The 63816-nt window shown below is 43.8% G+C and overlaps 1 protein-coding gene across 1 annotated transcript; it reads left to right on the top strand.

Moving 5' to 3' along the window:
- Window positions 1-4491: 4491 nt before the first annotated feature.
- IL1RL2 (interleukin 1 receptor like 2) lies at window positions 4492-54962 on the top strand. The gene is made up of 12 exons (XM_039914601.1): window positions 4492-4558; window positions 10903-10971; window positions 12155-12395; window positions 14359-14418; window positions 17404-17602; window positions 18501-18663; window positions 20357-20440; window positions 26457-26583; window positions 33004-33146; window positions 42486-42629; window positions 50824-50985; window positions 53801-54962. Exons 1-12 carry the CDS (start codon window positions 4492-4494, stop codon window positions 54187-54189), a joined length of 1848 nt encoding a protein of 615 aa, XP_039770535.1. The 3' UTR covers window positions 54190-54962.
- Window positions 54963-63816: the final 8854 nt, after the last annotated feature.

Genomic DNA, 63816 nt, shown 5'->3' with positions numbered 1-63816 from the left:
CGCTCAATAAATACTATTGAATGAACGAATGAATGAATGAACGAATGAGTGAGCCACTCCTTATTAAGCTCTACCTTTATAAGTTGCACCAATCTAATAGAAATTCTTAGCACTTATGTCTAATCATCTGAGGACTGTAGAATAGTCTTGACTTTATTTTCTTTTCATTTGTCCCCCATTTCCTTTTACTAGCTTAACCTGGGAAAGAGACAGAGAGAGAGGCTTCTGGGTAACATGGACAGTCACTATCTCCTCTTCCTTTCTTGCCATGCTGTCCTCGCCTCCCACCAATATTCAGGCTGTCCATTGCACTGAAACCACCCACCATCAACCTATGTTTGGAGCTTCATTAGATTTTAGACTAGATCTGCAGTCCAGGCATAGAAAACATCAGTGAGTTTTTGTGGTGTTTTTGTTTGGGTTAGTGTAAAGTTACCTACCCTAATCATAATGACTGCTATTTGTCAATATCATTAACTGCATTTTGTTTTTTGTTTGGGTTAGTGTAAAGTTATGTAAACTAATCATAATGACTGTTGATGTTTGTCAATACCATTACCACATTAGTTGCCAGACTACATTGCACTTTGGAAGAAATTCTTTGGATCAGGTTTACAACTCCTTTGAACCCATATGTTGAGAGGGGTAGAATCCTGCTAGCTCCCCAGGGCCATCAGATGGCTGCATCAGGCCACCAGTCTGGGTCATTTATTGAGTGATTGAGAACAAGCTACAGACTATGGTAATAATAATAATAATAATTATGGTATTTGTTAAGCTCATACTATGCACTAAGCACTGTTCTAACCTCTGGGGTAGATACAAGGTAATCAAATTGTCCCAAGTGATGCTCACAGTCTTATTCCCCATTTTAGAGATGTGGTAACTGAGGCCCAGAGAAGTTAAGTAGTTTGCCCAAGGTCAGGCAGCAGACAAGTGGCAGAGCAGGGATTAGAACCCATATTCTCTGACTCCCAAGCCTGTGCTCTTTCCACTAAGCCATGCTGGTGTCCCTCATTTCACTGGAACTTGGGAAGAAGCGGTTTTCTGGGGCCAACTCAATTCTCTTTGGGTGTCCTCAAAATGAAGGAAGAGGAGTCCAACACAAGTAGAAAAGTTGCCCAATGGCTGATTTGCTCTATCTGCCAGGGATCTATTCCCTCCAAGCAGTTGTATGCTATTTCAGCAGGTCATCATGCTACTGTTGAAAGGTGATAGGATTTGCATAGCCAAGTTGGAAGGCTGTTTCTGGCAACTGTTGGATAGCTGTTTCAGATAAAGCTCCCATCATCAAAAGCTACATCTTCATCCTTCTTAATCAAGAAGATGCTTACTGCAGCAGACACCAGGAGTTTAGATTCATTCTGAGGCTCCATAATAATATCGGCATAAAACCCAAGAGCCGAACATAGCTGGTTTCATGGATGGGAGGACTAAGTCTCCCCGTGAGATTCCCGTTTTTCATTAGGTGGATGACTAGGATGTTATTTTGAATATAGGGACTATTGAACTTGGACTCATTCAAAACATTTAATGTTAATGTTGGTATTTGTTAAGCACTTACTATGTGCAGAGCACTGTTCTAAGCGCTGGGGTAGACACAGGGGAATCAGGTTGTCCCACGTGGGGCTCACAGTTTTAATCCCCATTTTACAGATGAGGTAACTGAGGCACAGAGAAGTGAAGTGACTTGCCCACAGTCACACAGGTGACAAGTGGCAGAGCTGGGATTCGGACCCATGACCTATGACTCCAAAGCCCGTGCTCTTTCCACTGAGCCACGCTGCTTCTCAGTGGAAGCTTTATTGAACTACACTATTAGTTGAAGAGAAAACTGGGGATCCGGTGCCAAGAAATGAGCTTTTTGGTCAAGAGATTATCAGCTGTGGTTATAAGTAACGCTACAGTATTATCTAGGTCACTCTTCTTGAAGATTAGGTTCATAAGCCATGTTCTAACCAGACAGAAGCTTCTGGCTGCACTGGTCTATACTGAGTTTATTTGTAAGTCAGATCAGTTGATGGTATTTCAGTGCTTACTCTTCTGGTAAGCACAGCCATGTGCCAAAACCATGATCCCTGCCATGGGCATAGCAGGGCAGCAGATGTCAATCATGTAGGTATAGTAGGAGCATGAACAAGGATGTAGGTTATTAGCATCAGTGTATGGGGGTGAAGTGACCAAATGAAAAATTGAATATGTATGCACATTAACGTTGAAAGTGGATGGTGGAAGCACAGCCTGGGAGCCAGAGGATTTGGGTTCTAATCCTGACTCCACTACTTGTCTTGGAGCAGCGTGGCTCAGTGGAAAGAGCACGGGCTCTGGAGTCAGAGGTCATGGGTTCGAATCCCGGCTCTGCCACTTGTCAGCTATGTGACTGTGGGCAAGTCACTTAACTTCTCTGTGCCTCAGTTCCCTCATCTGTAAAATGGGGATTGACTGTGAGCCCCATATGGGACAACCTGATTCCCCTGTGTCTACTCCAGCGCTTAGAACAGTGCTCTGCACATAGTAAGTGCTTAACAAATACCAACATTATTATTATTATTAGACAAGTCACTTAACTTCTGTGCCTCAGTGACCTCATCTGAAAAATGGAGATTATGACTGTGAGCTCCATGTGGGACAAGGACCACGTCCAATCTGATTACCTAGTATCTACCTCAGAGTTTAGAACAGTGCTTGGCACCTAGTAAGTACTTAACAAATACTGTTATTATTATTATTCTCAACTAGGGCTACAAAATGGGTAAACCTCCTACTTAGTGTGAACTCCATGTGGGACAAGGGATTATGTCCAACCTGACAAAACTTGCATTTAGCCCAGTGCTTAGAACAGTGATTGACACATAGTAAAGTGCTTAACGAATGCCATTAAAAAAAACAAAATCAAAAGAGGGGCAAACAGTGGTATTTCCTTGTAGGCAGGGATCATATCTATCAACTCCATTGTATTGTTCCCTCTCTAGTGCTTAGTGTTATGCACACAGAAAGTTGTTCAGTGAATACCACTGATTGCATACATTCTTGGTAGAGGCCAGCTCTCACGGCTTATTGCTGCGCAGGGGCAGATGGGCAGAGGGAGACTGACAGTGTGAGAGAGTGTGTTTGACTCAGTACAGTCTGTCACCACTACTGCCCAAATTACTCAAGTGCTAGTCCTGCTGGCAGGAAGGCATACATTTTCCCTTGTGGTCACTGATGTGTGAGACATGGTCACCTCAAATGGCAAGTCTATAGGTAGCAGGAAACCTTTTTCCCCTATGGAAGCAATTAATGTGAGAATCAGTTCGTGGAATAATGTGGTCTGGAGTTTGTGTTTGTGTGTAGCTAAGAACTGCTAAGTTCTAGTTAAGACAGGATCTGAAGCTTCCTGCAGCTCACTAGAAACGAGACAGAAGGAAAAGATTAGGGAGAAGCCTGGATTTTGGGGACAGTTCAAGTCCCAGATTCAAGTAGGATTTTGACATCAGGATTCTTTGTGTGGATTTTGGTTCCTGAGAATTTTAAATGTCCATTTGGTTGGAAAATAACATCAGCCAGCCCTGACAGCATTTCCCCTCTCTCTTTCCTTGTTTTTTCTTCCTTTCAGCAAAAATTCTGTACATGTTGATCAAGGTCTTTTCAGTCCTAAAAATCTATATTTGTAGGATCACTTTTTTCTGCTTAGTTATGTCTTCCTCTCCCCTTCCTTGTTATTTTCTTTTGCTGTCTCCCAAGAATCGATGGACCACCATTATTTTCCTTTCCAACATTCTTTTCCTCTTTCCTCTTTTCTTACTCTTTTCAGACCATACTATAGAAAACCGTGCCTTGTACCCCTACTGTACTTCCCCAGAATCTCAATTCAGGGCTCTGTATATATGAGGCACTAAAATACTGTCGATTGATTTTTTTCCTCTCACTCTATTTTTTCTCTTCTTTCTAATCCCTGGCCCTTTGTTGGAATTCAGTTACAGAAGGATTTATGTATGAAAGAATGTTTTCCAGTGGAATGCAAGGGAGAGTGATTAGATAAGTAGTTTGCTCAATGGGGTAGGTAAAGGCCAAATTATCTTTCTCTTCCTTAACATGCTCTTCCTTCCCAACCACAATCTTTCCTTTGACTGCCACAGGGTAGATTCTCCTTCACGGCTCAATGTAGTCCTTCACAGCTCAATGCCCTCAGGGAGTGTTGGTCTCAGCTCCCTTTACCTTAGGACTCACCCCAAGGCCAGGATTAGATAACTTGCTCCTTCTTGTTCTGCTCATTAAAAAGTGTTGGGGAATGAAAGGATTAAGGCTATGGGTGGCCCTGGTGGTGGGTGGGGCATTGCGTTCTCAAGGAAACCACTTTCCCAAAATAAAGAGTGGATGGTGTGCGATGTACGAAAGAGACAGTGAAACAAAGCAGGGAAGACCTGGTTGGAGCCAGTTAGGTGGACTGAAAGCCCCTTGGAAATTTAGGTGAAATGGATTACCTAAAAGTTGATCTGTAACCTCACCATGATGACTAAATATGAGCAGAACATGCTTTTTAAGGGACTAGAGAGTCATTTGAATGGACATGCCAAGAGTATGTAACACAAGCACACATAAAGGATGCCCAGTAGACTGAGTGGGAGAGAAAGAGACCAATATCACTCGGCCCTCAGGATGGCACTCACATAGACTGTGGACAGAAAGACTGTGAGACCAGCTGCAGGACAGAGGTCTGCAGAGGGACCCTGACAATACTCTCAGCTCTGTTACTCAATGGATTGAGAAGCAGTGGGGCCTACTGGAGAGAGCACGGTCCTGGGAGTCAGAGGACCTGGGTTCTAATCCCAGCTCTCCCCAATGCTTGTTGTGTGACCTTGGGCAAGTCAATTAACTTCACTGTGCCTCAGATTCCTCAACTGCAAAATGGGGATTAAATGCCTGTTCTCTCTCCTACTGAGACCATGAGCACCATGTGGGACAGGGATTGGGTCAAATTTAAATTAACTTGAATATACCCTAGTGCTTAGAACAGTATTTGACAATAGTAAACTCTTAACAAATACCATAAAAACCCAAACAAAAAAACCCCACAGATTTCTTTGCTGGTGAAGAACTAGGGGAGGATTTGCTGGAGACATGAATCAACTTGACTGGATTCAGGTTTGGACCAATTACCACAAGCTTTGCTTGAACTAGGGGAGGAGTTGCAGGGGCATCTGATTAACAAAAAGGGGACAACACACAAGTTTTATTTTTTTTGTGTGTGGTATATGTTAAATGCTTACTATGTGCCAGGCACTGTACTAAGCACTGGGTTGGATACAAGGTAGTCAGGTTGAATGTACTCCAGGTCCCATATGGGGCTCACAGTCTTAATCCCCACTTTACAGATGAGGTAACCAGCAGTTGAGTGACTTGCCCAAGGTCATACAGCTGACAAATGGTGGAGATGAGATTAGAACCAAGGTTACTCTGACTTTCAGGCCAGTGCTCTATCCACTATGCCATGCTGTTTCTTTTCACCATAATTTCACCACAATTTTCAGTGAAATACTGCTCTATTTAAATTGGATTTGTAGTAGGAGAGGGAGAAGTTGCTATAGGCAATAGAGGCTTAACTTTCTGTCTTTATTGTGGTATTTATTAAGTGCTTATTATAAACCCAAAACACTCTGCTAAGCACTAGGATAGGTTGGGAAAGCAGCATGGCCTAGTGGAAGAACATGGGTCTGGAAGTCAAAGGCCTTGGGGTCCAACCCCAGCTCTGCCACTTGGCTACTGTGTGACCTTGGGCAAGTCACTTCACTTCTCTGTGTCTCAATTTTCTCAAATGTAAAATGGAGATTCAATACCTGTCTTCCTTCCTACTTAAGACTGTAAGCCCCAAATGAGAGAGGAACTATGTCCAACCTGATTATCTTGTATCTACCACAACATTTAGTACAGTGCTTGGCACATAGTAGTGAAATCCAGTATTACTATTATCAATATTACTATTATAACCAAGCCCACCAATAGATTTTACTTAGCTAAACTTGCTTTATGTATAATAATGATAGCATTTATTATATACTTAGTTAAAGGTAATCAGTGTGGACACAGTCTAAAAGGGAGGAAGAACAGGTATATTTATACATATAGAGGAGCAGTGTGCCTTAGTGGATAGAGCACGGGCCTGGGAGTCAAAAGTACTTGAGTCCTAAGCCTGGCTCCACCACATGTCAGCTGTGTGACCTTTGTCAAGTCACTTAACTTCTCTGGGCCTCAGTTATCTCATCTGTAAAATGGTGATTAAGAGTGTATCCAACTGATTAACTTGTATTTATCCCAGTGATTAGAACAGTGCTTGACACATAGTAAGGACTTAATTAGTACCATAATTATTATTGTTACTCTTATTATTATTAATACCACCATTTTACAGATGAGGAAATTGAGGCACAGTGACTTACCCAATGTCCCAGAGCAGAAAAATGGCAGAGACACTTTAATCTTTCCAAGGATATAGACAACCCAAGTAGCCAAAGACTGGCATGTATCACAGGTGGAAGAACAAGACTGGTATTCCAAGACATCTGGGGCTCTAGGAAACTGAAGCAGAGGGCAGACTGGTAAAGGGAGAGGAATCCAATTCCATTCAGTCAAATGGGCTTTGCTTGATTTGAATCTTCTCTTTCAATCAGCATGGCCTAGTGGATAGAGCACGGGCCAGTGAGTCAGAAGGACTTGGGTTCTAATCCCACCCCACCACTTGTCTGCTCTGTGACCTTGGTGATGTCACTTCACTTCTCTGGGCCTCAGTTCCCTCTCCTATAAAATGAGGATTAAGACTGTGAGTACCATGCTGAACAAGGACTGTGTCCAACCTCACTAGCTTGTATCCATCCGGGAGATAGGCACAGTGACTGGCACAAGTAAGCATTTCATAAATGTCATTAAGAAAAAAAATCAGTGCTGGATTGGTGCTAGAAGAGAGAGGTGGACAGCAAACCTCACGCTGCGCGTCTGTCCTCTGATTGGCATCCATAAGGGTGGACCTGAGGAGCTGGTTGGGTGCTAAGAAGTGGGACATCGTCTCATTTCCATTCAGCTCCAGGCTCTGAGAGCATCTGAGAATGGGTGTTGTTGCTGCTTGGGCTCTATCAAAGGTGCTGGGGGATGGCCCTCGGGCTCCTTCCGCATGGTAGGATTCAGCCTGGCACTAGAATGGTTGTAAGAGTGAAGTGAGCCATCTATCACACCGGGGCCACCAGTTTGAAGGGGGCCCTCCCTCCCAGGCCTCATCCTTTCCCTCCCCCAGGCCAGCAGAGGAGGAGAAACTATGCTTTTAATAAAGCTTTGAAGGTGGTGAGAAGCAGGATGCGGATGAGGGATTGTGACTGAAGCACTCAGTAAGTGCTCAATAGATTATTTGATATTTTGGGAAATCCTGGCATGTATGAACATTTAAAACCTAGGTGGGCAGATGGAACTCTGAGTGACTACTTGCTTGTTTCAAGCTTCATGCAAGTGAAAAGAGCAGCTCAGGGCTAGAAGCAATGAGACTAGCCGACAGTGCTCCCAATCAGCATGAGTCCAGTAAGACTTTCCTGATTTTTTGGTGGGCTAATCAGGCCCTGGAAGAACACTGGAGAACCAATGGGTGGGCTAGTGCCATTAAAAGGGTCTTTCGGTAACTGTCCTGCCCTGTTCTGTTTTGGATGACTTTGGGAACCTGTAATAGTCTTCAAATCTAGTTAGGTTGTATGGTGGTTTCTCTAGGTTCTTCCAAGCACTTAGTACAGTGCTTTACAAACAGTAAGCGCTCAATAAATATGACTGATTGAATGAATGGGTTTGTTGGAATTGCACAATCCAATCAAAAGCTACTGCAAATTTTGTACTAACATTTTCTGCTCCAATTCAGTTATTGAGCTGGGGCAAATCTGTTGAAAATGTTTGTATTTGCTGATGGATCTTGTTTTGGGTTTTTTTGGGGGGTATACGTTAAGTGCTTATTATGTGCCAGTCACTGTACTAAGTCCTGGGGAGAACTCCTTTCCTCTTCTCCCACTCCCTTCCACATCACCCTGATTTGCTCCCTTTTCTCATCCCCCCGCCCAGCCACGTAGTGCTTATATATACAGATGATGAAACTGAGGCACAGAGAAATGAAGTGACTTGCTCAAGATCACACAGCCAGAATTAGAACCCAGGTCCTTTGACTCCAAAGCCCGTGCTTTTTCTACTGGACCACGCTGCTTCCTAGGATGACATTCAGAACACGTGACTCTGTACCTTATGTACATATCTGTAATTTATTTCTTTATTTTTCAGCCTCTAGGCTGTAGACTCATTGGAGGCAGGGAATGTATTTGTTTATTGTTATAGTGTACTCTCCCAAGTGCTTAGAACAGTGCTTTGTGCCCAGTAAATGCTCAGTAAATATTATTGAATGAATGGCTTTGTAATTTGTTTAATTGTGTTAATGTCTGTCTGTCCCTCTAGACTATAAGCTTATTGTGGGCAGAGAATTTGTCTGTTGTTATAGTGTACTCTCCCAAGCATTTAGTACACTGCTCTGCACACAGTAAATGCTTAATAAATATGACTGACCCAACTGACTGACAAGTCACTGTCCCACATAGGGCTCTCACTCTTAATTCCCATTTTCTTGTTCTCAGTCTTAATTCTCATTTTACAGAGGAGGTAACTGATCTTGGTACTGAGACAGGTACTCATGATCTTGAGTAAGTGCATACAACGTGCCAAGCATTGTGGTAGATACAAGAAAATCATATTAGACATAGTCCCTGCCCCACATAGGTTTCAGGGTCCAAGAAGGAGGGAGGGAGGTTATTTTATCCCCACTATTCAGATCAGGTGACTAAGGCACACCAGTGTAAGTGACTTGCCCACTGTCAAGTGGCGGAACTGGGATTAAAACTCTGGTCTCCTGGTTTACAGTTCTATGGTTTACCCACAAGGCCATGTTAATAATAATGATGATAATAATGATGGCATTTGTGAAGCATTTACTAGGTACCAAGCACTGTTCTAAGCACTGGGGTAGATACAAAGTTATCAGGTTGTCCCATGTGGGGCTCACAGTCTTAATCCCCATTTTACAAATGGGGTAAGGGAGGCATAGAGAAGTAGAGTGACTTGCTCATAGTCACACAGCTGACAAGTGGCAGAGGTGGCATTAGAACCCACAACCTCTGACTCCCAAGCTCGTGCTCTTTCCACTAAGCCAAGCTGCTTCTCTAAGTAAAGTGACTTGCCCCAGCTCACACAGCAGGCCAGTGACAGAGGTGGGACAAGGACTTCTGTCTTCGGAGTCCCCTGCTCTGCCCACTAGGTAACAATGACTCTCTGCCCCCTTGACTAATGGGCACTTTGAAGGGCGGGGCAGTGTGTTTTGACTCTGGCGGACTTTCCCAAGTCAGTCAGTCAGTCAGTCGTATTTATTGAGCACTACTGTATGCCAAGCACCGTGCTAAGCGCTCGGGAGAGTACCATATAGACAATTAACCGACCTACCCCCTGCCTTCAACGAGCTTATAGTCTAGAGGACGAGTTTAGAAGCGCTTTAGTACCACCTGCTCTCAGCATATCCTCGACAGATCCCACTGAGTGGCAGAGGAAAGGAAAGAGAGGCAATTCTAGGGAAGGGACTGTGTGAGACGTCATTTTCACTTCTTTTCTGTGCTCTTAGACACGCTCCGGCCGCTGGCTTCGGCTCGGCTTGGGCGCAGTGTTTTCTGTTGGGTGTCGGGCTCTGCTTTCTTCGCACGTCCCAGCTCCGGGTTCTCTGCCTGTCCGGGCCGGAGGGCAGGGAGGAGGAGGAGGGCCGGGAGGAGGAGGAGGAGGACGGGGGGAGAAGGAGGAGGAGGGCAGGGAGGAGTGGGAGGAGGGCAGGGAGGAGGAGGGCAACGTCGGGACGGGGAGTCGCCCAGGAGGAGCCGGGAGCTGCAGGCTGGCCTCCAACCTAGAGCAGGGGAGAGAGCCGACCCTGCCCGGCTCCCCGGGGTCCGGGCACAGCGGGGGCCGCCGGTGGAGCGGCGGCTGGAGCCGGGCAATGTGTGAGCAGGGTCGGTGCCATCGCTGCCCCAGGCACGTGAGTGAGCGGGAGGAAGGGACTGGCACTGTCAATGGGGCTGGGGCAAGGGTGGGTCCCCTCTCCCCTCGCCTCCCCCTTTTCTTCCCCTTCCCCATTCTTCCCTTCCTCTTTCCCTCTTTCTCCTTCCCACCTTCTCCCCTCCCTCTTCCCTCCCCCTCCCTTTTCCCCGTTCCCCCCTTTCTCCCTCCCCTCTTTCCTCCCTCCCTTTTCTCCCTCCCCCTTTTCCCTCCCCCTTTCCCCCTTCCCTCTTCTCCTGCCTTTCCCCCTTTCCCCCTCTTCCCACGTCCCCTCTTTCCTCCCTCCCTCCTTTTCCCTTCTACCTTTTCTCCCTCTCCCCCTCCCCTCTTTCCCCTCTCCCCCTCCCCTCTTTCCTCCCTCCCTCCCCTCTTTCCTCCCTCCCTCCCCTCTTTCCTCCCTCCCTCCCCTCTTTCCTCCCTCCCTCCTTCCCTCTCCTCCTCCCTTTCCCCCATTCCCCCTCTCTTCCCTCCTACCCTCTTTCCTCCCTCCCTCCTTCCCCTCGTTTTCCCTTCCACCTTTTCCCCTTCCCCTCTTTCTCCTCTCCCCTTCCCCCTTTCCACCTCCTCTTCTCCCCCCACCCCCTTCCCCTCTCCTCTCCACTTCACTCCGCCCCAACCCCTGGGTCTCGGGTACTACTTTGGCCTGGATGTCTGGTCGGACGGGATGTCCCCTCATCCTACCTGCTGTGGCTCGGGCTAAAGACATTTTCCACAAGAGGTGGGGCTCCCTATAAAAGTTCCTCGGGATAAGGTGCTGCCGGGACCCCTGCCCTCCACACTCTTCCTCGCTTGACGCTCTCTTATTTTCTTTCTTTTTAGTTATAATGACAGCTCCTTCGTGGTTATTTTGCAGTGTGCAGCTGGCCTTTCTTTTTTCCGCTAGAACAGGTGAGGGGATGCTTCTTTTTTATTAATTTGTTCCTTCAATTGTAATTATTGAGCGCTTACTGGATGTAAAGCACTGTACTAAGCGCTTGGGAAAGTACAATAAAGTGATAAAGAGAGACTATCCCTGCCCACAACTAGCTCACAGTCTAGAGGGGGGAAGGCAGAGATCAATACGAGTAAACAGATATCAATATAAATAAATAAAATTACAGATATATACATTAAAGCTGTGGGGTGGTGAAAGGGGGGAAGAGCAAAGGGAGCAAGTCATGGTGATGCGGAAGGGAGTGGGAGATGAGGAAAAGTGGGGCTTAGTCTGGGAAGGCCTCTTGGAGGAGATGTGCCTTTAATAAGGCTTTGAAGAGGGGGAAAGTAATTGTCTGGAGGATTTGAGGAGTGAGTGCGTTCTAGGCCAGAGATAGGACTTGGGCCAGGGGTCGCCTTTCCTGCTCAAATCCACAAGCCAGGCGGGTGAGGGAAGAAATTTTAGATCAAATAATGAAAACTGAGTGGTGCAAAGTTCCAGATTCTCAAACCAGTAAGATTATGCTCCTCCAGTCACCCCAGAAACAGGCACTGTGAACTGACTGCTGCACCCTTTCATTCATCATTCAATACTGAGCTCTTACTATGTGCAGAGTACTGTACTAAACACTTGGAATGTATAATTCAGCCAACAGATAAAAACAATCCCTGCCCAATGACGGGCTCCCAGTCTAGGAAATGGGTTCTTGATGATCATTGGCAGCCTAAAAGAAATCCCAAGAAGCTGAGAGACCAAGTTTGCAAAATTGAAGCCTTTTTCCATGCCGTGCATTTTACCATGGCCTTGTAAAAATGCACAACTTTGCATCTGTTGCACTTTGCACTTCATCACCTTTAAAGCCTACACAAATACATTAAAAAAATTATTAGAATTATTATTCATTATGTACTTTTTAGTGTCTTCCTCCCCAGCTTGATTGAAAGATCCTGGAAGGCAGGGCTCTCTGCTCTGTTGTACTCAACCAAGTGCTTACTACAGGGCTTTGCACAGAGTAACCGCTCAGTAAATGGTATTGATGAAATGGTATTTTACTGAATAATTTAATCCACTGAGTATCACCTTGGCCCATCTGACCAAGAAACATTGAGTGGGTTCTGCCTTTAGTGTACATGTTTATGACTTTCTTTCTTTCCCTAGAGAACTGCAAAGTCAGCAGTTTAAAGAAAAGCTCAATAGCAGGGCAACCTTTTCCGCTCCAGTGCCAGGCTGCCATAGGTTACAGAAGTGAAATCATCACCTACAGTGTGAGTTGGTATAAAAACTCCAATGAAACCTCATTGTTATCGGGAAAAAATTCAAGAATCTATCAGCATCAGGACTGGATTTGGTTTCTTCCCCTAACATTAGAAGACACAGGGATTTATCATTGCATTATAAGGTAAGTTCTTAGATGAAAGCTCTCTCTGTATGTGTGTCTCCTCCCTAAAAACTCATACCCAAGCATCAGGGTGCTGAGCCTTAACACACCCTGAAAAAGGGGTGTACCAGCTTTGGGATATTGTTGTGACTAATTGCAGTCTCTTCTCCATATGCTATGTATTAGGGTGAAAGGCTCCTTTCTTTTCCTTGCCACTAAGGACACAGAGTCTTTCCTCTAGGGGCAGGAAGCAAAGGAGACTTTATTGCCATCCACACACTGGGATACACTCACTCCCAAGAAAAGAATTAAGTAGAATACTTGCAAGACTGTAGATGTGTTCTGATGAAGATAGAAGTATGATTGGCAGAATACCATTGTAATTACTATGCTATTTTTGTTATTAGAATGTATGTATTGAGATTCAGAGCCTCTCATGTGCTGTCCAGTTGTGCTAGGGAATAAGAGATCTCAACTCTCCCTTTTTATGATATTTGACAGGACTCACTATGTGGGAAGCACCATTCTAAATGCTGGTGTTGATACAATTTAATCAGGTCTGACAAAATCCCTGTCACACATGGTGCTCAGAGTCAAAGTAGAAGAGAGAACAAGCATTGAGTTCCCCATCTTACAGATGAGGAAACCTAAGCTCAGAGAAGTGAAGTGACTTGCCCAAGGTCACACAGCAGGCAAGTGGCAGATTGGAATTAGAAGCCAGGACCTCTGATTCTCAAATCCTTGCTCTTTCCACTGGACAATGCTGCTCCTCTTCCCACAATCCATCAATTTCCTGAGAAACTTCACCTTGTCCACTAACATGCATAATTTAAAAATGTCTATGTGTACTCCAAGCATTTTATAAATTTTTGAAAAAATCAATAATCGATAGTATTTACTGAGCACTCAAAGTATGCAGAGCACTTTACTAAGTGCTTGGGAAAGTGCAATAGAGTGGAGAACATCTTTTGAACTTTGGTTGCATTTTCCAAGTGCTTATTGCAGTATATTGACCCTTTCAATAAATAGAATTATCACTCCTTCAGGAGGAGTAATCTAATGGGAGAGACATAAAGAATTAATTATTGATGAGGAAAAAAGAACAGAAAGTTGGATAGTTGAATAAATACATGCTTAAGGAGTCGAATTTATAAACTATGTTCAAAATTACTTTTTAATCCATTGAAAATTTATTTAAGGTAGCATGACCTAACTGAGAGTGTTAAGTCAAAAGGCTTCCAGAAGGGGACTGGGTTCTAGTCCCCTTCTCTGTCACTGCCTGATGTTCAACCTGAGGAAAGTTACTTAAATTCTCTGTGTCTCAAGTTTGTCATCTGTCATTACCTCCCAGGTATGATGTGAGGGTAAAATGAGATAACTGATTGAAAAGCTCTTGGGAGTTCAAGGTGGATATTATTATTGAAACAGTCCCTCTCTAGTGCACATTTTAAAAGAACTACTAGAACACTATAAGAGTTGAATCAATCAATTAATGTTATTTTTTAAGTGCTTACTATGTGAAGCACATGTAGAGATATGATGTCCTGCCCTCAAGGAGTTTACAGTCAAGTGAAAGTACCAGAAAGCAATATAGTTTTTCTCTAGTAGCTTAGTATTTTCTGATTTGTAGTCAACTGAGTCTTGCATGGTACCTTACCAAGATTTTACATCCTTTTTTTTGTATTATATTTGTATGATACAAGGTGGGAGTTCATTACTCTCCTACTTGACAGCTGGGAAAATTGAGGAGCTAAATTACTTGATTAAGTTCACCGAGTCAGTGAAGGATCCAGAACTTGATCTCAGGTCTCCTGACTTCCAGAAAGAGTACTTTCCACATGGCCATACTTCTTGCCCAGCATGTCTTGGTATACACATTTGCCAGCACCAATCACTGACTCACTTGAGCTGCTTTTGGTTACATTAGCAGGTGTAATTACTTCATCTAATGCAGTAATACTGATTGGAGGACTTGATTTTCTAGTTACCAAGTGGTAGGAAGTGGAATCCTGGGAGAGGATCCTGACAGGAAGATTCCAACAAGGTAAATCTCTTCTCCCCTGAAGAGTTGTGGGACCTTCCCTCCTAGCATTTTCTTCAGGAAGCATGGTGAGCTGATAGTCAGGTTGAATAGGCTTGGAAATTAGGGTGACCTAGATGTCCAGTGGCATTTCTCAGATTGAGCCCTCCCTTTCCTTCTGCCTCTCTTCCCCATTCCCTCTACTCCTTCCCTCTGCTCTCCCCCCTACTCCTCCCCACTGCACTTGTGTATATTTGTATTATTTATTACTCTATTTTATTAATGATGTGTATATATCTATTAATCTATTTATCTATCTTGATGGTATTGATGCCTGACTACTAGTTTCGCTGTCTGTCTCCCCCTTTTAAATTGTGAGCCCATTGTTGGGCAGAGATTGTCTCTGTTGCTGAATTGTACATTCCAAGTGCTTAGAACTGTGTTCTACACATAGTAAGTGCTCAATAAATATGATTGAATGAATGAATGATCATCCTTTTGGATCAGAAGTTAGCACTACACTGGCACCCTTTTTTAGGGTAATTGTTAAGCATTTACTATATGCCAGGCACTGTTCTAAGTAAGCACTGGGATAGATATGAGATAATAAGGTGGACACAGTCCTTTGGGTCTCGGGCCTGTGCTCTTTCCATTAGGCCATGCTATGCAGAGGAAGCAGCATGGTTTAGTGGATAGAGCTTAGGCCTGGAAGGCAGAAGGACCTGGGTTCTAATCCCAGATCTGCTACATGTCTGCTGTGTGACCTTGGGAAAGTCACTTAACTTCTCTGTGCCCCAGTTACCTTATCTGTAAAATGGGGGTAAGAGTGTAAGCCCCATATTGGACAGGGACTGTGTCCAAACTGATTAACTTGAATAATCCCCAGCACTAACAGTGTTTAGCACTTAGTAAGCACTTAACAACTGCTGTTATTGGTAGTAATAATAATAATAACCAACATTTATCCCATAAGGTGAACAGTGGAGGTTGACATAGAATTCAGGATTGATGGATCAATTTTTGCCTAGGTTTAGGACTCCTCCAGGGATCCAAATCTAAGTTTGTACCACTCTCTAGTCTCCATTTCCAGAATGGTGTCAGATGGTACTCATCCAGAAATACTGTGGTTACATATTGGTAACTGACAGGAAATAAGGGAACCAGAAGGCATTTTGGCTTTCTGGCTGCTTCAAGGTTGTGCCGGTCTTGTTTTTAGATTGCTGCAAAAAAATGGGGTTCACAGGGCCAGTGCCTGTAATATATGACTTTGGGTTTTAAAAAAAATACAGAGACTTTTTATAAGTAGCCTATGCATAGGATCAGGTACAAGAGAGCACTGATAAGTATTGGGAGTGATAGTTGTGGAGGGCAAATTTTTTTGTTTCTAATGTAATAAAAATAATCATTATGGTATTTAAGCACTTATTATGTGCCAAGCACTGTTCCACGTTCTGGGGTAGATATGTCATTCAGGTTGGACACAGTCCCTGTCCCACATGGGGCTCACACTCTTAATCCCCATTTTACAGATGAGGGAACCGAGGCACAGAGAAGTTAAGTAACTTGCCCAAGGTCACACAGCAGACATTTGGCAGAGCTGGGAATAGAACCCAGGTCCTTATGACTTCCAGGCCTGTTCTCTATTCACTCATTCAATTATATTAATCACTTACTGTGTGCAGAGCACTTGGGAGAGTACAATACAATAATAAACTGTCTTATTCCCTGCCCACAAAGGACTTACAGTCTAGAGTTGGGGAAACAGACATCAATACAAATAAATAAAATTACAGCTATGTACATAAGTGCTATGGGGCTGGATGGGGAAGAGAAAAGGGAGCAAGTCAGAGCAATGCAGAAGGGAGTGGAATATGAGGAAAAGTGGGACTTAGTCTGGGAAGACCTCTTGGAGATGTACCTTCAAAAAGACTTTGAAGGGTGGGAGAGTAATAATTCGTCAGATTTGAGGAGGGAGGACGTTCCAGGCCAGGCAGGATGTGGACTAGGGTTTGGATGAAGTTAGATTTAGATGCAATCTAATCAGGTTGGACACATTCCATATTTCAAGTGGGGTTCACAGTCCTAATGCCCATTTTACAGATGAGGAAACCTAGGCACAGAAAAGTGAAGTGATTTACCCAAGGTCACACAGCAGACAACTGGCAGAGTTGAGATTAGAACCCAAGGCCTCTGACTCTCAGGCCTGTGCTCTTTCCACTAGGCCACACTGCTCCACCCCTTTCACAGGATTTACCATCTAGGTGGTGGGGAGGACAAACATGTAGAAAAGAGAAATACATTACAGACAATGGGAGCTTTTAAAAATGAGAGAAAAGGCAACACAGATGAATGAATGTTTGGAGAGAGCAGTACTGATGTTCTTCTGACTTTGCTTTCAAGCTGTTTCACTTTGCAGTGTTCTAACAGTCAGGAGAGGACAGGCTGCTTCAGCATGGACACTCGCTGGTTCAGGTGGGAGGGGAAGATTTCTCTGAGCAAGAGATATCTCTGCAGCTCCCCAGGCCTGGTCCTGATCCTGCCTGAATGATTCTTCCTTCCTCATTTAAAGATGAATCCCCATTAATGAAGAAATTAAAATGACAACAGGCTCATAGAGAGCTGGAGCAATAGATGTCTATTTGTCTATTAGGAGAAATTTGCGGTTGATTCTGTTTGGTAGCTGGGGGGAGGTACCTAATGACTTCAAACTATCAGTGGTATTTATTGAGTGCTTACTATGTGCAGAGCAGAACAGGCTCATAGAAAGCCAGAACAATAGATGTCTATTTGTCTAATAGGTTAATTTGTGGATGGTTCTGTTTGGAAGCAGGGGGAAGGTAGCTAGAGACTTCAGTGGTATTTATTGAGCGCTTACTATGAGCAGAGCACTGTACTAAGTGCCTGGGAAAGTACAATACAGAAGAATTAATTACTTGTCAAAATCTTTTTTAAGGAAGCCTGAGAATTTATACTTCTGTTTGAGTCCTATTTCTGCTGTCTCATTTACAGGAATTCATTGAAATGTACCAGAGTAAATATCAACTTGACGGTTTTCAAAAGCAGTGAGAATTGGTGTGATAATCATAAGGAGGATCTTCAGAAGTTGTTAATATATATTCCACTGTCCTTGGGAAAGTTCAAGATGATTACATGCCCTCTGCCTAAATTTCCAGCGAACATTACTTTTAATTCAGTTGAATGGCATAAGGTATTTACTCACTGATTTTTTCTCTCCTCCAATATCATCGATGGAATTTTGAGTGCTTACTATAATAACGTTGGTATTTGTTAAGTGCTTACTATGTGCCGAGCACTGTACTAAGCGCTGGGGTAGACACAGGGGAATCAGGTTGTCCCATGTGGAGCTCACAGTCTTAATCCCCATTTTACAGATGAGGTAACTGAGGCACCGAGAAGTTAAGTGACTTGCCCGAAGTCACACAGCTGACAAGTGGCAGAGCAGGGATTCGAACCCATGACCTCTGACTCCAAAGCCTGTGCTCTTTCCACTGAGCCACACTTCTTCCCATGTGAAGAGCACTGTAATAAGCTCTTTATATATTTAAGTCCTTACTATATACCAGACACTGTACTAAGCACTGGGGTAGGTAGATACAAGCTAATTAGGTTGGAAATAGTCCTTGTCTCACATGGGCTCACAGTCTTAATCCCCATTTTACAGATGTAGTACCTAAGGCACAGAGAAGTGAAGTGACTTGCCCAAGGTCAGCTGACAAGTGGAGCCAGGATTAGAACCCAGGTCCTTCTGACTCCCAGGTCTGTGCTCTTTCCACTAGAACATGCTGCTTCTAACCTTTTGGCAGAGTACAGTACAACAGATTTGATAGATACCTTCCCTATCCTCAATGGATTTACAATCTAAAGGGAGAGATGGACATAATATAAATGAATAATTCATAATGTATGCTATTGATACATGAATGAGTGCTGTTGATAAATGCAACAGTGCAGGAAGGGGTGACCTTCACATGCACATGGCATGGGAAGAATTGTTAGTCACCCATGGTCTTGTCAGCCACCTCCAGGCACTTAATTTCACCATCAAACCTGAAAGACAGCTCTATATCTTCTTCTGTGGGATTTAGGACTGCAAACAGATTCAGAGCAACAAAGAATTCCACCTCAAGATGCAGAATCTTATTATTGCCAGTGTGTCTGCCCAGAATGCAGGATTATACAGATGCAACGCAACGTTCTCGTTCATGGGAAAGCATTACAGCATTTCACGTAACATTCTAGGCTTTCTAGGTAAGTATGCTGACTGTATTGGACTGGAGTGGTTCTTCAGACCTCAGTATTAGTGCTCTACTATGTAGCGTGGTCTGGTGGAAAGTGGAGGAGGCTGGTAATCAGGAGAACTGAGTTCTAATCCTACCTCTGCTGATGGTGTGCTTTGTGACCTTAGGAAAATCACCTACCTAATCTCTCTGGTCTTCCATTTCCTCATTTGCAAGTGGAGATAATACCTGCCACTCCTAACACAACAGGGATAATATGAAGATAAAATGAAAAACTAATGTGAAAATGTTTTGGAAAAATGACAATGATAACCAATACAAGGTGGCATTGTATGGGGGATGAGGCCTCATTTTTTGGATGAGCTCTGTATCTCTTTAATGGCCTTTTGTGGCACTCTTTCCCCACAAACCATGTCCCTCCCTATATTCAAAATCCTTTTAAAAGCCACCTTCTCCAAAATTAATTGTTTAATCCCCACTTTTCTGGCACTGCTTCAACCACCTAAGAACTAATGTCTGCTTTGTCTCTACATGTCTACTGCTACGTCACATTTTCTATTTGTGATTCACCATTTGGATCTATGCCCTTCTCTTTTGCTTTTTTAAAAATGGTATTTAAGTGCCTACTGTGGGCCAGGCACTATTCGAAGCCCTGGTGTAGGTATAGGCTGATAAGGTGTCACGTGGGTCTCATAGTTTTAACCCCCATTTAACAGTTGAGGCAACTGAGATCCAGAAAAGTGAAATTACTTGCCCCAGGTACCAAAGCAGAGAGTTGACAAGTTTTCTGACTCCCAGGCCCATGCTCTTTCAAGGTGCTTAAGGGTTTCAGATTCAAGTGAATAGGCAATGCAGAAGGTAGAGCAGATAGGGGAAGTGAGGGCTTAGTTAGGAAAGGCCTGTTGGATGAGGTGTGATTTTCTTCTTTTTTTTTCAACACATGGGGAAAGTGTGGTCTGTCAGTTATGAAGGTTAAGGGAATTTCAGTTCAGGGGCCATGATCAAGGAGTCGGTGGCACAATAGAGAAGATTAAGGTAAGTTGTCACTAGAGGAGCCAAAAATGTGGGGTGGGTGTAATGGGAAATCAACAAGATAGGGTAGGAAGGGGAGCACTGATTAAGTGCCATAAAATCCCGGGTAATAAGTTTCTGTTCAATGTAGAGTTGGATGGGCAACCCCTGGAGGTTTTTGAGGAAAGGGTATATGTAGACTGTGGTTTTTTTTGTTTGTTTTGTTTCTTTGGGGTTGGGAAGAATGATCCCTTCCCCCAGTTATAAATGGAAAGTGCCCCTGCCCCTTACTAAACTCCCATATTGAGGTTTGAGAGTTGAGATTTGGCTTGACCCTATCTTTTAGGGTGTGGACCAAGGGGTTTCCTGAAGTTTGGCAGACATTTGGCACCCTTACAACTTCTGAAGATGGACTAGGTGGGGTTAAATAGTCTCTAAAATAAAGCCTGTCTGACCATTTAAGTATGAGTGGAAAATATAGGTATGAGCCTGTTGTTGGGCAGGGATTGTCTCTATCTATTGCAGAATTGTATGTTCCAAGCACTTAGTACAGTGCTCTGAGCATAGTAAGCTCTCAATAAATATGATTGAATGAATGAAACTGTACAGAATAATATTTTGATGTCAGTTATCTTGCAGTACAGTTGGGTCATTTTTGTCTCTAATAAGAAATGTGTTTATTGTCTGAGCAGAAAAGAGTGAGGAACCAGAAAGTATTGTGGGAAAACGACCTGAGATCCTCTATCCCCAAAACAATTCAATTGAAGTAAAACTTGGTAAGTAACATAACAAATCAGTAAGATTCAGGAAACAAGGATAAAGAAATTCTGTAGTGACATACAGTAATAACTGTTATAACCTATCTTCAAGGAGTGGTATTATTGAGAAGCAGTTTGACATAATGGATAGAGCATGGGCCTGGGAGTCACAAGGTCATGGATTCTAACTCCGGCTCCCCGACTTGTCTGTTGTGTGGCCTTGGGCAAGTCACTTCACTGCTCTGGGTGTCAGTTACCTCATCTGTAAAATGAGGATTGAGACTGTGAGCCCCATGTGGGACAGGGATTGTGTCCAACCTGATTTGAGACTGTGAGCCTGTCATTGGGCAGGGATTGTCTCTGTTTCCAAATTGTACATTCCAAGTGCTTAGTACAGTGCTCTGTTCATAGTATGTGCTCAATAAATGCTATTGAATGAATCCACCCCAGCGCTTAGTACAGTGCCTGCACACAGTAAGTGCTTAACAAATACCATTATTATTATTATTATTGAGCACTTATGGGGTGCAAGCACTGTACCAAGGTCTTGGGAGAGTACAGAACCTTAGACTTTCGCTGCTCAGAATTCCTTAACTCCCATTCTCTCCTGGACCCCTTCCAATCTGGCTTCCGTCCCCTCCACTCTACCGAGACTGCTCTCTCTAAGATCACCCATGACCTCCTTCTTGCCAAATCCAATGGCTTCTACTCCATTCTAATCCTCCTTGACCTCTCTGCTGCCTTTGACACTGTCGACCATCCCCTCCTCCTCCATACCTTATCTCACCTTGGCTTCACGGACTCTGTCCTCTCCTGGTTCTCCTCTTACCTCTCTGGCCGATCATTCTCAGTCTCCTTCGCTGGAGCCTCCTCCCCCTCCCATCCTTTAACTGTTGGAGTTCCTCAAGGGTCAGTTCTTGGCCCTCTTCTGTTCTCCATTTACACTCACTCCCTTGGTGAACTCATTCGCCCTCACGGCTTTGACTACCATCTCTACGCAGATGACACACAGATCTACATCTCTGCCCCTGTCCTCTCCCCCTCCCTTCAGGCTCACATCTCCTCCTGCCTCCGGGACGTCTCCACCTGGATGTCGGCCCGCCACCTAAAACTCAACATGAGCAAGACTGAGCTCCTCATCTTCCCTCCCAAACCCGGTCCTCTCCCAGACTTCCCTATCACCGTGGATGGCACGACCATCCTTCCTGTCTCTCAGGCCCGCAATCTCAGTGTCATCCTTGACTCGTCTCTCTCGTTCACCCCACACAGCCTATCTGTTTCTGAGACCTGCCAGTTTCACCTTTACAGTATCGCCAAGATCCACCCTTTCCTCTCCACCCAAATGGCTACCTTACTGCTACAGGCTCTTGTTATATCCCGGCTAGACTACTGTCTCAGCCTTCTCTCTGATCTCCCTTCCTCCTCTCTCGCCCCGCTCCAGTCTATTCTTCACTCCGCTGCCTGGCTCATCTTCCTGCAGAAACGATCTGGGCATGTCACTCCCCTTCTTAAACACCTCCAGTGGTTACCTATCAACCTCCGCTCCAAACAAAAACTCCTCACTCTAGGCTTCAAGGCTCTCCATCACCTTGCCCCTTCCTACCTCTCCTCCCTTCTCTCTTTCTACTGCCCACCCCGCACGCTCTGCTCCTCTGCCGCCCACCTCCTCACCGTCCCTCGGTCTCGCCTATCCCGCTGTCGACCTCTGGGCCACGTCCTCCCGCGGTCCTGGAATGTCCTCCCTCCTCACCTCCGCCAAACTGATTCTCTTCCCCTCTTCAAAACCCTACTTAAAACTCACCTCCTCCAAGAGGCCTTCCCAGACTGATCTCCCCTTCTCCCTCTACTCCCTCTACCGCCCCCCTTCACCTCTCCGCAGCTAAACCCTCTTTCCCCCCCATTTCCCTCTGCTCTTCCCCCTCTCCCGTCCCATCCCCTCAGCACTGTACTCGTCTGCTCAACTGTATATATTTTCATTACCCTATTTATTTTGTTAATGAAATGTACATCGCCTTGATTCTATTTAGTTGCCATTGTTTTTACGAGATGTTCTTCCCCTTGACTCTATTTATTGCCATTTTTCTTGTCTGTCTGTCTGTCTCCCCCGATTAGACTGTAAGCCCGTCAAACGGCGGGGACTGTCTCTATCTGTTGCCGACTTGTTCATTCCAAACGCTTAGTACAGTGCTCTGAACATCGTAAGTGCTCAATAAATACTATTGAATGAATGAATGAACTTGGTAGCCATTATCCCGATCTCTAAAGTGCTTACAGTCATTCCAGGTGAGAGGCACAATTATATAGAATATGATTACAGCCGAAGATGAAGAACTGGCAAAATGTCCTATTCTTCCAGATGAATATCTTATTCTTCCAGATTAATGGACTAAATCTTGTTCTGAATTTAAGGAAATGAAGGGACCTGGGTATTTTATCCATTATTTGGTAACATTTTTCCCCACCTACAAGACTAGTCTTATGTCATTCATTCAATAGTATTTATTGAGCGCTTACTATGTGCAGAGCACTGTACTAAGCGCTTGGGATGAACAAGTCGGCAACAGATAGAGACGGTCCCTGCCGTTTGTGTCGATGAGGATGGTTCACTATTACCACTGCTTTTCAGAGCACGGACCAGGGAGTTCGTTGGACTTGGGTTCTAATCCCAACTCTACCACATGTCCACTGAGTGACCTTGGGCAAGTCACTTCACTTCTCTGGGCCTCAGTTACTTCATCTGTGAAAATGGGGTTTAAGAGTGTGAGCCCCATGTGGGACTGGAACTGGAACTGTGTCCAACCTGATTGACTTGTATCTACTCCAGTGCTTAGAACAGTGCTTGACCCATAGTAAATGCTTAACAAGGAGCATAATAATTATTATTATTCTCTCTCTAAGTGGTGTCGAGGTGAGGAGCTGACCTGTGTTACTTCACAGGGAATAACCAAAACAGAGTTGTGTAGGTGAGGGGTGGATGGGTGAGGATTTCTACCCACAACATGATTTTCCTTCTTGTGTACTTTCCATTCCACAGCATCCCAGAAAGGGTCCTGGGAAGACCATGGGTAGGGTCTGTTGTGGGCATTACTCCAGAGTCTCCAGGCAGCTGGCCTTGAAGGGAAACCTTGAATATTCCTTTATTAGCAGGTTCACCCATGGTCTGGAAATGTAATGAAGATTAAATCATGTTCTAAGTGTTGGGGTAGGTTCAAGCTAATTAGGTAGGACACAGTCCCTGTTCTGTGTGGGGCTCACAGTCTAGATAGGAGGGAGAACAGATATCCCCATTTTACAGTTGAGGAAACTGAGACACAGGGAAGGTAAGTGACTTGCCAAAGGTCACATAGCAAGCAATCTAAGATTAGAGCACAGGTCCTTTGACTACCAGGCCAATGCTCTATCCAGTAGGCTATGCTGCTGATAGTACGTAACTTATTCCTCGTGGCAGAATCTGGCTCATTCTTGCCTCTGTATTCCTGGTAGTGATATTATTAATAATAATTGTGGTATTTGTTAAGATCTTACTATGTGTCAGGCACTGTAATAAGTGCTGGGGTGAATGCAAACAAATCTGGTTGGTTACAGTCCCTGCCCCACATGGGGCTCACAGTCGCAATCCTCATTTTAAAGATGAGGTTACTGAGGCCCAGAGAAGTGAAGTGACTTGCTCAAGGTGACACAGGAGACAAGTGGTAGAGTTGGAATTGGAACCCGTGCCCTTCTGACTCCCAGGCTCTATCTACTACACCATGATGCTCTCTACCTAGTTTTTCACAGGTGCATTCCTGTACCAGAGGATCACTGCTTGGAGCACAAGCTCCAGGCCCAGGGTACTGGCAGGCCTCCCATCAAACCATGAACAGAGTATAATGTGATGCTGGGAAACATCCTACCCTCTAGGAGCTTCTTGGTTAAAGCAGGAGGGGTTGACTCTGTAGAACAAAACTCAAAGAATAGACATAGTGATCATGAATGGTGAAATGTCACAACATTGCTAAAAATCAACCTTTCTTCTCCATCCACACTGCTACCCTCTTATCTTATCCCACCTTGATTACTATCAGCCTCCTTACTGACCTCCCTGCCTCTGTCTCTCACCTCTTCAGTTCATACTTCACTCTGCCACCTGGATCATTTTTCTAAAAGACCATTCAGTCCGTTTCCCCACTCCTCACGAACCTCCAGTGGTTACCCATCCAGCTCTGTATAAAACAGAAATCCTTACTGTTGGCTTTAAAGAACTCCATCCATCACCTTGCCCCTTTAATCTTACTTCTCTGATTTCCTACTACAACACATCCACAGCACTTAGAATGGTGTTTGGCACATAGTATGCACTTAAATATCATAAAAATTCTTATTATTATCCCACACATTTCACTCCCCTAATGCTAACCTCGAACTTGTCTATCTGGTCAATGACTCCTTGCCTCTCTCCTGATCTGACAGATGATCACCCTCCTCACCTTCAAAGCCTTAATTGAAAGCACATCTCTTCCAAGAGAACTTCCCTGACTACACCCTCATTTCCTCTTCTCTCACTCCCTTCTGTGCCCCCCTTGCACTTGCCCCTTTTATTCATCCCTCCCTCAGCCCCACAGTACTTAATGTACATACCTATAATTTATTATAATCTCTCTCTCCCTTTCTCCTGACTGTAAACTCCTTGTGGGCAGAGATCATCTCTTTTTTCTCTATTATATTTTACTCTCCCAAGTGCTTAGTGTAGTTCTCTGAGCACAGTAAGAACTCAGTAAATACTATTGATTGATTGAACACCAGGCTTAGGGTTATGGTATGCAGATCACATGGTTCTACTTGGATTTGGGAAGGAGAATAAGGGCAAATGCCTCTCTTTGTACTTAGGGAGAGCTTTGCTGAAGAGAATGGGATTTTAGGAGGGGAAGTGCCTGGCACTTAATAAATGCTTAACAAATACCATAATCATCAACGTCATCAAGTGAGGTAATCCAGGTTTATGGAGCAACCTGAGAGAAGGTTTTGTCTTAGGCCTAGATAAAAAGATTGATGGTAAAAGATCAGAGGAGATGAGGAGTGGACAGGAGAATGAGGATGCAGAAAAGCCTCCGGTGAAGATTAAAGTGCGGCATCTTGGTATGAAGGGAGGAGAGAACCATGTCAAAGTCTTTGATAAGAGGGATAATTTAGGTGAAAGCTGCTGTATGCTTGATTGGAGATGAGATATGTACACTAGGAAGAGGAAGAGGTGCGGGGAATCCATTTTTCTTGGAGATAAAGTCTCAGACATAAGGATTTGGCAGTGGAGACAGGGCAGCATGCTGTAAGAGGTTTTAGGATCACTTTTTTCTCCTGGCTCTGATCCCTTTGTTAAAGTTTCATGATTTTTTTCTAGTTTTGTTCCAGTGTGAACCAATTCTTTGCCTTGGGGAATAACCAGTGTGATGACATTAGTCTTCACCAGTCTGTTGGCAGTTGCGGCATAGCTTTCCTTAAAACACCTAAGCCCTTGATTCAGCTATCTTTGTCTTTATGAGTCACTAGTCAGAGATTCTCTTTCTGTCCGTGGTCTAGGGGTCCTTAACCCTTCCCTCCCCATCCTGAGGTCGCTCATAGTGATGGATGCTGTAATTATGGCTATATCTTATTCCTAACAACTGAATCAAGGAAAGCAAACTCTCACTGCCAGTACAGCTTTCCTGAGCTCTGGTTGTATGTTAGAATCATTCTAGCATTTTGATTTTTACTTGATAAATTAATAGTGCTATTTGCCTACCGTGTACAGAGTTTTGTATTAAACACTTGAAGAGTGTAAAATGGACCCTCACATTATGTCTTTTCTTCATCCTCCTAGGCAAACCAACCCACCAGGGTTGATGATTTCCATCATTTGTCCTTTTTAAAATTCTCAGTTTGTGGGCATTTCATTCCCTAAGATTCCTATGGAAAATGGAAATGAAACAAATAAAGGCTAGTAGAAGCTACAGCATCACCATCTGCCTGAACTGTTTGTTGTTGCTGGATTTTCATTTACTCTTTCCTCACCTTTTTATAGGTTCCCCGCTCCTCGTGGATTGCAATATATATGATACTGAAGATAGTACCAGTGACAAATGTTGGAAAGTCAATGGTACTTTGGTGAATCAATATTATAACTCAAACCGGATTCATGAAGGGATTGAGTGGGTATCTTTCAAAAGTCGCTACTAGTCATGGTCTTCTCCAACTTCATCCTCCTGGGCCTTTCAACCACCTTATCATTAATAACCTTTTCCTCCATAACCTCTTTGACCTCCAGTGCTAAGGGACTGGATGTCTGCTCCTCTTCTCCACTCTCACTTGGTTATAAGCTTTTCTGTCATTGACAGTGACACCAAAGAATGCTTAGAAGAACAGAGTGATGGGTAGAGGTCTTCCCTAACTACCTCCTCATTTCCCTACCTTACTCACCCTCCACTCTGTGTCACCTATGCACTTGGGTCTGTGCCACTTAAGCACCTTGATACTCACCCTTTCCCTATCCCTACAGCACTTATGTTCCTATCCCTATACTCTGCCATTTCCCTACTCCGTAATTTATTTTAATGTCTGTCTCTCTTCCTCTAGACTGTAAGCTCCTTCTGGGCAATCAATCAATCATGTCATTGAGTGTTTACTCTGTGCAGAGCACTGTACTAAATGCTTGGGTGAGTACAATATAACAATATAATAGTTATTCCCTGCCCACAATGAGCTTACAGTCTAGAGGGGGAGACAGACAAATATAAACAAACAAAATTACAGATATGTATATAAGTGCTGTGGGGCTGGGAGGGGAGATGAGTAAAGGGAGCAAGTCAGGGTGATGCAGAAAGAAGTAGAAGAAACAGAGAAGACAGGGTTAGTCAGGGAAGGTCTCTTGGAGGACATGTGCCTTCAATGAGGCTTTGAAGTGGGGGGAGAGTCATTGTCTGTTGGATATGAAGAGGCAAAACATGGCAGAGTTCGGTGGCAAGATAGACAAGAATGAGGCACAGTGAGTAGGTTGACATTAGAAGAGTGAAATGTATTGATTGGGTTGCAGTAGGAAAATAGTGAGGTAAAGTAGGAGGGGGCAAGGTGATTGAGTGCTTTAAAGCAGATGGTAAGGAGTTTCTGTTTGATGCAGAGGTGGATGGGCAACCACTAGAGATTCTTGAGGAGTGGGGAAACATGGACTGAATGTTTTTGTATAAAAATGATTCGGGCAGCAGAGTGAAGTATGGACTGGAATGGGAAGAGACAGGAGGCAAGGTGGTCAGCAAGGAGGCTGATACAGTAATCAAGGTGGGATGAGTATTTGGTTTAACATGGTAGCAGTTTCGTTGGAGAGAGAAGGACTGATTTCAGTCATGTTATGGAGGTTGAACTGACAGAATTTAGTGATAGATGTAATATGTGGATTGAATGAGAGAGAGGAGTCAAGGATAATGCCAAGGTTATGGACTTGCAGGACAGGATGGATGGTAGTGCTGTCTACATTGATGGGAAGTCAAAGGAAGGACAGGGTATGGGAGAAGATAAAGAGTTGTGTTTTTGACATATTTTTGAGGTGATGGCAGGGCACCCAAGTAGAGATGTCTTAGTACAGTGCTCTGCACAAAGTAAGAGCTCAATAAATATGATTGAATGAAAGGAGGAAATGTGAGATGGCAGAGGGGGAGACAGATCAGGGCTGGAGATGTAGATTTGAGTATCATATGCATAGAGGTGGTAGTTGAATCCATGTAAGCAAATGAGTTCTCCAAGGGAGGGGGGTGTAGGTGAAGAATAGAAGGGGACCCAGAACTGAACCTTGAAGGATACCCACAGCTAAAATGTGGGAGGGAGAGGAGGATCCTGTGAAAGAGACTGAAAATAAGTAGCTAGAGAGATAAGAGAACCAGGAGATGACATTGACAGTGAAGCTGAGGTTGGCTAATGTTTCCAGGAGAAGGGAGTGGTCGACAGTTTTGAAGGCAGCTGAGAGGTTGAGAAGGATTAGGATGGAGTAGAGGCTGTTAAATTTGGCAAGAAGGAGATCATTTGTGATGATGAGAAGCAGCAAGGCTGAGTGGAAAGAGCATGAGCTTGGGAGTCAAAGGACATGGGTTCTAATCCTGGCTCTGCCAGTTGTCTGATGTGTGACCTTGGGCAAGCCTCTTAATTTCTCTGTGCCTCAGTTACCTCATCTGTAAAATGGGGATTAATAATAATGATGATGGCATTTGTTAAGTGCTCCCTATGTGCAAAGCATTGTTCTAAGCACTGGAGAGAATACCAGGTGTTCAGGTTGTTCCATGTGGAGCTCATAGTCTTAATGCCCATTTTACAGACGTGGTAACTGACGCACAGAGAAGTTAAGTGACTTGCCCAAAATCACACAGCTGACAAGCGGCAGAGCCGGGATTGTGAGCCCCACGTGGGACAACCTGATTACTTTGTATCTACTCCAGCATTTAGAATAGTGCTTGGCATATAGTAAGCACTTTATAAATACCATAATTACTATAACTACATTTGAGAGGGGTGAAGGGCTCAGAAGCCAGATTGGAGGTGGTCAAGGAGAAAATTGGAGGAGAGGAACTTGAGTCAGCAGATGTAGACATCGATTAGACTGTAAGCCCGTCGATTAGACTGTAAGCCCATCAAACGGCAGGGACTGTCTCTATCTGTTGCCGACTTGTTCATCCCAAGCGCTTAGTACAGTGCTCTGCACATAGTAAGCGCTCAATAAATACTATTGAATGAAAAGTTTGGCTAGGAATGGTAGGAGAGAGATGGAGAGATAACTGGAGGGAGCTGTGGAGTCAAGGGAGAGTTTTCTTTTCAATAGAGGAAGATAGAGTAGTCCACTTTATAAGTATGTGTCAATGAGGATTATCCTTTCTGGGCTTGGACTCTGCTTTTTTTAAATTAAATGGTATTTAAGTCTTTATTATATGACAGGCACTGCACTAAGCAAAGGGTAGATACAAGATAATAATAATAGTGGCAAGCACTTACGATGTGCCAAGCACTGTTTTAAGCACTGGGGGGATACAAGGAAATCAGATTGTCCCACGTGGGGCTCACAGTCTTAATCCCCATTTTACAGATGAGGTACCTGATGCACAGAGAAGTTAAGTGATTTGCCCAAAGTCACACAGTTGACCAGAGACGGAGCTGGGATTAGAACCCACATCCTCTGACTCCCAAGCCCATGCTCTTTCCACTGAGTCATGCTGTTTCTCATAACATAATGAGATAATCAGTTTGGACATAGTCCATGTCCCACATATGGCTCACAGTCTTAATCCTCATTTTACAGATGAAGTAACTGAGACACAGAGAAGTTAAACTACTGACTTGCCCAAGAACAAAAAGCAGACAAAAAGCAGATGGAATTAAAATCTAGGTCTTCTGACTCCCAGGCCTGCACTCTTTCCATTAGGCCACCCAGCTTCATTCAGTCATATTTATTAAACACTTACTCTGTGCAGAGCATTGTACTAAGTGCTTGGGAGAGTACAATGTAAAAATAGACACAATCCCTGCCTAAAACTAGCTTACAGCCTGGAAGGGGGTACAGACATCAATACAAATAAATATGTTACAGATATGTACATAAGTGCTGTGGGGCTGGGATGGAGGAAGCAAAAAGGGAGCATGTCAGGGTGACGCAGAAGGGAGTGGGAGTAGAAGAAATGGGGGCTTATCTGGAAAGGTCTTTTGGAGGAGATATTTTAATAAGGCTTTGAATGAGGGGAGAGTAATTGTCAAATTTGAGAGGGATGGCATTCCAGTCCAAAGACAGGATTTGGGCCGGGGTCGGTGGCGAGACAAGCAAGATGGAGGCACAGTGAGAAGGTTAGCACTAGAGGAGCGAAGTGTGTGGACTGGGTTGTAAAGGAGAGAAGCAAGGTGCGATAAGAAGGGACAAGGTGGTGGAGTGCTTTAAAGCCAATGGTGAGGAATTTGCTTCCTGAAGTCCTGTTTAAATTCTACCATTGGATTTGTCATTGATGGTGTTCTGGGGACCAACATTATTTCTCATGTTGTGGATAAAGCTAGAAAAGTCTCCTTTCATAACTGTGCTGACTCTGCTACTAGAGCCTTCAAATAGCAGAAGCCACAGAGAAGAAAGGTGAAAGCCCACTTGTTTCCCTCCCCCAACTTCTTTGGGTGAGTGTCCTGATTAGTTCAAATTAGACCTGAACCTGAGTGAAATCCTCTGTTTTATTATTCCTTCTTTCCACTTATTTCTTTCCACTCTCTTTCCTCCCAGTAAGTGCAATCACTACTACTATTACTGCCACTGAACTACTATTGCTTTGGGAGATTATTGTAAAACAATGGGGCTTCAGCTACTCCAATATCGTACCTGCTCTCCTACCTTTACTTTGAAACAAAGCCACACCTAGGGTGACCAGATGAAATGGCTCACATCGATGCAGGTCCAAACCTTTCTGCCCCTGCTGCTCTAGTGGAGAAATCCTAGTGTCCTGAGGTTCTTCTCCCAGCTGATGACCTTGGGGTTTGCCCTCTTCTTGCTAAGGGAAACCTGAAGGAAAAAGGGATGCTGCTTGAACCAGAGTTTCTCCTTCTGCTTTGTTGGCCAGTTTCCTGCGCAGCCAGTGTAGTCAGGAGTTGGGAATTTGGAGAAATGTGGGAGAAGAGGGCCTTTTGGAACACATCACAGTTCTCACAAAATCCTCAGGTTCTGTCCCTGTGTGTGAGTATATATATAATATATAAATATATATTTAAATACATGTATATATATTTATTTAAAATGGTATTTAAAACTTACTTTGTGCCAGGCATTGTACTAAGTGGTGGGGTAGATACAAGCTAATCATACTCTGTCCAATCAGATTGTGTCCCACATGGGGCTCACAGTCTCAACCTCAATTTTACAGATGAGTTAATTGGGGCAGAGAGAAGTGAGTGACTTGCCTGAGGTCATATGGAAGACACAGCAGATTAGAATCCAGCCGTTTTGCTTGTGTGTGTGTGTGTGTGTAAGAGAGATGGTGGTGGGGTTCCCAGAGACTCAGAAGAGGGTTCAGAGACCAATAACAAAGTAACCCAAATGTGCACAATTTTGAGACTTGCCTACCCCCAAACTTATAAAGGATCCAGTTTCTCTCCACATTAAGCACCCTTCACCCTGCATTTTGTCCCTTCCAAGCTGACTTTCTAATAGAACTTTCCTCCCAACTCTGTTGTCTCTACCCCATTATTCATGCTTTTCCCACAGCATGGAACTCTCTTCCTAGTCAGTTCCTCCAAACCCTGACTTTCCCTACATTCAGAATCCTTAAGGGAATTCCCTGAGCTTATTCAGGGCTCTGTTATTAGAGTATTTTATTAGTGTTGCTTTCTTGACTGTCCTTACATTTATTGCAGACCTATTGACATGATTCTTCCTGCTCTTCTTGGCAAACTTCCAGGGTTCTCCATCCATCCAGCTGACTTTACTTTCTGTCCTCCACAGTTTGGCTTGAAATTAGTTATGTTTATGGGCTTATAAGGAGGATCAGGAGAGCTGTAGTAGTTTTATTCATTTTTGCAGAGGGCAAGGCCTAGCTTTATAGAACAGTGATAATATTTAGTGCTTAATATATGCCTAGCATAATACTGCTTAGCGGGGTAGTAGAAGCAGTGTGGCCTGTTGGGAAGAGGACAGATCTGGGAGTCAGGACCTGGGTTCTAATCTCAGCTCTGCCACTTGTCTGAAGTGTGACCTTAATTTAAATAAAGTCACTTAACTTCTCTGTGCTTCAGTTACCTCATCTGCAAAGTGGGGATTCGATGTCTGTTCTGCCTCCTGCATAGATTGTGAACCTCATGTGGGATCTGCTTATCTTGAATTACCCCAGTGCCTTGTGCAGTGCTTGGAACATAATACGTGCTTAACAGATACCATTATTAATAATAGCAACGGGATAATAAAATAAGACACTGTCCCTATCCCACACGAAGCTCACAGTCTAAGAGGGAGGACAGATATTTTATCCCCATTTTGCAAATAAGTAAACTGGACACAGAGAAGTTGTCACTTGCCAAAGGTCATGGCAGAGTCATGGCCAGAACACTAGTCTCCTGCCTCTGAATCCTGTGCTGTGACCATGACAGCTTCCTGAATCTTGTTTCCAACCACATGGGGTACATAGAGTAATTCTCCATCCTTAAATTGAGTCTGGTGGGGATTGCTGCCTTGGGTTTGGGAGAACTGTCCTTGTTCTTTAAGCGTATGTATGGGAACTCATAACCCCATACCCACATCACTCAATCATATTTATTGAGTGTTTTCAATGCAAAGAGCACCGTATTAAGCACTTCAAAGAAAACAATAGAGTTGATGTTCCCTGCCCACAAGTCATTCATAGCTTAGAGGGGGACACAGACATTTTTTATTTTAAATACGTAATTATATATAAATGCTGAGGGTGGGGTGAATCTCAAGTATTTAAAATGCGAGGGCGACACTGAGGGGAGAGGGATTAGGGGGAATTAAGGCTTCGCTGGGGAAGCCCTCTTGGAGGAGATAGGATTTTAATAAGGCTTTCAAGGTGGGAAGAGTGTATATTATCTCAATAATTTTCTCTCTCCTTCCTCAGAACAAAATCTTCACAGGGTAAGAAGTATTGCCTTTATACAGTGAATCTCAGTTTTACTGAAGTGAGAAGTGAAGATTATGACCATCCATTTGTCTGTCATTTGTCTGGAATAGCTGCAGCGTACATTATATTAAGACCTCCAGGTAAGGAATTCAAATGCTTAACCTATTCAGTTTGGAATGTGTTTTGCAATAAGGTGTTTATTGAAAAAGCGTGACTTAGTGGCAAGAGCACGGGTTTAGGAGTCAGAAGTCGTGGGTTCTGATCCCAGCTCCTCCACTTGTCAGCTGTGTGACTTTGGGCAAGTCGCTTCACTTCTTTGTGCCTCAGTTACTTCATCTGTAAAATGGGGATTAAGACTGTGAGCCCCAGGTGGGACAACCTGATTACCTTGTACCTACCCTGGTGCTTAGAACAGTGCTTGTGACATAGTAAGCACTTAAAAAGTACCATTATTATTATTATTTATATTAAAAGGCTATTACCTGAAGAAAATAGAAGTTAGGACTAAAATTAGGATGGTGGTGTGTCATATAGTGCTATTTTGTTCACGTTTTTAAATGGATATGAAGAAACTGGAGAGGGTCCAGAAGAAAGCCACAAATTAAGGGATGCAAATTAAGTTGTCAGAAAAAACATTAAAGAAATTAAGGGTATGTTTGGGCTGAGATAGAAGAGGTGATGACAAGATGATTTTAAAACAATCATCAAGTGTGAAAACTTTTTTTAAATAGTATTTGTTTAAGCGCTTACTATGTGTCAGGTACATAGTTGTACATCAAGTTGTACACAGTTCATGTCTTATGTGGGGCTCACAGAATTAATCCCCATTTTACAGATGAGTAACTGAAGCACAGAGAAGTTAAATGACTGACATGCCCAAGATCACACAATAGACAGGTGGAGGAACTGGGATTAATAATAATAATAATAATAATGATGTTGGTATTTAAGTGCTTATTCATTCAATAGTATTTATTGAGCACTTACTATGTGCAGAGCACTGTACTAAGAGCTTGGAATGTACAAATCGGTAACAGATAAGAGACAGTCCCTGCCCTTTGAGGGGCTTACAGTCTAATTGGGGGAGACAGACAAGAACAGTGGCAATAAAAAGAATCAAGGGAAGAACATCTCATTAAAACAATAGCAAATAAATAGAATCAAGGTGATGTACATCTCATTAACAAAATAAATAGGGTAATGAAGATATATACAGTTGAGCAGACGAGTACAATGCTGAGGGGATGGGACGGGAGAGGGGGAGGAGCAGAGGGAAAGGGGGGAGAAGAGGGTTTAGCTGCGGAGAGGTGAAGGGGGGGGTAGAGGGAGCAGAGGGAAAAGGGGAGCTCAGTCTGGGAAGGCCTCTTGGAGGAGGTGAGCTTTAAGTAGGGATTTGAAAAGGGGGAAGAGAATTGGTTTGGCGGAGGTGAGGAGGGAGGACATTCCAGGACCGCGGGAGGACGTGGCCTAGGGGTCGATGGCGGGATAGGCGAGAACGGGGGACGGTGAGGAGGTGGGAGGCAGAGGAGCGGAGCCTACGGGGTGGGCAGTAGAAAGAAGGGTGGAGAGGTAGGAACAGGCAAGGTGATGGAGAGCCTTGAAGCCTAGAGTGAGAAGGTTTTGTTTCGTGCGGAGGTTGATAGGCAACCACTGGAGGTTTTTAAGAAGGGGAGCATTTTTGGAGATCTTTATGAAAGAATAGACCTGTGGATCGTGAATGGGACCTGGTACTTTCTTGAGGTTCTCCTCAGTTTAGGATTCATTGAAAGGCAAACATCTGGGAACAGGCTGATTTTGATTTTTGGAATTTTAATTGATATGAATTTAGGTCAACAGAAATACGAAAGATATTTCTCAAACCATTGCAGAGCATAGAGAGAAACACTGGACTCTAGAAAGTGTAATGTCATGACCCTAATTATTCCCTTTCTTGAGCTTTTTAATCTTCTCAATGTTGTAGTTGTGTACACACCCACAATTATGTGTTCTTTCTCTCATTCTGTCAAAGTTACTAGTCATCATTTTTTAATGATATTCATTAACCATTTACTATGTGTCAAGCAGTGTTTTATGCAATGGGATGAATACAAAGTTAACCAGGTTCGACAGAGTCCCTGTCCCATATGGGGCTCACAGTTTAGGAGGGAGTGTGATTTAGTCCTTACTTTACAGATGAGGAAACTGAGGCATAGAGAAGTTGTGACTTGCTTAAGATCACACAGCAGAGTTGGGATTAGAACCCAGGTTCTCTCACTCACAGTCCATGCTCTTTCCACTATACCATGCTGCTTCCCCTAAATTCCCTCTCACTGGTCTTGTTCCTGCTGTTACTGCTCTCTCCACCCTTCCTATTTTCTGAGAATTTTTGAAGTCGACAAAATCCTGAAAGGTGTGTACCAGGCAAACATTGGATTTTCCACTAGATTGAAGGGATGCCCATTGAGGATAATAGATTCAAAGTAAATAGAAGTAAATGATGATAATAATAATGTTGGTATTTGCTAAGGGCTTACTATTTGCCAAACACTGTTCTAAGCCCTGGGATAGATACAAGGTTATTGGGATGTCCCACTTGGGGCTCACAGTCTTCATCCCCATTTTACAGATGAGGTCACTGAGGCCCAGAGAAGTGAAGTGACTTGCCCAAAGTCACACAGCTGCTCAGTGGCAGAGTTGGGATTAGAACCCACGACCTCTGACTCCCAAGCCCATGCTCTTTCCCCTAAGCTACGGAATGCGATGGTTGATAAGCATATGGAAATTGTTACCACAGGAAATTGTGTAAACCAGAAATATTATTAGCTTAAAGGAAGTTTAGATTCCTCTGGGAGCGGAAGCTCCCAAGTGAGTTACTTGAGGGAAAGTTTAGGGCAAAGAGGGAAAATTAATTAATTAATTCATTCACTCACTTAAGCGCCTACCGTGTGCATGGTACTGTACTAAGCTCTTGGGAAAGTACAACACAACAATTAACAGTGAGATTCCCTGCCCACAGCAGCTCATACTCTAGAGAAGCAGCGTGGCTTAGTGGAAAGAGCCTGGGCTTGGGAGTCAGAGGTTGTGGCTTCTAATCCCAGTCCCGCCACTTATCAGCTGTGTGACTTTAGGCAAGTCACTTCCCTTCTGCTGTCCCTCAGTTACCTTATCTGTAAAATAGGGATTAAGACTGCAAGCCCCACATGGGACAACCTGATTACCTTGTATCTACTTCAGTGCTTAAAACAGTGCTTGGCACATAGTAAGCACTTAACAATTGCCATTATTATTATTATAGGGGGGACGAGACAGGCATCAATACAAATTAATAAAATTACAAATATATACATAAGTGCTATGGGGCAGGGAGTGAGGACGAAGAGCAAAGAGAGCAAGTCAGATGCAGAAGGGATAGGGATATGAGGAGAAGTGGAGTTTGGTCTGATAAGGTCTTTTGGAGGTTATGTGCCTTCAATAGCCTTTAATGGTGGGGAGAATAATTGTCTGTTGGATATGAGGAGGGATTGTGTTCCAGGGCTAGGAGTTGGTGGTGAGACAGATGAAATAGGGGCACAGTGAGAAGGTTAGGAGTAGAGAAGCAAAGTATATGGGTGGGGTTGTAGAAGGAGAGAAGCAAGATGAGGTAGAAGGGTTCAAGGTAATGGAGTACTTTAAAGCCAATGGTGAAGAGTTTCTGTTTGACACAGAAGTGGATGGGCAACCACTGGGGATATTTGAAGAGGTGGGTGACATGTCCTGAACATTTCTATAGAAAGATGATCCAGACAGTAGAGTGAACTATGGACTGGACCAGGGAGAGACAGGAGGTTGGGAGGTCAGCAAGGAGGCTGATGCAGTAACCTAGGTGGCATAGATGAGTGGTTAAGTGGTTATAATATAGATCAAATGGCAAAGCTGTAGAAATAGGAGACCTTTCACTTGGACAGGGAATATAACAACTCTGTTATACTGTCTCTCAAGATTTGCTATATTAGCACTACTGTATTGTATCATATTGTATCATGTTGCTATATTACCGATTTCGTTTATTACTGTTTATTGTTGTCAGTGCTGCCTCCCACCTCTCTGGCCTCGCCATGTCCCTCCTCCCCCCCTCCCCCCTCCCGCCCCTTCCTATCCTCCCCTTCCCCTTCCCCTCTCTTGCTCAGCTCTTTCCCGCTCTCTCCTCTATCTCCTCCCCCCCTCCTCTCTCCCACCCTAGAACCCCACTTTACCAGCGCTACCCCTCTTCCCCCTCCCCCTACTCTTCCCCCCACCAAACCCCCTCTTCACCCCCTCCCCCCTTCTCTCTTCCCCACCCATGCCCCATCCCAGTCCTCTTGTCCCACCGCCACCCCTCATCCCCCTCTCCTCGTCCAGGGCCCCGCCACCTCCTTCCCATCCAAACCCTCCCCTCCCCCCGCCCTTCCCCCCCTCCTCCCCCTGCACCCACAGCTACTTTCAAGTGTGGCCTCTGGAACCCCCGCTCTATTACAGGCAAGCTACCTTTCATCCATGACCTTTTCCTCTCCCGCTCTCTCCTCCTCCTCGCCCTTTCGGAAACGTGGCTCTCTCCCGAAGACACGGTCTCCGCCGCCGCTCTCTCCGGCGGAGGCCTCTCCTTCTCCCACTCCCCCAGACTCACCGGTAAGGGAGGAAGCGTCGGCTTCCTCCTCTCGCCCCGTTGCCGCTTCCACACTATCCCTCCTCCCCCCTCCCTCTCCTTCCCCTCCTTCGAAGCTCATATCATTCGCCTCTACCACCCACTCCAGTTACTTGTCGCCGTCATCTACCGCCCTCCCGGTCCCACCTCCGACTTCTTCAACCACCTTGACCCCTTTCTCACCTTCCTTCTCTCCTTCTCTCTGCCCACTCTGATCCTTGGAGACTTCAACATCCATACGGATGTACCCGACGACTCCTCTGCCGCCCGCCTGCTATCCCTCCTCGACTCTGCCGACCTCCTCCTCCACCATACCGCGCCCACTCACCGACTTGGTCACACCCTCGATCTCGTCATCTCCTACCGCTGCACTATCTCCTCCCTCACCAACTCTGAAATCCCTCTCTCTGACCATAACCTTCTCACCTGCCTCATCTCTCACACTCCCTCCCCCTGCAAATCTTCGCTACTGCCCCACAGAGACCTCCGCTCTCTCGATCCCATCCGTCTTTCCAATAGCGTCTCTCCTCACCTTGCCGCCCTGTCCTCTCTTCCCACTCTCGACGAGCGGGTCTCCGCTCTCAACTCCACCCTCTCTACTCATCTCGACTCTCTCGGCCCCCTTTCCCTCCGCCGCTCTCGCTCCACTAACCCACAGCCCTGGATCACCTCCTCCGTCCGCCTCCTACGCTCCTATGCTCGAGCTGCTGAGCGCTGCTGGTGAAAGTCCAAGCACCAAGCCGACCTCACACACTTCAAATTTATCCTTTCCTGCCTTAACTCTGCCCTCTCCTCCTCCAGGCAAAGCTTCTTCTCCTCCCTCATCGACACCCATGCCCGTCACCCTCACCGATTGTTCCGGACCTTTAACTCTCTCCTTAGGCCCCCTGTTCCTCCCCCTCCCCCATCTCTCACCCCCAATGATCTGGCCACCTATTTCCTCACAAAAATCAACACGATCAGGTCTGAGCTCCCCAAAGTCACCCCTCCGCCTCTCCCCTCCCCCGCACCAACCTCCTCCCCTACTTTCCCATCCTTCCCTGCAGTATCCTCAGAGGAGATCTCCTCCCTCCTCGCAAGTGCCACCCCCTCCACCTGCGCCTCGGACCCCATTCCCTCTCACCTTCTTAAAACCATCGCCCCTGCCCTCCTCCCTTCCTTAACTTCTATTTTTAACCACTCAATCTCCAAGGGCTCCTTCCCCTCTGCCTTCAAACATGCCCACGTCTCCCCCATCCTAAAAAAACCCACTCTTGACCCCACTTCCCCCTCCAGTTATCGTCCTATCTCCCTACTACCCTTCCTTTCCAAAATCCTAGAACGAGTCGTCTACAATCGATGCCTAGAATTCCTTAACTCCCATTCTCTCCTAGACCCCCTCCAATCTGGCTTCCGTCCCCTCCACTCTACCGAGACTGCTCTCTCTAAGGTCACCCATGACCTCCTTCTTGCCAAATCCAATGGCTCCTACTCCATTCTGATCCTCCTTGACCTCTCTGCTGCCTTTGACACTGTCGACCATCCCCTCCTCCTCCATACCTTATCTCACCTTGGCTTCACGGACTCTGTCCTCTTCTGGTTCTCCTCTTACCTCTCTGGCTGATCATTCTCGGTCTCTTACGCTGGAGCCTCCTCCCCCTCCCATCCTTTAACTGTTGGAGTTCCTCAAGGGTCAGTTCTTGGCCCTCTTCTGTTCTCCATTTACACTCACTCCCTCGGTGAACTCATTCGCTCTCACGGCTTTGACTACCATCTCTACGCAGATGACACGCAGATCTACATCTCCGCCCCGTCCTCTGCCCCTCCCTTCAGGCTCGCATCTCCTCCTGCCTCCGGGACGTCTCCACCTGGATGTGGGCCCGCCACCTAAAACTCAACATGAGCAAGACTGAGCTCCTCATCTTCCCTCCCAAAGCCGGTCCTCTCCCAGACTTCTCTATCACCGTGGATGGCATGACCATCCTTCCCGTCCCACAGGCCCGCAATCTCAGTGTCATCCTTGACTCGTCCCTCTCGTTCACCCCACACATCCTATCCGTTACCAAGACCTGCCGGTTTCACCTCTACAATATCGCCAAGATCCGCCCTTTCCTCTCCACCCAAATGGCTACCTTACTATTACGGGCTCTCGTTATATCCCGGCTAGACTACTGTGTCAGCCTTCTCTCTGACCTCCCTTCCTCCTCTCTCGCCCCACTCCGGTCTATTCTTCACTCCGCTGCCCGGCTCATCTTCCTGCAGAAACGATCTGGGCATGTTACTCCCCTTCTTAAACAACTCCAGTGGTTGCCTATCAACCTCCGCTCCAAACAAAAACTCCTCACTCTAGGCTTCAAGGCTCTCCATCACCTTGCCCCTTCCTACCTCTCCTCCCTTCTCTCTTTCTACCGCCCACCCCGCACGCTCCGCTCCTCTGCCGCCCACCTCCTCACCGTCCCTCGGTCTCGCCTATCCCGCCGTCGACCCCTGGGTCACGTCCTCCCGCGGTCCTGGAACGCCCTCCCTCCTCACCTCCGCCAAACCGATTCTCTTTCCCTCTTCAAAACTCTACTTAAAAATCACCTCCTCCAAGAGGCGTTCCCAGACTGAGCTCCTCGTCCCCCTCTACTCCCTCTGCCATCCCCCCTTTACCTCTCCGCAGCTAAACCCTCATTTTCCCCTTTTCCCTCTGCTCCTCCACCTCTCCCTTCCCATCCCCACAGCACTGTACTTGTCCGCTCAACTGTATATATTTTCGTTACCCTATTTATTTTGTTAATGAATTGTACATCGCCTTGATTCTATTTAGTTGCCATTGTTTTTACGAGATGTTCTTCCCCTTGACGCTGTTTAGTGCCATTGTTCTTGTCTGTCCGTCTCCCCCGATTAGACTGTAAGCCCGTCAAACGGCAGGGACTGTCTCTATCTGTTGCCGACTTGTTCATCCCAAGCGCTTAGTACAGTGCTCTGCACATAGTAAGCGCTCAATAAATACTATTGAATGAATGACTTTAGTACAATGCTCTGCCCTTAGCATTCAATAAATATGATTTATTGCTTTAATTTAAAACTGTCAAATGGATGTAAGGAAGGCAGACACCACTATTCTTCCAAATATTCTATTCCCACTGTCTGAAATAGGATATTAGCTGAAGAGACAATTGGTTTTACCAGTAATGGTATTCCCTAAATTATTTCATGTCTGCATTTTTGAATGTACACTAGTTTCATAAAATACTTTGTATCGTATCTAAAAATGTAAATTCATCATTTATTTTAGAATGTTGGAAGAGACAAGGCATAAAATTAATTGTGACTGTGAAGTCTGTCCTGGAATTTCGAGGTCATCTCTGACAGATTTCTAGATGGGAGAGAAGGATGTTTGGAGTCTTGTAGGAACCAAATGTCACTAGTTAAGGATGAATTTTGGTAATGCTGACTGGTCAACTCCCTAGCCAGACAGACACACAGAGGGAATTGAATTACTTGGGTATTGAATGGAGGTGAGGCTTTTATCTCAAGATAATGAGTGATGACTAGTATGGTATTTGTCCTTACTGTGTGCTAAACCTGGGGTGGTAATCTGAAGATAATTAGGCTGGACACAGTCTCTACTGGACATGGGACTCACAGTCTAAGTAGAGAGAGAACAGGTACTTAAGACCCATTTTACAAATGGGGAAACTGAGGCACAGAGAAGTTAGATGGCTTGTCCATGGTCACACAGCAGCCAAGAGGCAGAGCCCAGATTAGAACCCTGGTCCTCTGACTCCCAGGTTTGTGTTCTTTCCACAAGGACATGCTATAGCTGTGTAGCGAGGAATAGCAACTGACTGCCAATGCAAATATAATGATTTATTTTTGTCTTTCAACTACTCTATTCCTTAGCATGGGCAGCTTGTCACAAGGGTGAAAATTTTTCTAATCAGGAGGCTCTTCTCTCAGGCTATTGGTTTAGTCCTTCCCTCCTACAGGATTTACTGAAGGCTCATGGTACATATTATTAAAATGCATTTTGTGAGTACTCCATTTCCAAAGATGCTGTTCAAACGTGTGTATTGGGTGGGCTGGTAATGGGGAGAGGAGGAAGTGAGAGGAACAGAGGATTTAGTCACAGAGATACTGGGTTGCTATTGTGGTCCCGTCAGTGACTTTCTTTGATTTATCCTGTGGGCCTGGGCACAATGCACACCTTCTCTGTGTCTGTTTCCCCATCTATAAATTGGGAAGGATAATATATCTGCCCTAATCATCTTAGAAATGTTTAATGAAAAGTGCAAGTGCCCTTGAGATCCTCTGAAGGATGAGCAGTGAGTGTTCTACAAGTTGGTATTATAACTGTAGAGTGGACTAGTCCTGGGTTGCTGGTGATAGGCTCTCTTCCACCTCACTTTTGTTCTCTTCCCACCATGGTGAAATGACAGAGGTGCTTGGAAATGTTCATCTTAATAGCAGCTTAGGCTCTTCTGTGGAGTGGAGACATGGCACTGGTTTTGGTGTTTGCCCTCATGGTTTGGAGCATACCCCAGGCAGCCAGCCTGGTAGGTGGAGGAGGAGAGGGTAGCTGGCTAGAGAAAGTAAAAGGCTACTCTCTGCCTAATGGTTATGAGCTACTGGGGAAGAAGCTGAAGATGCCCAAATTTGGCATGCACCTTCTGCTATGGCCCACCCTCCATCATTTCTTCTCTTTTTGGCTATCTTGGGTCTTCAGCATTTCCATTAAAATGTACAAAAAACAATCAACTTTCAGAGTATCTTTAACAGTCTACAGACTTCAAGGGTCTATATGTTTTCCTTGAATTTGTCCAAATTTAATAAAAGCATCAACTTTGGTATGTCATTCTTTCTTTGTCTTACGCAGCTCCAGATTTACAGGGATACATGATAGGCGGACTCTTTGGGATGGTGTTTATGGTGGTGGCCTTCTCGTTCATCTATAAAATCTTTAAGATTGACATTGTACTGTGGTATCGGAGCATCTTTCAAACTATTGTGAGTAAAGAAGGTATGTTGCGTGCCCCTGTGAACTTTATTCTTCTCCATAATGATAGTAGTGGTATTATGGTATATAGTGGTATAATGGTATATAGTGGTATTATTAAGGTAAGTGACTTGCCCCCTTTGTTCTTCCCCCCACCCCCAGCCCCACAAGTACTAATCTATATAGTTGTACTTTTTTTTATATTGTCTGTCCCCCTCCCCCTCAGTCTAGGTTGGAAGCTTGTGGTGAGCAGGGAATGTCTGTTTTATTGTTATATTGTACTCTCCCAAGTGCTTAGTATAGTGCTCTGCCCACAGTAAGTGCTCAATAAATATGATTGAATGAATGGTATTTAAGTGTTTACAATGTGCCAAGCACTGGGGCAGTTGTGATAAAAGCAAATCAGACCCAGTAACACAATGGACTTATTGTCAAAGAATTAGTTCTTCCACTTGGAGTTTGGATTTACCCTTTCTCTCTCAGGAGGCATGTATAGATAAAACTTCCTCTCTGGTCAGAGAATGTGTTTATCAACTCTGTTGTATTGTGATCTCCCAGATGCTTAGTACAGTGCTCTTGTAAGCTCCTTGGGGCCAGGGGACATGTCTACCAACTTTGTTATATTGTACTCTCCTAAGCATTCAATAAATACCATTGATTAATTGATGAGGTGCCACTTCTGGGCTCTAGGAGGGGGTTGGAGAAGCGGAATTGCCTTTCCAGAAGTGTTACCTGGAAAGCTTACCTATAAGCTTATCTATGGCAGCATCTCAACTAGATGCCTCATCAAGAAAGCCTAGTCGGGCAAAGAAGTCCAGGAGACAAAAATGATAAAAAGGAAAGTGGTAGAACCTGGCATTAATGTAAATAACCTAAATTCTGTTCAGCCCTTAATCACATTGGACTCATCCCCACTTTCCAGTTCTATCGCTGTCTCCTGATCACAACACATGGGCCATTATTTGCTTGCGTGACATTTATTATCCACTTAGTGGGTGAGGGAGGTGAGCACATAATGGATTGGGGGAGGGGAGGGAGATGGTATTTTTGTTGGAGACAAAATTCCATGTAGCTGTTATCATGTGAGGAAAGCTTGCCTGACATATCTTTTTTTTCCCCCTTTTTGGGCCTTCATCCACTTCTCAAACTCTCCAGAGACTCTTGAAATACATTTCAGTTTTGGGGGCTTAAACATCTGCCCCATTTAATGACAAGTTGCTGGTTGTTTTGGGTGTTTTTGTTTTTCTTTTTGTATTTTCCAAAGACCCCAGTCTTCAATATGGCTGATACGAGTTATATTCAACACTGTGAAGCATTTAGACATATTGTCAAATGTTGAAGAATTTCTTAGAGATTAGCTGTTCTGTGAGCCCAGGCATCCCTGTCATCCAACTCAGAAAACGTGCTGTGGCTCATATGGAATTGGGCGCGAGTGCTCAGTGAAACCCATCATCCCTACTGGAAATGTAAATCAAAACATAGCCCTTTTCCCTCCTCATACCTAACCATAAGCAAAAGTCTTTTAAAAGTAAACAGCTCCATGTCTTCTGTTGATTTGTTGAAGAGGCAGACAGGGTGTCTTTAGGCAGCTCTTTGGTATCTAAGTAATTGTAAAGAACACTGTTCTGTAACTACAAACTGCACTCTATCTCCCAACCAGTCATCTTGCAATGTATACCTCTGAGCACAGGGGGACCAGGTGAGAGAGTGTGAATGATGCAGATTGAGCCATCACCACTACTGCAAAAACTATTAAAGTACTTGCCCTACTGGCATATCTTTCCCTTCTTGATCGTTGTTGTCTAATACTCTCCTGATTAGCAGGGACAGAAAAATGAATAAAATGTAAAAGAGATTCTATTATTATTATTATTATCATCATTATTATTCCAAAGACACTCACCCTCATGGATGAATTTCACCATTGGCATTGTCCTCCCTGAACAAAAGGACCATTCTACTAATCAGGAACACTGCTTACTTGGATTAGACAAGTAGCTAAAGATGATATCCTATCGTCTTTTCAAGAATACATGTGGAAGACACTAGTCGTACCCACAGGGATGAAATAGAGTTGATGATGTCACCATTAATGACAGCCTTGTCATATGCACACACAGTGAGAGAGAAAATGGTCTTTTACATGTTCCAAATCTCTTCAGCTAGTAGGACCTCAATAAATACTTTTGATGATGAAAATGCTCATTCTTTTGGAGAAGTCGGTGTCTGGGCAGGGAAAGTGTCAACAAACTCTATTGCATTATACTCCCCCAAGTGCTTAGTACAGTGCTCTGTACACAATAAGCGCTCAATAAATAGCATTGATTTTTAAAGGTCTCCACTGTGGATCTTCAGATTAATAAGTGAAGAGTGGGGAGGTTGAGGATAGGCTGTGGGAGGACAGTCTGGATGATCCTCTTCTGTTTATGTTGTCTCTTTTTCAAAATGTAGTATGAAGTAGAAATTCAAACCACAACTACCAGATGGTGGTAGAAGATACTTTGTAAGTACTTAGGGCCACATGTGATCTCATCTAGTCCAGAATTCTATCTCCAGTAAGGCCAACAGAATGTTTAAAGGAACCAAATGATGGTTATCTTTCTTGACACTCATCCTAGTGTTTAGGGATGGATTGGCTAACAATCCAATTTCTCCTCTAGGACCATATTTATGGATTACAAGTCTTTGCATTTGAGAAAACCCCTCTTGAGGCTATTGATGTTTTCAGCTGCACAACTTCCTCTAGTAGCAAATTTCATTAGCCCACCACCCACTGCTTGAACACGTTTCTTTTTGTTTATTTCACATTTATTACCCTGAAGCTTGGGGTGCCAGAAATTGAGAAACAACATTATATGTATTCTCTCAACTTTTTGAAAGTTATTTTGAGGTTTTGTTGGGAACTTTGGGGATACAAATAAAGTTGTTCCTCTTCACAATTAACAGTTGAATCAGAGTTGTGGGAGGATTCAGAGAAGGTTGATAATCATGGAAATTATATTGCCCCCACCCCCCGGGGGGGTGGGTGGGGAGTGGGGTCTGAAACACAACTACATTGGGAGAGAAGAGCATGTATATAACTGGTGAAAAACCCAGAACTTACACTTCCACCCCCTTTCTCCACCACCGCCCCCCCCAATTCTCTTCAACTGCCTGCTCAAAGTTTTAGAGCCATTCAGTTCAATCAGTAAATCAGTGGTATTTAATGAGTACTTCCTGAGGGCAGAGGACTGCACTAAGTGCTTGGGAAAGTGTGGTGGACGGGTGGGAATGGGATTGAAACTAGGGTGTAGTGAGAAGCAAGGACCAAGTCACTTTTTAGGGCCTAAGTTTCCTAATGATAACACAACAATTGATAAAAGTCACTGACTTTCATATAAAATGATCAATGGTATTTGAGTGCTTTTACCCTGTGCAGAGCACTGTACTAAAGGCTTAGGAAAATATAATACTGGTATTATACCAGCAGCCTATAGGAGACAGATAATAAAATAAATTACAGATGTGTACATAAATGCTGAGGGTAGGGTGAATATCAAGTACTTAATAATAATAATAATGGTGGTATTTGTTAAGCGCTTACTATGTGCCGAGCACTGTTCTAAGCGCTGGGGTAGACACAGGGGAATCAGGTTGTCCCACGTGGGGCTCACAGTCTTAATCCCCATTTTACAGATGAGGTAACTGAGGCACCGAGAAGTTAAGTGACTTGCCCAAAGTCACACAGCTGACAAGTGGCCGAGCCAGGATTTGAGCCCATGACCTCTGACTCCAAAGCCCGTGGTCTTTCCACTGAGCCACGCTGCTTACTTAAAGGGAACAACTCTATTTGTAGTTGCCAGAGTTGGCTTAAAATACAGATCAAGGTCTGAATGACAGTGGATGTCAGAATAATGAACAGGTGAATAAAAAAAAGAACTACTTTAATTCATACTGTTTAAGTAGAATATGACAACAGCCATCTTCTCCAGCACCCCTGACAGTATTCAGCACAGATTGATGACTGACTCATGCTTGAAAGAGAAATGAAAGGTAAAGTTAAAAGCAGGAGACTTCCTATTAATTCCCAAATACTTGAGAATGTGAGAGAGCCTAATTTAAGTATTTGTAAATTCTCTACTCTTTCTGTATGTCCCCACTCTACTTTCTCCACCTCCATCTCATCTTCAAAGTAAAACTCTTCCTTCAGGGTTCTGATCTGTCTCACAAACACTTAGGATAGTGTTCTGCTCACAGTAAATGCTTGATAAATATGACTGACTGACAAACACCAGCCTCCACACTGCTCAATCTGGGCTGCAGGCAGGACTGTTATGAAAGGCAGGCAAAGAGACCTTCCTGCACCTGGGACCTGGGATTGTCTGGATCTAATACATGATTTTATGGTCAAAGTCCTGCCTCCCTCTCCCCTAATACCGCTGGACCTTGCTTGGAAAGTCTGATGACTTCATCATACAAAGTTTGCAGAAAACTGGTTGGGCGATTTCTATAAAACAGCACTGACTAGGATATCTTGAAGGATGAAGCTTCATTAACCACTTGTAGAGCAAAGTATGGAACTGTTAGAACACACTTGTGAACATCTGGGAACCTCTTTCATCATAACAGACTTCCAGCATCATCCAAAGTCCTAGAAACAGTAATTCAAGGATTACTTTATATGAGATATCTGCAGCCTAGAAACCTTCACCCAGGAAGATATGCAATTGATTTGTAAACCATTTAACCAAACCAGCAAGATGCTACGTTATGTTCTGACAGTTCACCAGAAGAAAACTGAGATGATGTTTTAACTTGCACTGGAGAAGCCAAATACATAATCAAAAATTCATATCAATATAGAGTGAAAACCTAAATCTGCTCTCTAGGCATCACACTGATCAACAATGCAATACTAGACTGGGAAATAAAAAACAGAATCAAGAAGGCCAGTGCATCTTTTGAAAGACAGTGCTTGGCACACAATAAGCACTTAACAAATACCTTTTAAAAAAAAAGACTGTTGAACAGAGTGTGGCAGCAATGTAGTATCAGGCTCCAGACTAAACTACAGATTTATACTGTATGCCGACCTTCTCTGTGGCTGTGACACCTGGATTTCTCTCTCTCTCTTGCTCCCCCGACCCTCCCCCCACCCCCCCCCGACACACATCTCACACACACACACACACACACACACCCATAATCTCATTCCTTGAGCAGTTCCTTCAGTGTCGCCTGCGGGCCAAACCCACCATCAAATGTCAGGACAAGATCACATATCATGAAGTTTTGGAACAAACTCAGTCTACTAGCATTGAAGGTGAGCACAGCTATGTTGGATTGGACATCTGAGAGGGGATGACAGCAGGATACCCAAGCAGCTCCTGTTTGGAGAGCTGAAACTGGGAAATCAAAGTAAGGAGGGCAGGGGAAGTGTTTCAAGAGAAGAGTTAAACAAAATCCTTAGACAATGCTGCATCCCAGATGTGACATGGAAGTCCACTGCTGAAACTAGACCTACATTGTGCACTGCCATGAAGAAGGGAGTAGCTCTTTCTTAGCAAAAGCCTCATAGGGAAGAGAGGCAAGGAGCCAAAAGAGGAAACAGAACCAGGCATTGCAAACTTTATACAAGAAGCAACATTTTTATGTGTAAATGAGGCTAGTGCTATATAGCCCACATTGACCTTTTCAGCCACACACACCTTCATAGTGAAATTCACTATCAGTAATGCTTTCTTCAGTTACCAAGGACAGCTATATATACCCTCAAGATTCAGTAGTGTCTCCTCAAACTTGGGTTGTGAGATTTGGGACCAAAATTCCAGGTTTGCCATGTCTACAACCTTCATGAATGTATAGACTTCAATAATGTCTCTTCTAAGTCCTTACATATTGAATAATATAAAAAGTCTGTCCTTATAAGCATTTGCATTCCAAGGATAACTGAGTTATATCCCAGCTAGATATCTCGTTATCTCGTTATATCCCGTTACATCCCGGGATATCTCATTATATCCCGGCTAGACTACTGTGTCAGCCTTCTCTCTGACCTCCCTTCCTCCTCTCTCGCCCCGCTCCAGTCTATTCTTCACTCCGCTGCCCGGCTCATCTTCCTGCAGAAACGATCTGGGCATGTCACTCCCCTTCTTAAACAACTCCAGTGGTTACCTATCAACCTCCGCTCCAAACAAAAACTCCTCACTCTAGGCTTCAAGGCTCTCCATCACCTTGCCCCTTCCTACCTCTCCTCCCTTCTCTCTTTCTACCGCCCACCCCGCACGCTCTGCTCCTCTGCCGCCCACCTCCTCACCGTCCCTCGGTCTCGCCTATCCCACCGTCGACCCCTGGGTCACGTCCTCCCACGGTCCTGGAACGCCCTCCCTCCTCACCTCTGCCAAACTGATTCTCTTTCCCTCTTCAAAACCCTACTTAAAACACCTCCTCCAAGAGGCCTTCCCAGACTGAGCTCCTCTTCTCCTTCTACTCCCTCTGCCACCCCCCCTTTACCTCTCCGCAGCTAAACCCTCTTTTTCCCCTTTTCCCTCTGCTCCTCCACCTCTCCCTTCCCATCCCTACAGCACTGTACTCGTCTGCTCAACTGTATATATTTTCATTACCCTATTTATTTTGTTAATGAATTGTACATCACCTTGATTCTATTTAGTTGCCATTGTTTTTACGAGATGTTCTTCCCCTTGACTCTATTTATTGCCATTGTTCTTGTCTGTCCGTCTCCCCCGATTAGACTGTAAGCCCGTCAAACGGCAGGGACTGTCTCTATCTGTTGCCGACTTGTTCATCCCAAGCACTTAGTACAGTGCTCTGCACATAGTAAGCGCTCAATAAATACTATTGAATGAATGAATGAGTTCTTTCCAAACAAAGAAGATGAACCATTCAGATAATATTAACAGATCAAACAATGGTATTGATTGAGCTCTTGTGCAGAGCACTATACTAAGCATTTGAAAAGTACAGTGCTGTCAGTAGGAATGACCTCTGCTCTCAAGGAGCTTGCATTCTAGTGGGGGAGTCAGACATTAAAATAAATTGCAGGGTAGGAAAGCAACCAAGTTTACGGCTATGTAAATAAGTTCTGTGGGTTTAGGATGCATACCTATGTATTTAGAGGTAAGGACCCAAATGCAAAGGAGAAAAAGGAGGGAATGAGGAGAGGAGGAATGGGGAGGAATGAGAGCTCAGGCAGTGAAGCCTTCCAGGAGATGTGATTTCAGTAGGGCTTTGAAGATGGGGAGAGTGCCCGTCTGTCGGATATGTAAGGGGAGGGAGTTCCAGGCAGGAGGGAGGACGTGAGTTGGGGGTTGACAGTAAATTGGTATTAGAGGAAACATTTGAGTTGGTTTTAGAGTTGTAGCTGTATTACAATAGATAATAGATTATCAAGGGAGAGAAAGCTGATCGAGGGCCTGAATTTGAGGGTGAGGAGTTTCTATTTGGTTTAGATGTGAATGTGTAGCCATTGGAGTTACTTGAAGAGTGGGGAGATGTGTGTAGAATTATTTTTTAGAAAAAATGTTCTGGGCAACAGAGTGAAGTAGGGACTGGAGTGGGGAGAAGCTGGAGGCAGGGAGGTCAGCAAGGAGGCTCGTGCAGCAGTTGAGATGGGATGTAAGGGGTGCTTGGACCACTGTGGGAGTGGTTTGCATGGAGAGGATGGAGCAAATTCTAGTTGGCTGCCATCCCTCCCCTGAAAAGATTAGGCCTGGAATGTGAATAGGGGAGGATATGAAAAATAATGATAGTGATATTTGGTGGGCATTGTATATTGAAGTTTAAACTTAGCATAAACTCTAGATGAAATCAAATTGTACCAATTCTACTAATTTGACTTTGGGATTAATGTTTAATACATTTGACCTTTTTCTCTAGATGTTAAGCTTGTTTCAGGCAGGGAATGTGTCTACCAACTCCATTATATTGTATTCTCACGAGTGCTTAGCACAGTGTTCTCTGCACATAGTAAGTGCTTATTAAAGAACATTAATAGACTGTTTTTTTTAATCAAGTTTTTTTCTTTGAACACACAGCTGAGATGCATAGGGAGAAAGCTAATTATTTCCTTGATGCCTCTCACACTTTCTCTGTTTCTTCTCTCATCCCTCCCAAATGTGGTCATCTTTGAAGTTAATGAACTAAAGTTGAAGGTCACCAGCAAGTGCCTTTCATTGTTCTTAATATTTAAAGTAATTCAGAATGTTATGTTTTATTTTAGATGGAAAACTCTATGATGCATTTGTCCTGTACCCGAAACCTAATAAAGAAAGTCAAAATCATGCTTTGAATATGTTGGTGATGCAGATTCTTCCAGATATCTTGGAGAAGCAGTGTGGATACAAGTTATTTATATTTGGAAGGGATGATTTTCCAGGAGAAGGTATGTCTAGTGTGGCCTGATGGAAAGAGTATGGGCCTGGGACTCTGTGTGACTAGGTTCTAATTCCGACTCCCCCGCTGAGCCTGCTTAGTAATCTCGAGCAGGTTACTTAATTTCTCTGCGCCTCAGTTTCTTCATCTGTAAAATGGGGACCAAATATCTGTTCTTCCTCTTAGATTGCGAGCCCCCTGTGGGGCAGATGGTGTCTAACCTGATTATCTGGTATCTGTGCTTGGAACCTAAGTGCTTAGCAAGTAGCACAGTTATTACTGTTATTTTTTTAATAGTTTTTCTCCCTAGGTTTACTACCTTTGCTTATTGTTGGTTTTCATTTCTAATTGTTGACACCAAATAACATATCTCAGGTCAGAGCAATAGATTGATTGAAGGAGAAACAGCAAGGACCTTGAACTGTAATGTTTGGCTACTAAACTTGGAGGGGAAAAAAAAATCAGATTTATTTCTCAGATTAAGTGGTGGCCAACTATAAGGCCTTACCAAAGAAATCTTAGCAACTGATAATCATTTTGGAAGGGGTCTCAAGAGAACATCTGTTCTAGGTCCCTGCCTCCAAGCAGTTTAACAGTTAAGCCATTCGTGACTTAACATGTCCAAAACAGACCTCCTCAATTTACCACCCAGATATGGTCCTCCCAGTGACTGACTTAGTGAATACTACTACCTAGTATTGCTACTACTGTTTGTTAGGTACTTACTATATACCAAGCAAATAAAATAAGAAAAACCCCACTGTATTAAATGCTGGGGTAGATACAAGGTTGGACACAGTCCCTCTCCTACATGGGGCTCACATCCAAAGGAGGAAGAATAGATATTTCATTCCCATTTTAGAGATGAAGAAACTGAGGCACAGAGATGCTAAGTGACTTGGTCAGGGTTTCCTAGCAAACACTGTTGGGATTAGAACCCAGGTTCTCTGACTCCCAGGCCCTGCTTTTTCCACTAGGCCACACACTGCTTGTTGTCAATGGGTTACTGTTTTGCTCTAGTAGTGTTTATCTCTGAATCAAACCTGCCTGGGGGCTCCTCCCAGTCTTGCCCAACATCTTGATGATTGCCTGAAAGTCAGGATCCTCGAGAAATGCCCTTCAAGTTTATGGTGGAGAATAGGGTTGGGGAATGAAACTAGTTTAATGTCAAATTCACCAAGGATAGAAGACAGAAAGGATCCCTCCCTTGATGACTGCTAATTGCAGAGTGGAGAATAGGCAATAATTTAAACATTCATTAAAAAAGAAAGGGCCCTAGATCTTTGTAGAGCATTTATTCTAAAGTCACTTATTACTCTATTCACTAATTGATTTAAGTCAGAATTACTGTTCTAATATTGAAAGCCAATTTTACTTTAATGCAGCCTTGAAAATTCAGTAAGCAAGGAGCATTTCCCAGCTTTCATCCATTTTAACTAGCCTGCCCTTCCCCAGGAAAGATAATTGGTTGAATAATGAAAGAAATCCTTAGCAATTCCCGCACAACTGGACCAAATGGCCACAGAGCCTGGGTAGAAATCCATATTAAGGTCACATCTCTTCCAAGAGGGCTTCCCTGATTAAGCTCTCTTTTCTCCAGTTTCCTCTCCCTTCTGCCTTTTTCTATGCACTTGGATCTATGACTCTGAGCACTTGGTATTCACCTCACCACATTTATGTACAGATCTATAAATCATATATTAAAATATCAATTTATATTAATGTCTGTCCCCTCCCAGGCTGTAAACTCATTGTGGGAAAAGACTGTGTCTACTAACTTTGTTACTGTACTCTCTGAACACTTAGTAAAGTGCTCAGCACACAGTAAGTGCTCAATAAATACCACTGATGGATTGATAGGAAGATGACTAGCTTTTTTTAAGGCAATATTAAAGCTCTTACAGACTACTTTGAGTATTTTTCCAAATGCTGCTAAAAAGCCATGTGGCCTAGTAGACAGAGGCCAAGACTGAGAGTCAGAGGAACTGGGTTCTAATCCTGGCTCTGCCATTGGTCTGGTGAGTGACCTTAGACAAGTCACTTAACTTCACTTGACTCAGTCAACTCATATGTAAAATGGGGATTAAGACTGTGAGTCCCATGTGGGACAGGGACTGAATCCAATCTGATTATCTTGTATCTACCCCAGCGCTTAATACAGTACTTGGCACATGGTAAATGCTGAACAAATACCAATTTAAAAAGTCCATAAATGCATGCTTTCTGGAGGGCTTTTCTGTGCAATCTCATTCTGGTTGAAGTAGGTGCTCAATATAGTGTTTATTAGACTTGTTTCATTATGATTATTTATATTAGACTGTAAGCCTGTCAAAGGGCAGGGACTGTCTCTATCTGTTACCGATTTGTACATTGCAAGTGCTTAGTACAGTGCTCTGCACGTAGTAAGCGTTCAATAAATACTATTGAATGAATGAATTGAATATCATATATATATATATATATATATGTACATGCCTATATATTCTTGCTTCAGTGAAACTTTAATTAGGAGGTTAAACACTGTTTTCAATGACTAACTGATGTAAAATATGTTACTTGCAAGGGGTAACAGATATGAACGTGAGTAAATTCTGAAAATTGAATACAGCACAAAGCTAATATCTTATTTTTGACCAGATGCAAATCTGCCACACCCCAAGTTTTAATATTTTATGGGTTACATTTTCCTTCAAAAATGAGCTCTTTAAGATCTCTCATTTGTTCCCACTCCAATTCTCTCAATAAGACTCAGATTAAGAACAATACATACTTTAAATAATAAAACCTCCTAGCTGACAATTGTCCTTTTCTCCCATTATTTTCAGCTGTGGTCAGTGTTGCCGATGAAAACATTAAGTTGAGCAGAAGATTAATCATTATTATAGTTCCTGAGTCATCAAGTTACAGCTTCTTTGAACATGCATCAGAACAACAGATAGCAGTCTATAATGCCCTTATCCAGGATGGAATTAAAGTCATTCTGATTGAACTGGAGAAAATCCAGGACTACACAGGCTTGCCAGAATCTATTAAGTTCATTAAACAGAAGCACGGAGCAGTGCAATGGACAGGAAACTTCACAAAGGAATCCCAATCAGCAAAGACTAAATTTTGGAAAAAAGTAAGATACCATATGCCACCTAAAAAACAACCACCATCCTCCAAATCATCTTTCATCATGCCTTCCTTGCCCTCCAGCCCAGAGAGAGGATGATTTTGTACTTTATCACTCTGGAGTGGTGTCCTTCTCCAATGACTTCAAAGTCCAAGGATTTGGAAATGTTTGTGGGCTATCAGTCTGTACAGATGGTTAAACGTTTTTGCTACCTTTTGTGCTCCTTTGAGCAGACAGTCATCTTTAGGAATCATGCTTTATTAACACAGTAAATTTGGAGATACTGGTACACTAGTGGAGATTATTGGTGGAGAAACTGCAAATTTTCTTAGCCTCAGATACTCTTTGCTGACCAGTTTCAGAGAACCTAGCCCTTGCAGTGGACCAAAGCAAACAACTGGAAAACCTTTTTCACCAGAAGATGGCGAAAGAATGTAGGATTTGTTTCCTCAGAAAGTGGTGTAAATAGACAACTTCAAATAGGTGAAGAAAGTCTGGTCTAATAGTAGAAGGAAGAAAACCCCATGATGGTTGGTAGAGAGAAATTTCAGAGGAAAGGGTAGAAGGATGCAAGGAACTTATTTGCCATTGTTAGAGACAGAATTCTGAGCTGGATGGACTATTGACTATGGATTATGCCAGGAATGGTATTGAATGTGATTTTATGAGGTAGAGGTAAGGGCACAACATCTGTAAAAATAGCAAAGAGGAGTTGCAAAGAATATAGCTAATGTGTTTCATGTCCTCGGGGAACTAAAATGTGAGATTAGGACAGTGGTACATTACTAACAACGAGCTTGTTTAAGACAAGCAGAATAATAACTGTGGTATTCATTAAATCTTATGTGTCAAGCACTATACTAAGTGCTGAGATTCATACAAAATAATCAGGCCCTATATGAGGCTCACAATCTAAGTAGGAGGGAGAACAAGTATTGAATCCCCATTTTGCAGATGAAGCAACTGAAACACAGAGAAGTTCAGTCATTTGCCCAAGGTCACATGGCAGACAAATGGTCAAACTGGAATTAGAACTCAGGTCCTCTGGCTCCCAGGCCCATACTCTTTCCACTAGGCAACACTGCTTCCAGGAAAAAAAAGAAAATGTCCAAGCAGGGAAGAAAACAGTGCTCTTGGTCTCCCAGAGCCTTTTTATAAATTAGTGTTTGCCTCCCTGTAGGTTTGCCTCCCACCGTCTGTCTGCCCTGATCCTTAGGGTGCAGCCTGGCTCCTTGGGGCCCTCTACTTCAGCAGCTCTCTTGAGTGCAAGTGGTAATACTTCTTTGGGCCAACTTGGATCTGTACCCCTTAAGCACTTTGATTCTCACCATCAACATAGCATTTAGGTATATATCTTTATATTCTGTTGTTCCCTTTCCTACATTTCATTTTAATGTCTTTCTTTCCCCACTAGACTACAAGCTCTTGTGGGCAGGAATCACTTCAGCCAACTCTATTGTACTGTACTCTCTCTACAAGGATCAGGTTTACCAACTCTACCGTATTGTACTCTCTCAAGTGTCTAATTTAGTGCTCTGCATGCAGTGAGCGCTCAGTAGTTACCATTCATTGACTGGGCTAATGTTAGACGAGCCTGAAAAAGTCAGGGGACTTGTCTGCAAAGGGCAGAATCACCACTTGCATTGTGGAGCAGAGATTGTGTCTACCAACTCTGTTGTCCTCTCCCAACTGCTCAGTACTGTGCTCTGCATATAGTAAACCCTCAAAAAATACCACTGATTGATTGAAAACCAATCTCATAGCTCCATTTTTTTCAGGGATTAAGAAATTTGTGATTACTTGTCCTTTTAAATCCAGGAAAGCCTCATTAAGGGGATCAGTAGAGTTGTTGAGTAGAACCTGAGGGTCGCACTCAATATATCGGCCCAGGCCATTGGAAGCTACTCTCTGAGGGATGTGCACCCACCTATTGGAAGTCTAGCCAAGACCATCCTTACCCAATCTAGCACTGAAGGTGTCATAAAGGATGAAATCAAAATCAAGTTGAGGTAGATACCTTCCACTGCTTATGAGGAGCAGGGCGTCCTAGAGGAAAGAACACAGGCCTGGGAGTTAAAGTATATGGGTCCTAATCTCAGCTTTGTCTCTTGCCTGCTGTGTGAACTTGGGCAAGTCACTTAACTTTCCTGGACCTTAGTTTCCTTTGTAAAATGGGGATTTAATAACTGTTCTCCCTCCTATTTAAACTGTGAGCCTCATGTTGGATTTAATTATCTGGGGTCTACCCCAGCATTTAGTACAGTGCTTGACACATAGTAAGTGCTTAACTACTATTATTATTATTGTCATCATTATTATTCTCATTCAATCACAGGCAATTATCAAGCACTGACTGTTTATAGAACACTTGAGAGAGTACAATGTTGGTAGACAAAATTCCTGCCTTTCCTCAATCAGCGATATTTACTGAGCACTTACTGTGTGCAAAACATTATACTGTGTTTATGAGAGTACAATTCAATGGAGTTGTTAGACACTATCCCTGCTCCCAAGGAACTTTCTTGTCTATATTATCTACCACCAATGGGTAAGGATAGTTTGTCATTCATTCATTCATTCAATCAATCGTATTTATTGAGCTCTTACTGTGTGCAGAGCACTGAACTAAGTGCTTGGAAAGTACAATTCAGCAATGAAGAGAGACAATCCCTACCCACACTGGGCTTACAGTCTAGAAGTGGGGAGACAGACATCAAAATAAGTAAACAGGCAATAATATAAATAAATAGAAGTACAGATATGTCCATATATACACAAGTGTTGTGGGGCGAGGAGGGTGGGTAGAGCAAAGGGAGCAAGTTGGGGCAATGGGGACTGGAGGGGGAGCTGAGGAAAAGGGAGGAGGCTTAGTCTGGGAATGACTGTACATCACAAGGCCCCAGTATCTTAATAGCTGAACTGGGGTTTAGATCTTCCATTCTTTAGTATCAGTTGTTTTGCTGTGATAAGCATTCACAGAATATTTGGTGCTTTGAAGAATTTATGATGATGATGATGGTATTTGTTAAGCGCTTACTATGTGCGAATCACTGTTCTAAGCGCTGGGTGGATACAAGGTGATCAGGTTGTCCCATGTGGGGTTCACAGTTTTAATCCCCATTTTACAGATGAGGTAACTGAGGCACAGAGAAGTGAAGTGACTTGCCCAAAGTCACCCAGCTGACAAGTGGTGGAGCCGGGATTAGAACCCATGACCTCTGCTCCCAAGCCTGGGCTCTTTCCACTGAGCCACGCTGCTTCTCTTATCACAACAGATATGACCTAATGAAAAAAGCATGGACCTGGAAGTCGGATGATCTGGATTTTAAACTCAGCTCTTCCACTTGTCAGCTGTGTAACCTTGGACAAGTCACTTAACTTCTCGATGCCTCAGTTACCTCATCTGTAAAATGCAGATTAAGACTGTGAGCCTCATGTGGGACAGGGACTGTGACTGCCTCCATTACAGTGCCTGGTTCAGAACTTCTAACAAATACCATAAAAAAACAACAACAGGGCCACTGTACTCTAGGAGCTCCTAGTGAAAGGCAACATGGAACACAAATCATTCATATTGTTCATGTTATGTACAAAGCTTGCAGAAACATGTATCAATCTCTTTTAGCTTGTTTTTGGTTTGTTTTTATTCCTGGAAAAGGGGATAGCATCTATTAGATGCCTCTTTGTGTGACGCCGTGAGCCACCATCAATAATCAGTTATATTTATTGAGCACTTACTGTGTGCAAAGTTCTATACTAAGCACATTCCTTGCCCCCAGTGAGCTTACAGGCTAGACCCTGGGAACCATTTACAAAATAAGTTTAAGACAAATTAAAGGTGTACTTCAGAATGATCAAATTCCATTTTGTTAAGATATTAGAGCTTATTGGAGTAGTTTGCCTAGTGGAAAGAGCACCAGCTTGCAAGTCAGAAGATCTGAGTTCTAATCCCAGCTCTATCACTTGTCTTTTGGGTAACCTTGGGCAAATTTCTTAAATTCTCTATGTCTCAGTTCCCTCATCTGCAGAATGGGGATTCAGTGCCTGTTCTCCCTCCTACTTAGACTGTGAGCCCCATGATGGTATTTGTTAAGCGCTTTCTATGTGCTAGGCACTGTACTAAGCACTGGGATAGATACAAGATAATTGGGTTAGACACGATCCCTGTTCCCCGAAGGGCTCACAGTCTCCATCCCCATTTTATAGGTTAGGTGACTGAGGCACAGGGAAGTTAAGTGACATATGGTAGAGCCAGGATTAGAACCCAGTTCCTCTGATTTCCAGGCCCATGCTGTTTCCACTAGACCACACTGCTTTGCTTAATACAGTGCTTGGCACCTAGTAAGTGCTTAACAAATACCACAGTTGTTATAGAAATATTCACCCAAAAATTGTTTTTTAAAGCTGATAGATCAGAGCAACTGGAGCTAATTTTAATGATCATCCAGTATATTTTCACAAATTGATAAATGAGATATAAATCCACTACTGGGACCAGTTATAAAGGATCTTGTGTAGAAGGGAAGGTGTAGAGCAGTGCAAACTCCTGGGAGAGGTGTCATTTACTGCTATAAAACAACTTAATAGGGCAAATCATGTCTCTAATCTGCTGAAGGGGCCAACAAACATGTTGAAAATGGGGAACCTGTTGATAATTTTGGGCCCTTCAACTAGATTCCATATCATTGGCTTTTTTTTCTGATTAATCAGGATTAGATGAATTGTTTGGTCATAGATAGGTGATAGCAAAAAATGGAGTATTAAAAGGCCACTTTTTGGGATGCAGATCCATCAGTCAATGGCATTTATTGGATGCCTTTTGCATGCTAGCCACTGTTTTAAGTGTGTGGTAGAGTACAACAAGAGCAAATCACATATTCTGCCATCAAGGAATTTACAGTTCAATGGGGAGACAGACGACAATTGGTTACAGATTGTGAACTACGGAGGCAGAGCAAGAATAGAGCAAGAATTGGTACAAACACATCAGGATGAAACAGCAGAACAAATTTGAATGCACAGATATATGTGCAATATATGAATAAATAAAGTCTACTGTTTATTTATGAGAGCTCGAAGTGGGTGTTGGACTGATGTGACTGGAATGTTGTGAAATTATTAGGAAAGGCTTTCAGGAGGAGGTAGGCTTTGAGAAGGGTTATGAAGATGAGATGACCTGTGATCTTGGGGTATTCATGGCAGGAGGGAGTATCAGAATAGGGGAAGAAGTTGACAGAGGGTTCAATGAGTAATAGAGGGTGAAGGAACAAAGGGTGCCAAATGGGAAATAGTGAGTGAAGAAAACCAGAGTGCAAGAGAGAGAAAGACAGTAGAGAACTCTGAAGCCTATTGAAAGGATTTTAAGGTACAAGTGAAGGTTAGGGCCAGAAAAGATTTTGGAATCAGTCAATCAGTGGCATTTATTGAGTGCTTACTGTACTAAGCTCTTTTTAAAATATATATATATATATATATTTGTTAGATACTATGTGCCAGACATTGTACTTAGCACTGAGGTAGATACAAGAAGATCAGATTGGACACAGTCTGTGTCCCACATAGGGGTCACAGTCTTAATGCCTATTTTACAGATAACTGAGGCAGAGAGAAGTTGTTACTTGACCAAGATCACACAGCAGACAAGTGGTGGAGTCAGGATCCCCTGACCCAGATCCTCTGACTCTCAGGCCTGTGATCTTTCCATTCATTCATTCTATTGTGTTTATTGAGTGCTTATTGTGTGCAGAGCACTGTACTAAGTGCTTGGGAAGTACAATTCAGCAGCAAAGAGAAACAATGCCTGCCCACAAAGGGCTCATAGTCTAGAATAATAACAATGATGGTCTTTGTTAAGCGCTTACTATGTGCCAAACATTGTTCTAAGCTCTGGGGAAGATACAAGGTTCTCAGGTTGTCCTACATAGGGCTCACAGTCTTAATCCTCATTTTATGGATGAGTTAATGAGGCACAGAGAAGTTAAGTGACTTGGCCAAAGTCACATAACTGATAAGTGGCGGGGCCTGGATTAGAACCCATGACGTCTGACTCCCAAGCCCGTGCTTTTTCCACTAGGCCATGATGCTTCTCTTGGGAGATTATGGCACAAATAGAGTTGGAAGACACATTCCAACACTCTGGAGTAGGATATTAATATATTATATTAATGTACATATTAGTATAAATATGTACATTATTAACATTATGACCATGTGTATGTTAAGAATATGTACATTACAAATATGTAATGTACATGGATATGTAAATTAGTGCTGTGGGGCCGAGGGTGGGATGCTTAAAAGGTGCAGAGCTAAGTGCATAGATGACATAGAAAGGAAAAGTAAGGGAAATAAGGGCTTAGTCTGGGAAGCCGTCTAGGGGAAGATGTGATTTTAATAATGCTTTTGAAGGTTGGGAAAGTGGTGATGAGTCATATATGGAGGGGGAAGGAGTTCTCTCAATAGAGGTAGAAGCTTTGACTCTCAAAAGCTCCCCAGAGAATGAATATGAAGGAAGAAGAGCCAAGATCCAGGATTTAGCTTGAAGGGATGCCTATAGCTGAAGGAGGAGAAGAGGTACCACCAAAGTGTAGAAATGACTAGGGAGGGAGGGCATAGGAGAATCAGAATAACTGTGTCTTTGAATCCCAGGGAAGAGAAAGTTTTGATAAATGGTGCTGAGGTCTCAGAGAAGTCAAGAAGGATTAATAGAGAGATGATCAATCTACCAATGATATTTACTAAGCAATGGGTGGATAATACTGTACTAAACACTTGGGTGAATGTAATATAGTAGAGTTGGTAGACATCCCTACCCTCAAGGAATATGCAATCTAGTGTGGGAGATAGGTGTTAAAATAAATTACAGATGGGAAAGCAGAATAGGGTAAGGATATCCTCTGTGATGCAGAAAGGAGGATAGGTAGGGTGGGAAAATAAGAGATTAGTCAGGGAAGGTTTCTTGGAAATGTGATTTTAGTAGAGCTCCAAGATAGAGAGAGTGGGGACCTATTGGATACAGATGGAAAAGGAGACCCAGACCAGAGGAAGGATGTGAACAAGAGGTCAACTGTGAGAAAGACAAGGCTGAGTTATAGTTAGTAGTTTGGTGGTAGAGGAGCAAAGATTGCAGGCTGGGTTGTAGTGGAATATGCTTTAGACAAAATAAGGTAATAGGAGAAGACATGCCCTTTTTATCCCATGGAGGAAAAGAATTAATTGTGTAGCATCACGGAGTAGGTAAGTAGAGAGCAGGCAGAGGCAATAAAAATGTGTTGATGCTCCAAGGGTTTACACAGAGAAGGAAGATAACAGCTGGAGGGGATAAGGAATCCAAAGAAGTGTTATAGAACCCGTGGTTTGAGCTTAGGAAGGGAAGTCCTCTTGGAGAAGGTGTAATTTAATAAGGCTTTTGAAGGTGGAGTGGCGGGGTTGCAGGAAGAAAGATAGAGTAGGACAATTCTTCAGAGCAAGGGAAAGAGGAAGGAGACTCTGAATAATAATAATAATGATGGTATTTGTTAAGTGCTTACTACATGCCAAGCACTGTTCTAAGCAATGAGCATTTTTTAAGCTCTGGAATGGTAGCTAATAGGGGGGAAATCATGTTGAGAAGGCATGGTTGGCCCTTTGGGAAAGGTCATATCTGGTGGCCTTAATCGTTCAGTGAATCAGGTCGTGAGGTCACTAGGCAGAGATGTGTGTCATGCTTCTGTGCACTCTCCCAAGTGTTTAGTACAGAAGTGTTTAGTACTTCACACTCTGGCACTCTCTATTAGTAATATAGTAATTGATAAATCAATACTATTTATTGACTGCTTATTGCTTGCAGAGAACTGTACTAAATTCATTCATTCATTCAATTGTATTTATTGAGCACTTACTGTGCGCAGAGCACTGTACTAAGTGCTTGGGAAGTACAGTTAGGCAACAGACACAATCTCCACCCAACAATGGGCTCACAGTCTAGATGCTTGGGGAAGTACAGTATAGTAGAGTTGGTAGACACAATCCCAGCCCACAAGGAGTTTACAGTCTACAGGAGTGGACAAATATTAAAATAAATTTCAGAGCAGGAAGATAGTAGGGTATAAGGTTAGGCACATAAGTGCTGTGGGGCTGGGGCAAGTATAAAAGTGACTGAGAAACATTGCTGCCTAGTGGATAGAGCACGGGCCTGGGGTCAGAAGAACCTGGGTCTTAATCCTGTCTTTGCCACTTACCTGCTTCATGTCCCAGGACAAGTCACTTAGCTTTTTTGTGCCTCGGTTACCTTGGGGCCCCATGTATCCTACTTGATTATCTTGTATCTCCCCCAGTGCTTAGTAATGAGATACACAGGCAAGTACATGGGTGATGCAGAGGGAAGGTGGGTAGGGGAAATGAGGGTTAGGGAAGGACTCTTGGAGATATGATTTTAGGAGGGTTTAGAAGGCAGGGAGAATGGTGAACTCTAGGATATGAAGGGGGAGGGAGTCCCACGCCTAAGGGAGGACATGGGCAAAGGGTTGACAATGAGATCAATGAGATTGAGGTACAGAGAGTAGGTTGGTGTTAGAGGAGTGAAGATCGTGGATTGGGTTGTAGTAGATTAGAGAGATACAATAGGTATATGGGCAACTGCTGGAGGTTCTTGAGGAGTGTGTAGACATGGACTGATTTTTTTTAAGATTAATCATCTAGGCAGCAAATCAAAGCATAAACTGCTGCTCAGGGAGGTCAGAGGGGAAGATGATGCAGTAGTCAAGGCAGAATATGGTAAGTGCTTGGAGCAGTTTGATAGCAGTTTGGATGGAGAAAAAAGGGTAGGTTCTAAAGATGTTAAGGTGTAACCAACAGAATTTCATGTTGGATTCAGTGTGTGGGTTGAATAAGAGAGATGAGTGGATGATAATGCCAAGATTATGGGCTAGTGAGACAGGGAGAATTGTGGTATTGTCCTCAATGATGGGAAAGTTGTGGGGGGACAGATATGAGTGGGAAGACAAAAGGAAATATGAAACTGCAGAGAAACAGGGAGGTCAGAGCTGAGGATATATATTTGAGAAACATTCACATAGAGTTGGTAGTTGAAGCTGAGGGAGCAAATCAGTTCTCCAAGGGAGTGGGTGTAGATGAAGAAAAGGAGACCCAGAACTGAGCCTTGAGGCACCCTCACAGTTAGAGGGTGGGAAGCAAAGGGAGCCTGCAAAAGAGACAGAGAAGGAGTGGTTAGAGATACAGAAGGTGATTCAGGAGAGGACTGTGTCAGTGAAAGCAAAGTTAGATAATGTTTTCAGAGGAAGCGGATGGCCCAGATGTGTCTAAGGCAGCATCAAGGTTGGGGAAAATTAGGATAATAATAATAATAATAATAATGTTGGTATTTGTTAAGCGCTTACTATGTGCCGAGCACTGTTCTAAGCGCTGGGGTAGACATAGGGGAATCAGGTTGTCCCACGTGGGGCTCACAGTCTTAATCCCCATTTTACAGATGAGGGAACTGAGGCACAGAGAAGTGAAGTGACTCGCCCACAGTCACACAGCCGACAAGTGGCAGAGCTGGGATTTGAACTCATGAGCCCTGACTCCAAAGCCTGTGCTCTTTCCACTGAGCCACGCTGATAGAGTAGGGGCTATTGGATTTTGCGAGAAGGTGGTTATTTGTGACCTTAGAAATGGCCATTTTTGCGGAGTGAAGAGGAATTGCAGGGGTTAAGGAGAGAGTTGAAGAGGACGTGGAGGCAGGGA

Source organism: Ornithorhynchus anatinus, chromosome 2 (assembly GCF_004115215.2).
Source record: "Ornithorhynchus anatinus isolate Pmale09 chromosome 2, mOrnAna1.pri.v4, whole genome shotgun sequence".
Classification (NCBI taxonomy): Eukaryota; Metazoa; Chordata; class Mammalia; order Monotremata; family Ornithorhynchidae; genus Ornithorhynchus; species Ornithorhynchus anatinus.
Note: the sequence above shows the minus strand (reverse complement) of the source record. Positions and strands in the feature narration are given on the sequence as shown.

Coding starts and splice junctions, on each gene's coding strand:
- IL1RL2 (XM_039914601.1), top strand. CDS start 4,492: ATGACTAAATATGAGCAGAACATGCTTTTTAAGGGACTAGAGAGTCAT. Junction 17,603..18,500: donor ATTCAGTTGAATGGCATAAG/GTATTTACTCAC, acceptor TGTGGGATTTAG/GACTGCAAACAGATTCAGAG. Junction 20,441..26,456: donor TTCAATTGAAGTAAAACTTG/GTAAGTAACATA, acceptor ACCTTTTTATAG/GTTCCCCGCTCCTCGTGGAT.